The 72,089-nt window shown below is 46.2% G+C and overlaps 2 protein-coding genes and 2 pseudogenes across 2 annotated transcripts; all 4 read left to right on the forward strand.

The window, feature by feature from the left end:
• The first annotated feature begins 19,936 nt into the window (after window positions 1–19,936).
• On the forward strand, window positions 19,937–20,909 carry LOC136546584 (ethylene-responsive transcription factor RAP2-6-like; annotated as a pseudogene).
• Window positions 20,910–21,148: 239 nt separating this feature from the next.
• On the forward strand, window positions 21,149–23,493 carry LOC136546583 (chitin elicitor receptor kinase 1-like; annotated as a pseudogene).
• Window positions 23,494–46,337: 22,844 nt separating this feature from the next.
• Window positions 46,338–47,288, forward strand: LOC136546585 (uncharacterized). Its single transcript, XM_066538557.1, has one exon. The coding sequence runs from the start codon at window positions 46,406–46,408 to the stop codon at window positions 47,048–47,050; it is 645 nt and encodes a 214-aa protein (XP_066394654.1). The 5' UTR covers window positions 46,338–46,405; the 3' UTR covers window positions 47,051–47,288.
• Window positions 47,289–52,230: 4,942 nt separating this feature from the next.
• Window positions 52,231–53,181, forward strand: LOC136546586 (uncharacterized). The gene has a single exon (XM_066538559.1). The coding sequence runs from the start codon at window positions 52,358–52,360 to the stop codon at window positions 52,943–52,945; it is 588 nt and encodes a 195-aa protein (XP_066394656.1). The 5' UTR covers window positions 52,231–52,357; the 3' UTR covers window positions 52,946–53,181.
• Window positions 53,182–72,089: the final 18,908 nt, after the last annotated feature.

Raw genomic sequence — 72,089 nt, forward strand, 5'->3', positions numbered from 1 at the left:
TTTCCACATTCCCTTTGGAGTCACATTTTGTCTTATAGACCCTTTCACAGCCTACTATTTTGGCTCCATTAGGAATTTCTTCTAAGTCTCAAATATTATTGGTATTCATCGAATTCATTTTAACTTCCATAGCTTCTTACCATTCAAACGAGTGAACGCTTCTCATGGCTTCTTCAAATGAGGTGGGATCACCCTCCATTTGAATTTCTTGACTAACATAGACTCCATAGTCATCAGAAAACTGGTTTACTAATTCTTTATGACCTTCTGGGGCCTCAGCTACTAGCACTTTTATGTGGGGCTATTGTTACTCTTCATTGCTAAGAGGAAATTGATTCTACAGGCTCCTGCATTACAAGATCCTTGTTTACATTATTCATCTTCTTCGAAGAGCCAATAATAGGTATTGTATAAGTCATACAACATCAACAGGTATCAAGAAATTCATTGGTTTGAATCACTGAAGTGGGCACGCAGTCCCGCTTCTCTTCAAGTCATAGGTCTCTACATACCGTGCTCCCCCAGATCGTCCCATCTTTTATAAAGATAGTGTATCTTCTAATTTTTTATTTGGGTTCAATCTGTTAAAACCTTATATGGCACTTTAAGCACCGCTTTAATATCTTTGATGGTGACTACGCTATCTTCCTCTCGGAACTTTAAAAAATCTAGGAATTTAGTTGTTTCTCTGCTTAGGGGTATCATTGTTATGACCGACGGTCACATTCATCAAAATCTTTATCTCACTTAGTTTCTTACAAAATATGTATCTCACTCTTAATGAAGAGTAGTTTCTTAATTGATCTTAATTCTTACTCTTAATTCATCTTACAATTCTCCCCCTCAAAATATGGCATGAACTATACTGCCATAATTTCAAGAACTATTCAAAAAACTGTGAATGAGGAGACACTTATGACTTACTTTATTCACATGATTATGCCATGCAAATAAAGTTATTTCTTAATTCATATAGGAGTACACTTTCCTAATTCCACTTAAAGAACTCGACGATGTCTTTTATTAACTGTACTTTTGCAAGTCACGCTTGTATCTTTTTCTTGTCTTTTGATTAGTATTGACCATGACGGTGCATTTCTATTGTGCCATGGTCAATACTAGAATAGCATAAGAGCTACCCAAACTTCTTTCGCTATACGGGATACAAACATATATGTCATCAGAAAACTTCTCCCACCATGCAGAATTGACTAGTATAAATACTATGCAAAACTTCTCTCCATACGGGATAAATCTATATACAAATTATCGTAACGAAAAAATTAGTCATGATGACTAAAACATTCACTTATACTTCATTTTTCATTTAAATCTTACCGTTGGTTCTAATTTAATCAGAAAATTAGTAAACTAATAAAAAAACTGTCCTGAACTAGCTTGACTCAAGCCTTTTCATTCATACCCTAGCAATGCAGCCCATTGGCATGCAGCCGAGTGATCTCGTCGGTTAAAAAATAAAACTTACAAGATGCTTCTGCATCAATTCTACATCACCGTAGGGCAGAAAATAGAATTAATGCATAAAACTCATGAATTAACTTGAAAGACATATAACTACTCTTCAAAATTAAATTCTTTTGTTGGTTCGAATTTAATTAGAAGATAATCAATATCATTGCAGCGAAACACGATAATAAAATACATTCTATTAGTTCAGGAGCATTTCTTAGTCTTTATCTACTCTCTGAAAAATTGACCATGTTGATGTAAAATTTATGAGAGATTTAAACTTGAACCTTAAACTCATTATAATATTGTTATCATCAATGTTGGTCTAACAATACCATGGTTTAACATTAACAAATCGGACTACATGTCTAATTTAAATTTTTCTGTTGATTTCAATTTAATTAGAGGATAAACACAATCATAATTTACTAAAGTAATTGTTCTTCAAATTAAATTCTCCTGTTGGTTAGAATTCAATTAGAAGATAATCAGCATTAGACTTTGCAGCGAAAACATAAAAAATAATTTATCTACTTTTCAGAAGTATTTTACTGTACTCATCTACTCCCTGAAAAAATTATCCCGTTGATCCAAATTTTAACAGAGATTTAAACTAGATAAAAATAATAAAAAAAATTGCTTCTGAAAATGATAAAACAATTCGTAAACTTTAGTGTACATTTTGGGCCGAAACACACTTGCGTGCTGTGCGTTGTCGCAGCCCAGTAGCGAAATCCGACCTGCGGCGGCCACTCGCGCCACGCTCCCCCACGCCCAGGCCGCAACCTGGGCCTGGGCCAGGATTTCCCTCGCCTGCTTGGGCCTAATCTAGCCCGAGCGCCTGGAGTCGTTCATCGCAATCGGACGGTCGGGCGATGATCTCGCCGGAATAAAAACCCCCCGCAGCGTCGGTCACCCAAACCCTAGTTTGATTTCTTCCCTCGCCTTCTCTCTCTTCGCCGCACATGGAAAGGAAAGAGTAGCGGAGCCACGTCTCGCCGATCCCCTCGCCGGTGCGCGCGCTTGCCCTGGGCTTAGTGCGCCACCGTCAAGCGGTCTGGGCAACGGTGCCTTAGTCCCCCACACGCGCTGCGGTGGGGCTCGCCCTAAACCCTAGCTCCTCCCCTTTTCTCCTTTGTCAGCCCTCAGTGCAGCAAACGCCGGAGAAGAAGTACGGCGCCGCCGTGGGTCCCCTCGCCGGATCGTGCGCTCCCCAGTGGGTGAGCGCACCGCCGTCGAGCGGTCATGCGGCGGTGCCCTCAGTCGGGGCTCACATGCACAGCCCTCGTGCCGGCGAGGCGGCGGTGGGGCTTCTTCCCGCGCGACGACGGTTATGACGGCGGCGAGAAAACCGGGTAGATCCCTCCTCTCTCAGTCCATTCTTCTAGGGTTAGGGTTAGGGTTGGAGTTCGATCCGATTTGAATCATCTCCTTCTAAATTTCTCGTTCTGATCTACCCCAAAGGCTAGATCTATGCCTAGCAACCTGGCACCGATACCATTGATAGACTTGTAGGACCTCTAGGTGTAGATCAGTGGGAAAATTCTTAACTTAGATAAATAGATTTGGTAATGTACCTCGTCTAGTGCAGTCGCGGCCGTGGCGCCACCAACAAGGTGGCCGCGACGTGTCGGTATAGGGGAAGCCATGCAGGCGCCCGCTGGGTCGTTGACGGTAGCAGCAGCGTAGGCACAGGCCTGTGGCGACAGTAAAGGCGGTGTGGACTTTCCGTCACTTACATCACGCTCTTCTATATCGGACTAGGGCTAGAAACCTCGGTGGGGCGCTAGGGGCTACGGTGAACCTAGTACTTTGCACCCCGGCCCCCACCTTTCTCTTTATAACGCTGCGTGATGGGAGCCCATCAGCTAGGAGAACGGCTGGGCGCCCCTGATTCAGACACGGATCAAGGGACTAATTTACCGTTGGACCGACTGGTAGAGATCAATCAATACAGTGTAGAAGTCTGCGGGTTCACATCTGCCTTTATCCAAGGAATCTCTCTCTGTCTCTGTTCCTTGCGGCTGGGCTGGCTTTCTTTGTGGCCGTCCACCCAGAGCCAGGGAAGCTTTGAGGCAACGCCTCCTTTTGCCATCGCTTTCGCGTTTTCCATGTTTGTTGATCCTTGCCGCAACAAAAAAAAGAGCTTCGGTCAGCTGCTGGTACTACGGCACCCCGGTTGAGCTTTCGAGGCGTGCAAAAATACATACGGGTTGTAACAACGGATGTTGTTTCTTTCAGACGATGAGATAAGAATAATCGAGGGATTCGCATATGTACGCGGTTGGTGCCTGAAGGCTCGCACCTGAAAACCTCCCTTTCCTCAGGGGCTGGCCGGCTGGGCAGGCACAAGGTTTGTCTCCTCTCTGGCTCTCCCATGACATGAAGCAGCCATGCCATAACGATAAGTTTGAGCCAACAGAGCCTGAGATTGGCCGGTAGCGAGAGCAGCGCGACCGCGAGAGGCGAGACCATGCGGGGAACACGAACAAAAAGATAAAAAATGGAGGGGGTCAAGCCATGCGGCCATGCGGGGTAATGGAAAGTTGGAAGCCAAACAACGGGCCGTTCAGGCTCAGGCGCCGAGGGAGGACCGGAGGATGCAGAGGTGATGGGCGGGGCAGAGCCGTTGTCAGGCGCGGCTGCCGTCGCAGTCGGGCGTTCGCTCCTGCCGCCTGCCGGCAGGGTCTCGTGGATGGCGCGGCGGCAAGGGTGCGTGTGTGCGTGCGAGCGGCGGGCGAGACAGACAGGTTGAGACGTGCCGGTCTCGTCGCCCGGGCGTTTCAAGTACGTTCGTTTCCTCGATCGGATTGGCGTGCCGTGGGTCCACGCTGGACCAGCAATCAGACATCGCCGTACCGTACGTTCTCGGCTAGCGCTTAAGGCTATCCGCACTCGTCCATTTCTCCTACACCTATATTATCTTTATCCCATACTCTATATCTACTATTCCATATTTTATTCCACGCTCTCCCTCTTTCTCTCTCACAAAATTTTTCTCTCTCTGCGCTACAGTACTGCTACAGTGTTTAGCGTTTCTCTCTCGCGTGCGGGCTCTGTTCCGTTTTTCTGTGCAGCCGCTATGTTCCAGGGCCATTTACAGGCTCGCAGTGCGGACGCTGTACGCTGTCGATGGCGTACCGTCGCCTTTACCGCTCTCCGGTGCGGACAGCCTAAGAATGGACGGCGTGGTGGCGTTGCAAATACTCCTACTCTCTGCGACACGCCAAAACCTTGGCTTAAACGACGATCCGGCACCGGCTGCCAAGTGCCAAGTATAGACAGACAAGGCCCTGCTCCCCCCAGGCCCCAGGCTGCGCGCCTGCTACCGGAATGAAGATGCTACGCTGGTGGTTCCACTGCCCTGGCAAGAGCACCCAATATCTCATCCTTGGCCCATGTTGCAGATTCACTCTGCTTTAGGCCATGTCACCAATTTGGCCTGTTTTGGCCCTAATCAACCCTAACTTTACATTTAACCGTTGGATCAAAATACAGTGCTGAGATTTCAATCTCCTTTAGCAGCCACGCTCTTCTCTCCCTCTGAGTTTTTCTTTGCTCGAGCAGAATCCATGGCGGTAGAGGCAAGGTGTCGGGCATGGAGGAAGAGCTCGCCATGGAGCACAACGACAAAGCCTCGGGGATCGGGCGGCTGGTGGCCGCCAACAGCTACGCCGACGACGGGACCATCCTTGGCACATGGCACGTGGACCTCCGGCTTGAGCGTGAACCACACCGTCGGCGTTTGGCGGAGACACTTGTCCTCTCCTCGTCCCGCGCAACACTACCATCGTGGATGCCGCCGCGGACTCGACATGGAGGCGGCACGGGCATGCCATGGACGAGCTGGTATGAACTCTCCGTGGACTCCACTCAGGCTTGTTGTGGAGTCCGGCGCGAGCACGTCGTGGACCGTGGATGAGCTAGCATGAGCTCGCCGTGGACGCCGGCACATGCTCGCCGTGGACGCCAACGCGAACGCGCTGTGGAGTAGCGCCGATGTGGAAGAAGAACCCCCAACCGGTTCTGCCCGAACCGACCGGGGGCTCGGGGGCTACACCCGCGGGTGCGCTCGTGCGCACCCGCCGGCAAGACGAAAAATCCTCCGGACGATTCGGCTCAAATCGCCCGGGGGCTCAGGGGCTCCTGTCGAGTTCATAAACCCAGGGTCCCTCGGGGATCGGCTTCCACGCCCGGGCTCGGCCCAGGAAAAAACAACATGTAGTTCATAGGCCGGCCCAAGAGCCTAAAACACAACGGGTCGGAAGGGCAGTCCGGTCGCCGACCGCAAGGTCTACCCAAAAGAACAAGCGCCCGCTCATCAACTTCTTCGGCCCATCTCTCCGACCGGAGCACTCGCTTCAGGCACCAGCCGCCTTCAAGCGGTCTCTCCAATCGGAAGGCATGGCCTAAAACGCTGCTTCCTACTCCGACCCCACGACCGGGGCTTGTGGGAACCCTGCTCACCACTCTTCTCTGACCAGCGCACTCAGAGCCGACTGGAGCCATCCGACCGGGGGCACCCCGTTCGGAGGGCACCAGAAGACGTGCGGAGAAAGGCAAGGCAGACTCACAAGTCAAAACCACTGTACCAGGGACCATACCCTGCACGAAACAGTACTCTGCAGCCACCCTGACACAAACAGTATTGTAGGCGCCGACATCTCCCCCTACGGTATTGTAGGGGCCGCTAAAAACTCCCATACGGTAAGCCCCCTGCGTGTCTCTGGACATCGATCGCAGTATGGGCATTAGGATTTGCCGTACCGGGTGAACATAGCGCGGCTTCTCATATGCCACTAGGCATCAAATAATATTTACAGGTATCGGCATCCATCCTTCCTAAAGAAGATAGCACGACCTCCCGTCCACATTCGACATTCTACGGTGATCCAATCTTCATCAGCGTGGGCAATAAGGCTTAGAAACATCCGTACTCTCTCTCTCTCACCTGTAAAGCCATCCCCTTCATCTATAAAAGGAGATGCGCTCCCTCCAACAAGGGGACGGATTCAAGAAGACCAGAGTTCCTTAGATCAACATCAACACCCCACAACCGTAGAACCACTAAGTTTCGACCATAACCCTTCCGGTCGGAGCCAATCGAACCTCTTGTACACCACATCTCTCTTCCTCTCGTTTGTAACCCCACAGCAAACTTCGAGCACCTAGGCTCAGGAATAAAGTCACTGACTGACCCTGACTGGACGTAGGGCACGTTGCCCGAACCAGAATAGATCCTGTGTCATTGAGTGCTAGGCCACCTCCGATCATAATGTACAGCAAAACTACAAATATTTACTAGTTGGTCATTTTCTGCACTGATAGTTGGCGCCGTCCGTGGGGAAGACGCTGTACGTTCAACACTTTTCGATCATTGGATGGCCCATTTTTCTGCCACCCCCGCCGTGGCTGGCACAGGCGGTACGATTCGCTTCGGCTTGTTGGAATTTCCCGCACTCTTGCCCGCCGGAGTGTGGGCTCCACCCGTCTTCAAGCCATCCCAGGCCTTCCTCTTCGGAAGCCTGGACTTCGTCGCCGACCGACTCAGTGTACTCTACCTCCGCGAGCAGGCTCGTGACCCGGCACCCGTCGAAGGGACATCCTCCATCGACTCCGGGACGCGTGACTTCGACGACGCGGCATCTGCGCTTCATTCCGAGCAAACTCACTGCTCAAACCCCGCTGTGAGTAATATACATGCTGTTATTTACGTACTGTGCTCTATCTTCTGCCAATACCCGGTGGGTTACCGTTGTCCCTGTCGCAACCGCCATACGGCCGAATACCCTACGACCTCATGTCTTCCACGGACGCATACGCCCGGGGGCTCCAAAAGGTGCTGGCGCCGCACCCTCTCACATCTAAATTCGTGGGAATGGCAAGCTATGCTCCCACCTGTTTCCTCAACATCATGGATGACGACATCGGGAGTGACAACTCCAGCATCGGCGATGTGGCGCCTAGCCACCGTTGGTCCTAGGAGTACGCTGTGGCGGACGCCCCGGAACAGCCGCTAGGGGTAATGGAGTCCTTCTGGACCCACGCCCCGCCGGGCCCTCACGCGGAGACCCCCCGAGCTCACACGTGAGCATGGGAAGGATCTACGACGACAGTGGCCACATCAGCCACCAACTGTACCAGCGCGCTCGGTGCACCACACTGCGCCCCATGTGCATAGACCGACGAACGACGCTCGGGGTCGCGCCCGTCAGCCCCAGCACAACGCCCCCGTTCAGGGGACAAATCCCACGCAGTTCACTCGAGCCAGTCAGAACATTGCCGCCGCGGCAATACTCCTGCGCGATCTGTCCAAGCCGAACGACCCTCGCGAACGGGCGATCCACCAGAACCTCTAGGCACTGCTGGAAATCGCTGCCATTCAACAAGCGGAGTCCTCCGTATCGCGATGCTGACTCATGACCTCGCTCCCCGTCTAGGGAACAGGGACGCAGCAGACGGGGCACTACACCCCGTCACCGCCACAACCGCCGAGTGCAGCACAGGAAGCCACAGCCGCACCTTGCCTTGACTTGACGACCACCCTATGTCGACCGCCTATCTACGCGCGGCTCGGGCTGAACCAAGACACGTGCAACGTCGACCGGAGTCCCAGCCTTGACCGCTTGGGGCCACGGACCTTTGTCCAACCGCTCCAGCAAGCGCTGTTCCTATCGTGCTTCAATGGAGGCCATGACAAAGGTAAGGCTAAGCGCCAAGATCAAGATGAGGGCCCCTCCATGCCGAGGGGAAAAAAGAACAGAAAGGATTGCCACCGACCGGCCAACTCCGCATTGGCTGCCACGATAGATTACGCGGGCACTCAGCCCCAGCAAGACCCTCCGGGCCACTTTCACGAGCTCATGGAGAGCCCATGCACCAACCACAACTATCCCATCAACCATCTCTACAAGGACTGCCAGCTCGTCAAGCGCCTGCAGAGGTAGGCTGGCAGGCCAAAGGAGGAAGAAGACGGGGAAGCAGCAACCGAAGAAGGGGGCAGAATGGGCAAGGATCCAGATGACTGAAGTGATCCGACCGGAAGCCTACCGACTGAAGGACGACGATGACGACGGTCTCTCCGTGGACCTTGGAACAGCTATGTCTTTTATTTTTTTCCTAAGTTTCAGTCTTACCTTTACTTAGCGAACGCTCCTATAAGAGCACCCCGACCCGAACACTTTTTGGCTCAGGGTGCTCGGGGGCTCCATTAGGGGGCTCTACTACCCCTCTGTTTTTGTTTTTACCTTAAGTACTCTTTTACTTTCGTATGGAGAAACTCCTTCCTACCCGAATGAAAGGGCAGTTCGTTCCTTTGTTTTACCTTACGTAGCTTTGCTTTGAAACATTCCGACTGATTGCACCCCACCTTTTCCTACGGTTACGACCGGCCGAGCCTCGCAGGCCACGCCCCTACTCACAAAGTTGCAGCCTACGGAACAAACAGACAGGTACGATAAAGAAAGAAATTTAAAACAAAATTATGTTAAGAGAAAACTAAGGAACGAAAGGGAGCAAGCTTCCCCGAACGGAGCAACTCCATCATAAAAGCAAAAACCAATTACAGTCATTTAAACACACACGAACGTTTTACACAGGGGTTCCTCCCCCCACGAACTTAAACTTCTTACATTTACTAACTACTTATATTTGTCAAGGTATTAAATCGGCCCAGCGGCATCTGCTGACGGCACGACCGATGAAGGCGCAGGCTGCTTGCTCTCCGACAGCATGATGTTCGGCTCGATCAGGGCCGAGGCGACGTTCCCCCTGAACCAGACTCCATGCTATCTATAGGCTCGGAGGCATCCTCTCCACGCATGCTTCGGGCCATGTCTTGATGGCGAACATCCATCACCCACTCGGCGGAGACTTGCTCTGACACCGACCACGCGTGCGGCAGCAGGCTCTCCCTGATTGACTGGATGTCCTCCATGCTCAGGCCTTCAGCATACCCGCCGCAGATAGTGGCAAAGTCCACATTCGGGTGGTACGTCGCCACTAAGGTCAGCACCCCCGATGCTCCATAAAATAGCCCGCTCCTAACAAGGTCCTTGATCGCGTATGGGACCTCCGCCAGCTGAACCGCGGGCGCGCTGGTACTTGGCACCGACCCGAAGACTTCCGAGACGACAAGCTAGGTAGCATTGCGGATCTGGCCGAGCTCCCCTTCGAGAGCACGTCGCTCTTCATGAGACTTGGCTAGCTCCTCGATGTTCTAGCTAAAGTTCACCTTGGTCATCTCTAGGTCTCGCTCTAGTGCCTTCACCTTTTCGCCCAGCTCTGCAAGAAGGGCAATAAGCTCAGAAACAGGTTGGGGAAAAAATCAACACCACAAGAAAACAAAAAGGTACGCACCAATGTGAGAGGCCTCAAGGGTGGAGAAATCCTCTGCCTACCGAGCCACCTGCTCACATAGCCGGGCACTCACGTCTTCCATCCCCATCACCTGGTCCTGGAGCGCAAGCACCTCCCGGTCCGCTTTTGATCGGGACCTCTGCTCTACCTCCAGGGCCTTCTATGTCGACTCCAGGGCAGCTCGCTCTGGCTCAAGGGCTGCCAAGGCCTCTTGAAGTGCTGCCTCGGTGTTTGCCAGGGACATCCATAGCCCTGCCTCGGTCTCCTCCTGATGGACCTTTGCCGCCTCGAGTCCTTGCTCAGCAGTAGTCGCCTGCTTCACTGCACGCTGCCCCTCTGCCCACGCCGTGGCCGCCTTGGCCGTCCGGACCTAGGACTCGTGGCAAGCGGACTCCACCTGGCGCTCAAGCTCGGCCATCCAGGCATGTTCCGCCCAGAGGAAGTAAGACTTGCGGGACGACACCTTCCTGATTTCCTGTGAAAAATAGGCATGCTAAAAACAATCGACGAAAGATTCAAAGGGCAAGGAGAAGTACCAGAAACCCACCTCCACGGCGAGCTGCAGGTCGACCTCAACCAGCTACCGAGCAAACTGAGCCTGCTTCCGGGCACTCTCGAGCTTCGCGGACAGCTTGGTGAGCTCGGACACCGCGACATGCCCTTGCCCCCCAAAAATATCCTAGAGCTGGAGCTCCCGGGAATCCCGAAGGATGAACCTCGCCTTCGATGAGTCCTCAGGGTAGGGCCACTCTAGGTCACCCTCCAATGAACCGCCGGAGGGCCCAGCCTCCTATCGGACCACCACCAGCTCCCGCGGCGACACCGCCAGTTCCGCCACGGTATCCACCTCATCGTCAGATGGGATCTCCACCACCACGTTCACATGGGACGCCGCCGGGCGTCCCAACTCTGTCCCGGCCATGCTTCCCTCCGGCGCCTTTGGCTCCGACAGCAAGGATAGGTCATGCTGCCCTCCACCCGATGAGGTAGGGAGCTCGTTCCCCCTTATCTCCTCCACCGCGACTGGTGGAGGAGGGGCCGCAAGAGTTACCTCTGACACCACCTCTGCCATCGGCATCAGGATCGCCGCCAACAGCGTCGCCACTACTGTCACGTTCTCAGTAGCCGCCCCAGGGGGCACCACCCCTAGGAGGGAAGGCTTCACCGCCACCACCCTGCTGCCCCCTTTGCTCGCCGCAACACGCTACAGAGTGGGCCTCCAAACCTCCTGCACAGGGGTCGAGGCGATGCTCAACCCCTGCATCCTTCGTCCGCTGACAAAAATTGCGGGTAAGCCACACTCCAAAAAGACTCAACCATCAAAAGTCAAAGAGGCAACAAAAGGAAACATACCGGGTGGTGAGCGGCACTACTCTGAAGGTAGGCTCCAACGATGATGGGCCCATAGGACGAGGACCGCTCCCGGACTGCGACCCGCTCCCCTTTGCTTCAGACGAGGTCAGAGTCATTCCAACCGGCTCCTACCCGGCCTACGGGTCGCTACGACCTCTGGCTCGAGGCTCCTCGACTGGAGCAGCGGGCGGGATGTCCCTCGACTGCAAGTTGCGCGTCGACCAGGCGCTAGTCTGCCCCTCAGACCGCCCAGACTGCTCGGCCGCACCCACGGTAGGCGGGGCCTCCTCCGGCCGCAAGTCCGGCGTTGGCACCAGCTCTGTCACCGCACAGGCACTGGTCCACTCCTCGAACCACCTGGCTTCTCCGGCCACATCTGCCGCAGGCGACGACAGAGCTAGCAATGCCGTCGAGGGGCATGGTGATCGTGTTCGCTTCGCCACCCGTTCGTCGACGACATCCACACTCGCAGCATGCTTCCTCGACGCAGGAACCTCTGCACGCCGCGTGGCCTCCTGCTCCTCGCCAGCGAACACCGCCGCTGGGTCATGACACTCCGCTGAGGTCACGGCGACCTTTCGACTCTCCTCCTCATCGGAGAAGATCATGTCATCCAGATCCATAGGATCATCCGATGCGAGTTCTGACTCAACATCGCTCGCATGTTCCCCAGCCCTCACGCGTCGGGCGACCTCCTCCTTCTTCTCTTCTTTCCGATAAACCTCCTTGGTTTTCTTCTTGTTCCGGGCGTCTGCCGCCTCCTTCTGGGTGGCCTATCGGGCCCGGCCCATGGCCCCTTGGGAAGGTGTGGTTGGGACTTATACCTCCCAAGCCCCTACGAAACAAATGAACCGGAATCAAAAAAGAAGGGGGGGGGCAGAGAAAAAAGCATGAACAAAATAAGAGAGCATACCAGCATGGACACGATTGAGGCATTAAACAGTATGGGTTTTCCCACCACCGTCTCTCTGGGCCTCAGCTACAGCACTTGGCTGACGTGACTCTAGATCTCGTCGTCTGGCAGCTCCTCTAGCGACACGCGGTCTGGGTCCGACCGGCCGCCGTACATCCATGTCGGGTGCATCCTCTCTGCCAACGGCGTGACCCGGTGGTGGTAAAGGGTGTGGAACACCCACACCCCATCGAGGCCACCCCTTACAACCTTCTAGAGCTCCTACTCGATGACCTCCACCTTGTGCTTCTTCATGTGGGCATAGCCCCATGACCAACTCTTTTGTTTCACCGGCCTCCCACCGGTAAACGCTAGAAATGGTGCCCCCGCCGAATTCCTAATGTAGAACCACTCCCCATGCCATCCCCTATTGGAGTCACATGGGGAGTACGCGGGATACGAACCTCCCGCACGTGGCTTCCTCTACAGGGCGAAGCCTCCGACCGGTACGATCTCGGCTGAACTCTAGTCCGCCATAGCTCTCCCAAGAAGAAGAGCCAGAAGAGATCCACGTGCGGCTCCATCCCGAGGAAAGCCTCGTAGACGGTGATGAAGCCGGCGATGTGCAGCACCCTCATTGGATTGAGGTACTGCGGTTCTAGACCCCAGTCATTAAGGAGCCCACGCAGGAACCAGTGCACGGGGTATCCTAACCCACGCTCATGGAAGGTAAGGAAAGAAACCACCTCATTGAGACGAGGTTGCGGGAACTCCTCCTTCCCGAGGACCATCCAGTGCGCCACCTCCTACAACGGCAGGAACCCCTTCACAATGAATGCCTCCAGCATCGACGACCTCATGGTGGACGACCTCTAGTACGACATGTCGGTGAGTTCCTCTCTTCTCCCTCGCCCTCTCCCCTTCTTTCCTAGAAACCTCTGTGGCTCTCAGGAACGCTCACGGCAAAGAGGAAGAGAGAAGGCGGCGGTAGATGAAGAATGGGCAAAAGAGCGGAACAAAAATCCTCTCCCCTCTCCTACTTAAGGGAAAGGGAGCGGCGGTTATAGAGGGACGCGCCGATCGGGGAAGCCAAAACGACGAGGCGAGTTTTTCTCTTTCTTTCATTTAATGCAGATAAGACGTGCCCTGAACCAATGAGACGTGCCCTGCTCAATGGAATGGCTCCTGATCGGATGGGACGTGGCCTGGCCGGGGCCCACCACTACCGCACGATCAACCACTACCACACGACGGGCACAGGAACCGAAGCGCCACCGCACGTGGGTGGCTCCCCACTTCCCCAAGCCAGACCTAAAGGAACCCGAATGATAGGTAAGGATAGACACCGACTGACAGGTAAGGAAGCGAAGGGGCGCCCTATGTGGGCCACGCCGACTCTGTCGTGGACGACGAGCATGGGTCCCGGTCAGACATTTTCGACTAAAGCTCTCTGAACCCCGTCACTCAGGTTGTCAGGGTCCTAGTCAGACTTTTCCAACTGAGGCTGTCCGAGCCTCGTCACTCCAGTCGTCAAGGTAAATACTATCAAAACCCCTCTATTTCATTACAAATTATTCATACATCCATACGCGCATTCATCTCATACGCTTGAACCCCCTAGACGGTTAGAGCATGAACCACCCAGGGGCTCGGGAACTATGCATCGCATGTGCAGCGAAATGCACCAGAACGCTCCATGTTGCGCCACGAAGCGACGATTGCCTCATTCAACATGAGCAAACAACAGAGCCAGGGAAGAAAACCATAGATGAGCACCGTGCGGCCTTTGCCTGGTCTGGCAAACCAGGTCATCTCAACCTTCTCGTTCGATCCTGAACCTCTCGCCAGACCCATAGAATCTCCATCAAAGGGGAGGCTGTTAGGCCACCTGGGTCGGTCTCTGGAACGACCTAGACATCTGTCGGGTTGTAGGTAAAGGAGTAGTGGAATGTCAAAAGAGGGCTATGCCAACCCCGTCATGAACAATGGACCCGGATTACACTCGATCACACCCGTTAGCGAGCTCACCGAGCTAGTCTTCGAGCCCGAGCGATCGGGACAGGCGACGAAACTTAGCCCCTCCGGTTGTGAGGAACCGGATGGGGTAGCGCAAAACAACTCACATCGACCCCCATGAAGGCCCGACAAGGCTCGGGGGCTCAAATGCCAAAAACCTTGGGACCGCGACTCTGAACTCGCGTCGACAGGATCTATGACATCAAGCTACGACTTGGGACCGTGGCTCTGAACTCGCGTCGACAGGATCTATGACATTCGGCTATGGCTTAGGACCTCGACTCCAAACTCGCGTAACAACTTTACTTCTGACTGCGCTACAAAAAATCCGGGGACCGCGACTCCGAACTCGCGTAACAAACTTCACTTCCGACAAAAACCCTAGGACCGCGACTCCAAACTTGCATAACGGCTTCACTACCGACTGCACTCCAAAAAAACCCTAGCCAGGGATCACAACTCCGAACTCGCATAAAAACTAACTATCTCGGCTGCCCAGGCCGCACTAACATCAGGACCCATAGGCTCTGTCTCATCCATCTCTGGAACTAACTAATCTCCACGCCTAAAAATGCCTCGGCTGCACATCGACGCCGTGGATTAACGAAAATCTGTCTTAGACTAAAAACATGCACACACGCTCCAAACACCCCCAGACGGTTCTGCCTGAACTGCCCGGGGGCTACACCCGCGGGTGCGCTCGCGCGCACCCACCGAACACAAAAACCTCTTCCGCTGACAACGCAGAAAACCCCCCAACTGGTTTCGCCCAAACCGACCGGGGGCTCGGGGGCTACACCCGCAGGTGCGCTCGCGCGCACCTACCGCCAAGACGAAAATCCCCCGGGCGATTCGGCTCAAATCGCCTGGGGGCTCGGGGGCTCCTGTCGGGTTCATAAACCCGGGATCCCTCGGAGACCGGCTTCCATGCCCGGGCTCGGCCTAGGAAAAACAACATGTAGTTCATAGGCTGGCCCAAGAGCCTAAAACACAATGGACTGGAAGGGCAGTCCGGTCACCGACCGCAAGGTCTACCCAAAAGAACAAGTGCCCGCTCGTCAACTTCTTCGGCCCACCTCTTCGACCGGAGCACTCGCTTCAGGCACCAGCCGCCTCCAAGCGGTCTCTCTAATCGGAAAGCATGGCCCAAAACGCTGCTTCCTACTCCGACCCTGTGACTCCGACCCCACGACCGAGGCTCGTGGGAACCCTACTCATCGCTCTTCTCCGACCAGCGCACTCAGAGCTGACTGGAGCCACTGACCGGGGGCACCCTGTTCGGAGGGCACCGGAAGACGTGCGGAGAAAGGCAAGGCAGGCTCACAAGTTAAAACCACTGTACCAGGGACCATACCCTGCACGAAACAGTACTCCGCAGCCACCCTAACACAAACAGTATTGTAGGCGCCGACATCTCCCCCTACGGTATTGTACGGGCCGCTAAAAACTCCCATACGATAAGCCCCCCGCGTGTCTCTGGACATCGATCATAGTATGGGCACCAGGATTTACCGTACCGGGTGAACATAGCGTGGCTCCTCACATGCCACTAGGCATCAAATAATATTTACAGGTACCGGCATCCATCCTTCATGAAGAAGATAGCACGACCTCCTGTCCGCATCCAATATTCTACGGCGATCCAGTCTTCATCAGCGTGGGCAACAAGGCTTAGAAACATCCGTACTCTCTCTCTCTCACCTGTAAAGCCATACCCTTCATCTATAAAAGGGGATGCGCTCCCTTCAATAAGGGGACGAATTCAAGAAGACCAGAGTTTCTTAGATCGACATCAACACCCCACAACCGCAGAACCACTAAGTTCCGACCGCAACCCTTCCAGTCGGAGCCCACCGAACCTCTTGTACACCCCATCTCTCTTCCTATCGTTTGTAACCCCACAACAAATTTTGAGCACCTGGGCTCAGGAATAAAGTCGCCGACCGACCTCGACTGGACGTAGGGCACGTTGCCCGAACCAGTATAGATCCTGTATCATTGAGTGCTAAGCCACCTCCGATCACAACGTAGAACAAAACTATAAATATTTACTAGTTGGTCATTTTCTGCACCGACATGTGGCATTCTTGATTCTTTACCCCGCGTGATATCACATCGTCCCATGCGTGTGTATATTTTGTTCGGCCCGTTCGCTTCATTAAAAAAATAAGCCGAAACACTGTTCCGGCTGATTTATCGTGAGAGAAAAACAATGTTCCGGCTAAAAAAAAACAAGCTAAAAAGTACGGATTATAAGACAAGCATCCGTGTATAATACGTTCTTTGTGTTTCAACGTGACAAAAAAATTGGGTTCAATTTTGTCCCATATGTGTATATTTTGTTTGTCTGCATCCGTGTTTCAACATGACAAAAAATGTGTTCAATTTTTTGAGGGAATTTTGAACTTCATTTTCATCATGCCTTTCTTGATTTTCGAAGCGAAGAAACAAATACAATTGGGCTGCTTTGAGGGAAAAAAATTAAGCCGACCAAAAAATATGGAGAAAAAACAAACAAATAAAAAGACTATAAAAAATAAAATAGAAAACATCTACACCGGCCCAGGCAAAAACAAGAAAAACATAAAAAGAAAAACGAAAAGGAGACAGAAAAAGAAATATAAAAAGAAAATAGTTACAAACTCCTACTCTAACTCACAAACTAAAAAAAAGAAAGCAACCGACATATGGCTGAGTTCCAATACGTTTTGGAATCGGACTCCGATCGCGTTAGACAAGAGCTATTCTAACTCTATGAACACAGGTTATATATATAAGTTCAGATGAAAGAAATTTTCCATTGTTCGGTAGTTAGAGGAAGACGGACAAAAAAAATGGACGGACCAAAAATTAGACTAAAATTTTACCTTTTTATTATTAGGTATAGATATTGATATAAGAGGTAAATCGATCGACCGCAAAAAAAAGTTAAGGGGTCGAAAGGACTTTCTCCATAGGAACAAGCTTCTAATCCTGGGCCGAACCCAGACATTTGTTTTAGGACACATACCATGCGTCGGACTCCTCTCTCTCTCTCTCACAAAAAAAAAGCGCCGTACTTCTTCCCCAAGCCCAAGAAGGCCCCACGGACCTGCTTTATGTACCGGGCCGCAAGGGGCACGGCCGGTGTGAACACAAAGAAGTTTCCAAAGTGTTTGCCCCTAAAAAAGAAGTTTCCAAAGTGTCAAGATTCTTCTTCATCTTTGTACTTGTAACTTGTAAGGTAGGAGTAGCACAAAACGGGAAACGAAATGGAGTCGACGTGAGAACACGAACGGAGCTCTTGACTACAGTTCACGCGCTAGGGCACACATGTTTCTGCGCGCTCAAACTGCAGCAGTGGAAAAGCCTCAGACGTTAGGCCAGAAGGACTCCTAGACTCCTAGTCCCGAATCCTGTTTCTTGCATGCTCATCAGGCCGGATCGGAGTTCTTGGCCTGTGGAGTCATGAACCAGCAGCTACCTGACCAGCATCTTCGCAGGGGACACTTTACTTCCCTGAATGAAGAACGTACTACGCAAGGAAGATTGTCCAACAGGAACCGTTCGGCTCGCTGAAACTTCGTTGAAACTGGCTAAAAAACACTCTTCTGGCTGAATTGCTGTGAGAGAAAAACACTGTTCCAGCTGAAAAAATAAGCCGAACAAACCAGTTTCTGGGTAAGCCAAACGGGGCCATCAGAATGTATATTAGTGTGTCAGCATCTGTACTTACTCATCCGTAGAAGTGAATGTACATGTACTTGAGACTTGATTCAAGAAAACAAGCAATTAATCTACATGATTAGCGTCTGCCTCCTACCTGCCATCACGACAGCTACCGCCAAGCTTAACTAATCCGAGACTAATTAAAACTACTACTGCTGATCGAACGTTCACATGCATTTTGTTACAACCATCTTGCGTACTCGAAGATCACGACCCTACACTGACGCAGGCAGCATCAACAGCCAGAAGGATGACGATCGTATCACTGATGAAGAGTGATGAACCAGTACGTGCTTATGCCGAGAGATACAGATACCTGCTGCTCTCGTGTCTCGTCTCCTCCTAAGCAATAGCTCGACGACTGAGTGTGAACATCCATGTCGTCGGGTCTCTGACTTCGCCGAGACGAAACTGCACCGAAAGTTCCTGCCGGAGCCTGTCGTCCGTTTTTTCCCCACTTGTGACGACTTGTTTGCTTCGCTTCTCCTGCTGCCACTCAACAACTTGCATCGTTGCACGTAACATATCTCATACGGAGTATCTGTATCCTTTTCAGTGTTCGCATCAAGACAAACGGCCCTTCTCTGGACCGCTTAATTCTTCATGTGTTGGCAATGCTTGTACGTAAGGACGATTTGCACTGCGGGCTCACGGCTCACGAGATTATGTAACAGCCTCCCTGTCATTAGCAGTGTCCTTGTAGATCACACACTACTTCCAAAGAGTTTTTAGAGACGGTCAAAATCAGTTTATAGATGTGATTTCTTCAGCTGCCTCTACTCAAGAGCGCCTATAAAAATATAATCAACTTTTGGTATAAAAAGTGGCCAATTTGTTTTTAATCTAGCCTCCTAGGAGAAACCCACTAGGAAAGCACTGCGATCCTGCGAAAATACACACATGCTTGCAGTTTCTACCACTTATCTTATGCAAGTTTCTCCTTCCACTACACCAAGTAGGAAAGCACACTGTGATCGTGCGAAATGTCTCAAGCACCAACCATCTCTAGAATAGTATTTCTAGAGACGCTTCTGAAAATAGAGGTTGGAAACATCAATTGACTCTAGAAACCGATTTCTGAAGGCAAGCGATCTCTAAAACAGTTTTTACATGCAATTTTCTATGGAGCCACCTCTAGAACAAATGGGTCACCTCTGAAAACCGTTTCTTATGGTCTATTTGGTTCAGTTGTGAACCATGAAAAAGTTGTTGTGAGTTGTGAGCTTTGGAAAGCTATTGTGAGCTATATGCATGGAAACCTGTAAGCGGTTTGGTTGAAATAACAATAGAAACTACCCCCTCTACATCTCCATTGAAACAACTGTAAATCGTCTTTCTATTTGCAAATATTTGGAAAAGTATAAAGTTGAAAGCCAAAAGCACGATCCATGGTGCTGCCAAAAATGTAATATGCGAAAGCACCTTCTTCTAGAAAAGCAGCTTCTGATCCCATCCGTTTGGTTGGCGTTCTAACTTGTGGCAACAGAAATACTTTCTAGAAGCTGAACCAAACATAACCTTGTAGTGTTGCCACAATGTTACTTCATTTTGAGTATTGCTGCTAAAGGTTGCTTGCTGTTTCTACTAGAGTTTATAAATATTAAGGGCATGTTTGTTCAGCTTTTTGTTGGCTTCTACTGGTCAAAAATCAGAAGCTAAAACAAACAGTACAATTATTGAGTTGACTTTTAAAAAGCTAGAAAGCTTACTTATGAGGAAATAAATTTAAAGCTGAAAACATGCTCAGAGGAGTAGTTCGGTGTGCTAAGCAGCTAAAAATTAATTACAAAAGCCAAGAGAAAAAAAAACAGCTAGAAGCCAAAAGTTAGAAAATCATTTTTTTTAAAACAAAACAAAAGATGCAACTTAAACAATGAGGTCCCCAAAAGGTCTGGTATAAAAAAAACAGGGCAATCTTCCGGATATACTTATAGATGTAATGTGCACGTATTTATAAGGATCTGTGCATAACGTGTGCGTTTATACTGTGATTTATATTCTTTTTAAGCCATCGCCGTGGTAGAGAGCTTGCATATATAATATAGGGTGCTCAGCGGTCTCTACTTCACATCGTTATCTTATCACCTTTTCTTGCTTCCGTCTTCAGAGACGTATGGGCTTTGACAGGGAGGCAGCAGCATGCATGGCCAGAGAGGCGCCGGCACTCCTCGGCACGGAGGTGCCAAAGGTGGAAGTGGAACCAACAGCAGGGGGCGGCTTTCTCGGCTACAGTTACTCCGCCGCCCGCTCCGATTACGACGTCGCCGTCGTGGCCGCAGCGCTCACGCACGTCGTCTGCGCCACAGAGCCACCGCGCGGCGGCGAGGCGGCGGCGGCGGCGGCTCTTCCGCCGGGGCCACGGCAAGGTACGGCGTGGTCTCTCTCCCTCCCCCTGCGCGCTTATCTCATGCGTGCATACACATGTACGCATGCAGGAGGAGGGACGACGGAGCTGCAGGCGCGGGCACAGTACAGGGGCGTGAGGCGACGGCCGTGGGGCAAGTGGGCGGCCGAGATACGGGACCCGGAGAAGGCGGCGCGCGTGTGGCTCGGCACGTTCGCCACGCCGGAGGAGGCCGCCCGCGCCTACGACGCCGCCGCGCGCAGGTTCAAGGGCGCCAAGGCCAAGCTCAACTTCCCGACGACGGCGACGACGACGTCGTCGTCACCCCAGATGCCGGCCGCGTCGTCGTCGTCGTCCTCTGCCACGGAGACGGTGGAGGAGTTCCCTGACCTCGAGCAGTACCTGCACATACTCCAGAGCAGCGACGTCGACGTGCGGGCCGTCGCGGCCGGGCTGCCGCTGATGAACCGGCTGCCGCCAGTGGACGGTCGTCAAGACCATGGCAGCAGCAGCAGAGCGAGCAGCGGGCGCTAGACACGTGCCGTCGCACTCGCACGGGGCTTGTGTTCGTACGGTTGGAAAGTTCTCGTTACACGTTACCCATGTCAGTGCAGCGCGCGCGGTCGAGCATTTGCTGTCATCAAGAAGAGTGTTCCATGGGCGTTGGGCGTGACACCTGATTAGAGTTTGCTTGCCAAGATGTTGTTGGGTACTAGGGTTCAATGAACCAGTGATTAATTAATGGGTTCACGCAGGCTTGACAGCACAGTCCGCTGAAGTCTCTAGATGTTTCTATGCTCGTGCCTCGTGACCAGACGTGGATGTCACGTTTATATCATTCAGGAAATCTAAAATTTGCTGCTTGTTTTTTTTTCGATCAATTGCAAAGTGTTTTGTAGGTTTCCAACATTCGATTTATCATGCGTGCGAGTCATGGTTAATTCATCAGTTGACGTAGTTAAGGTCCTACTAGGACCTGCGGCTGATGAGTCATGGTTAATTCATCGGTTGACGTAGTTAAGGTCCCAGTGCAGAGAGCTCCCACTCTGTGTGGGGTCTGGGGAAGGGTGTCAGTGACAAGCCTTACCCTCGCCTGTGCAATGCGAGGAGACCACGATTCGAACCCGGGACCTTCCAGTCACAGGCGGTAAGACTCTACCGTTTGCACCAGGCCCGCCCTTTGTGGACTTGCACATAAACGAAATAAAAGGAGGCAGTCTATCTGGGGTATACTTCTGATGTGAAATAATTTTCCCTTTCTCTTTCCTGTGTCCAGAAAGCTGGCATAAAAAAAATGGATACAAAGGCATCTCAAGAATTCCTTGCTGAACTGAAGGTTTTGACACGCGTCCATCACTCGAATCTGGTTGGTGATCTTAGATTTTTTCATTTTTCAGAGATAAGGCATATTTGGAACTAATCTTAATTACTAACCTACTATATTTTTGTTTTTCTGTACTTCCCTCAGAAAGTTAATAATAAAATTGACTAGAGTTCACAGAAGATTATATTTCTTCAATATGTAACATACTATCAGATGTTTTCCTGTTGGAATAATTTTTAATTATTCTTTGGTACCCACAGGTGCGCTTGATTGGTTATTGTGTTGAGAGTTGCTTGTTCCTTGTTTATGATTTTATTGAGAATGGAACCCTGAGCCAGCATCTGCATGGGACTGGTAAAGTTTTGATATTTGAATGTATCACATTGCACTTGCAGTACTGTATTGCACTTTCCTTAAAGTATTCAGCACATATATTTCTTGTAGGTTATGAACCTCTCTCATGGACCAGTAGAGTGCAAATCGCCCTTGATTCAGCAAGGGGTCTAGAGTATATTCATGAGCACACTGTTCCAGTGTATGTTCATCGGGATATCAAGTCTGCAAATATCCTGATAGACAAAGATTTTCGAGCAAAGGTTGAAACCATTCATGAATCTTTCCATGTTTTAGCCATCTTATGTGCAATACCAGTGGTACCTTGCAGGTTGCAGATTTTGGATTGACAAAACTCTCAGAAATTGGAACTACTGCTTACATCACAGTCACTCCCATCACTACGAGTTGTTGGTACATTTAGTTACATGCCTCCAGAGTAAGTATTCAGAGTATCAACTATCTTGTTCATTTATTCAGTTCGCTTGAATGTGCACACTCTCAAAATAACATCACAGTATAGTTTGATAGACTACCATTTACAATCCCAACTGCTGCTTCTACATTTTATTAGTACCAAAGAGTTGTCTGATTGACAGGTATGCTCGATATGGTGAGGTTTCTCCTAAGGTGGATGTCTACGCTTTTGGTAGTCCTGTATGAACTTCTTTCAGTCAAAGAAGCTATTGTGAGATCAACAGAATTCACTGATGCACAAGGCCTGGTTTATCTGGTAATTTATCCCTCCGATCAATTTTCAATTTGTAACATTGCATTTCAAATATTCAGAACATAGGGAGGATCAGCATGCTTGGAGTTGGTACTTCTTAGTGTCAATCAGAATGTGTGCACAACTACAAATATACAATTCTCCAAGTTGATGAATATGTTCGCAACATGTATGGTACTGCATCAATTGGATTCAGGAATTATGAATAAATATATTATATGTCCTGGTGATCTGAACTCTGTACCTAAATTTACTTTTATTCCTCTAAGCCTGTTTCATTCAGTTACGTTGGCCACAACAGTTGTCAAGTAAAAATTTGAGTTGCATTTTCATGTTTGGATGTTGATGAAAAGGAAAAGAATGGACACAATGTAAAGCAGAAAGCACGCTGATCTGTGTTCGTGCGTGGGCATATGTTTGATTTCTCCAATCTACTTGTTGCTTTTTGCAGTTTGAGGAGGCTCTCAGCATGCCAAACCCCAAGGAAGCTCTTCAGGAACTCTGATTGATCCAAGGCTAGGAGGTGACTATCCCATTGACTCGGTTGTGAAGGTCAGTGCTACAGGCAAACTCGGCTCCACAATCACTTTTTGTTCAACTGTTGCACAGAATAAACACTATGTGCTAAACTGTTTGATGACCTGTGTTCTCTACTTCTCTGCACCAGATCGCGTACCTTGCAAAGTCATGCACGCATGAAGAGCCCAGGATGAGGCCTACCATGAGATCTGTATTGGTTGCTCTCATGGCGCTTTCATCCAAGGACCATGAGCTAACTCGGGGACAGGATTAGCATAGCACATTGGCCCTGGGGTAACCTTTATTGTTACACCCCGGACGTGCTTTGCAGTTAGCTGCTTTTCAGATTAGATGAAAATAATACAACAGCGATCGTGTACATATTTTCATTCCGATTTTGTAGCGCTCAAGTTCACCAGTAATATTTTGCCTAGTGCTTGCTGCTCTGAATAAATAATTAAAAAACGATATTTTAATAAAGTAAATCAAAAGTGGAGGTGGCCGAGCGGTCTAAGGCGGCAGATTAAGGGTCTGTTCCGTAAGGGCGTGTGTTCAAATCCCACTCTCCACAATTTTTTTTGTTTCCTCCTCCTGAAATTATAGTGTTTTCTGCTTTTTGTAAATAATAAAAAAAATTATATTTTAATAAAGTAAATCAAAAGTGGAGGTGGCCGAGCGGTCTAAGGCGGCAGATTAAGGGACCTTTCCGTAAATGGGCCTGGGTTCAAATCCCACTCTCCACAAATTTTTTTTGGTTTCCTCCTCCTGAAATTGTAGGGTTTTCTGCTTTTTATAAACGGTTTCGTCGTAAAGAAATTCGAGGCGCAAATTAGCGAGCCTTTGTCACTCCCTCATTGTATACTGGCCTTAGCCCATCTCCACACCCCCCACTTTTGTTCGCCAGGCCCATTGTCGCCTCCCTCTCATTCTTAACTGGCCTCGGCCCATCTCCACACACCAGCGCGGCCGCAGCACGTTAGGCTACCACGCATGTGAATCACTAGGCTCAAAAGTACTCTAAAACATCGTCTAACTAGATCACTGTGCCAAAAAGAATTAGACCACCTAGTATACCATATAAAAAGGATATAGAGTCGTTACATATTTATAGATTCATAATTTTCTCGTATATAATCATAGTTTGATGCATGTGACATATTTCTTTTTGAATAAGGGCAATTTGTGGATACTGGGCATGGACAAGGCATAAACTTTTATCTGTACATCAATATGAGTTTCCTTGTAGGTAAAAAGTGCCCGTGGGTACCCACAAGGGCATGAGCATGAACTTATATCTAAATATGGCTATGAGTATCTTTGTAGGTAATTTTGTTATTGGGACGTCTAGCGTCCGTACCTCCGGCGCTTTTTTATCGGGATGTCTAGCGTCAGCATGTTCGGCCGTCCTGCACCCACTGCCTGCCCTGTGTCCGGCTTTCCCACGCAGCACGCGCACGGGCCACACCTGGCTGCGCACTCCTGCTGCTCGCATGTTGCTACTGAGGTGTGATGCTGCTGCTGACCGGCCACATCCAGCTAGAACAAGGAGAGAGAAAGGGCAGCTGAGCATAGCTTCGAGCTCCACGCGTGCTGCCATATCCATCGATTCAGCTTTGTGCTCCGCGTCTTATGTGGTGCCCGCTTGGCTTCCTGCACAAGGGGACTGCAACGCCTGAGGGGACCACCTCTGCCTACGCCCCTAGCCACGCCTGCTGATGAAACACTTGCAACATAAAGCATTTGCTGAAACATACGTCCGAAATAGATAAAACATTTACAACATACGCTTGCAACATATGTGTATGGGCACTGCAACATATGCAACATCCAGATAAACACTTGGAACATATGTTTGAAACACCTGAAATATTTCAAACATACACTTTCAACATACGTGTATAGCCAGTGCAACACATGCAAATCCAGCTAAAACACTTGCAACATACATTTAAAACAGCTGAAACATTTGAAACATACATTTGCAATATATGTGTATAGTCATTGCAACATATGCAACACCAGATCTACTTTTACAACATCCAGATGAAGCATATGCAGCATACATCTGAAACAGATAAAAGATATGGTTACAACATGTGCTCATCTGCTTGCTGCACCACAATGGAGGCTCGAGGTCGCCCACGGTTGATAGGCGGATGGATCGCGGCACGGCGGGCGACACAAGGCGTGGGCGAGGATGCACGATGCGAGGCACGGGGGCAGGCGTGTCCGTCCCATCCTTTGGCGCGAGGCACGAGGCACGGGGGCGCGTGATGCGAGGCATGGGGGCAGGCGCGCCCGTCCCATCCAGAAAGGATGGACGTCCTAGGGTATCATTATCTTTTTTATATATATACGGATATACAAACCTATACATGGGTATGTGTTTCTTTTGTGAGTAAAAAATCCTAATAGATATCACTACTACAAAAAGGATTTGTAGCAACGCCTCTTTTTTTAGGGGTGGCTCAATCTAAAACCGCATCTACAAATGCTTTTCTAAAATGAGCCGTCCGTGGGTCTGCTAGTATTTTCAGCCGTTCTTAGAAATGACCCCATTTGTAGGGGCGGCTCTAGATCCAACGACCCCTACAAATGGGTGCCGAATAGTAAAAATTATGTATTGAAATTCAAAATTTTCAAACATTCTTGGATGAAGAAATGACCAAAATAAATGGTGTAGATCTCGAAAAGTTATACAACTTCACAGTTGAAAACCTTTTTATTTGAAATTATTTTGTCAAGGAAAACTATGTTTGAATTTCTCAAATTTAAAATTTGAATTTTTTAAATGACCTCGGATGAAGAAACAACCAAAACAAAAGTTGTAGACCTCGAAAAGTTATACAACTTTATAGTTGACCACTTTTTCAGTTGCAATCATCTAGCTAAGGATAATTACTTTTGAACTTTATAAATTTAAAATCTGAAATTTTCAAACGACCTCAGATGGAGGAGCAACAAAAACAAAACTTGTAGATCCCGACTAGTTAAATAACTTTGTAGTTGACAACTTTTTCTTTGAAATCATCAATCTAAGGATAATTATGTATAAATTTGCTACATTTAAAATTTGAAATTTTCAAATGACCTCGGATGGAGAAACGGTTAGAACCAAAGCTGTAGATCCTGAAAAGTTATACAACTTTGTAGTTGACAACATTTTCATTTGGATTCATTTAGAGTCCCAAACACTCAATTTAAATTTGGTTGAGCATAATACGAAGTGAAAGAATACCTAATATAGACACAAATGGTTTTGGGGTAGAGTGGTTAGAGGAGCAACGTGTGAGGCTCCCACGTGACCCCTTCATCCATTGGTCTGCCACCTCTCTCGCCATGGACACAAATGGTCACGGGTTTGAACCCTAGCGGCCACAAAGCGCACGTTTTTTTTGCGTAAAAAATCGGGTTTGAACTTTTTTTGCTAATTTTTTTACCTAGATTTGTTATTTCTGAAAAATGAGCCGTACAAATACTCAGCCGCCCCTACAAATCAATGATTTATAGTCTCGGTTGAGTAGGGCCGGCTGACCCAACCCCCTGCAATCCCTCGTGAGCCGCCCCTACAAAATCCTTTGTGTAGTAGTGTATGAGTATGGATATGTCACTACGCCAGATTTGGACATCACTGCCGGGCTCATCACTGCCAAATTTATGACAACCGGCAGTAATGTACCTTCACTGCCGGTTATGAGCTTGAAAATAAAAAAAAATGATTGGGGCTGGGCTAAAACCAGCAGTGAAGGACCACATCACTGCCGGTTTGTGGATTGAACCGGCAGTGTTTTGGCGGCCACTCATCACTGCCGGTTTAAGCCACCGACAGTGATTGGGCTCTATCACTGTCGATTCTAGCCAAGAACCGACGGTGATAAGCCTACAACACAAAAAGGCTGCAGTCATCCTCTCCTTCCTCATCTCTTCCATCCCGAGAACAGAGGCGTGCGTTTGGACCCTTCCCTCTATTATTGCCGCTGCTCTTCACCATGAAGCTAGTGCTTGGATTTTGAAGAATGGCTTGATCTTTTTGCTTTAAGGTTAGTAACAAACATCCATTCCTTTGATTTTGTTGCTTAATTAGCTTTGTCTTGATGGCTACATTGCTTGATTCTTATTCTAGTTCTTTCTCCATTCTAGAGAGCACTTTTCCGATTGAACATTTGTGCAAGGCTCAAATTATGGTGAATTCATCATCCAAACAGTTGGTGTCGATGAACACATTTAAATTCCTAGCTAATTATTCCATGGTGGTCAAGATCATCATTATTAGTATGTGATGCTATAATTAGTTCTTAAAAGTAGAGTAGAATATGTGTTCTTTATTATTGCGCAATAATTGTTTTTTACTACGATTTTTAATTTACAGGGCCGGGCAACCAATTTCAATTTTCCAATAATTAGTGTACAATAATGTTTTCCAAAAATGGTACTTTCAAGCTACAATTGTTGTTCATGAAGCTCAATTTCTTATTAATTCTTTATAATTACTGTCTCAGTATTTTTATGTGCAGAGATGGATCGAGAGTGGATGCATCTGTCCTAAACGGACAAGGGGTACATGCATGGCGTCAGCCAGTTTATCACTGATGCCAAAGCCCATGCTGGGAATGGGAACCCTGTCTTCTGTCCATGCAAAGATTGCAAGAATTATAGAAACTTTCGTCAAATTGAGTTTATACGATCGCACTTGATTACCAGGGGGTTCATGCCAAACTATACGATATGGACTATGCATGGTGAGGTTGGTGTGAATATTCTGCAGGAAAACGATGATGATGTGGACATGCCTGACGTAGCCATCCACGATGCTGACGAGGAACCCGGTGTCAATACGGAACCTATGGCCACAGTTGATAATGTGTTTAGGAACACGCTAGCTGACGACACCGAGGATAACGATGGCATTTCTCAGCTGCTACATAATGTAGAGACCGAATGTCTTAGTGAAAGATAGCTAAGAAAGTTAGAGAAAACGAGACAAGATGGAAAAATACCATTGTATATGAATTGTCCAATGAGCAAACTGGAAGCCGACATCATGCTGTTAGAGTTCAAATCGACAAATGGATTGAGCGATAAATGCTTCGATTAGTTGTTAGGTATAATAAGGAAAATGCTCCTAGAAAAAATGAGTTGCTAGAAAAGACATACTTGGCCAAACAAATGATCTGCCCCATCGGCCTCGAGGTTGAAAAAATCCACGCGTGTTCCAATGATTGTATATTATACCGTGGAGAAAAATATAAAGACTTAGACAAGTGCCCCTAGTGTGAAGCTACACGGTACAAGGAAGGGCCGTCAGATGAGGGTACCAAGACCAGAGGAGGTCTCGTAAAGGTCATTTGGTATTTCCCTATATCTCCCCGGATGCATAGGTTATTTGCATGTGCAAAGTCAGCCAAGCTGTTGCGCTGGCATGGCGAAGAGTGTAAGAAAGATACAATGATGAGGCACCCCGCCAATGGGCATGACTGGAGGACTATCAATACTATGTTCTATAAGGACATCGGTGAAGAGGTAAGGCACCTTTGGTTTGCTTTGAGCACAGATGGGATGAATCCTTTCGACCAGGTTATAAGCAATCATAGCACCTGGCTAGTGACGCTCTGTATATACAACCTTCCACCTTGGGTCTGTATGAAGCGGTCATACATCCAGATGCCACTACTGATCCAAGGGCCAAGACAACCTAGGAATGACATCGATGTGTTTCTAGAACCAATGATCGATGAACTAGTGGAGATGCTTGAAAAGGATGTGTTGGATGTTTAGGACAAGTACAAAAAGGAACATGTCACGATCAAGGGAGTACTTATCGCTACAATCACCGACCTACCAGGTCGAGGTTCGTTGTCCGAAGAGAAGACAAACGGCTATACTAGATGTGTCGAGTGCTTGGACGACACCGATGCGGTAAATCTGTCAAATAACTCAAAGATAGTTTATATGGGACACCGTAGGTTCCTACCTAAGGATCACCCTTACCGCAGGAATAGAAAAGATTTCAATGGTACTATTGAGAAATGCTTAGCTCCAAAATATCAAGACGGGCCTGCGATACTTCGAGAACTCAACAAACTTGAGGTTGTCCTTGGGAAGGGGGATAATGCAGTAGCAGCGCCTGATGGGAGCGTTTGGAAGAAAAATCATTTTTTTGGAAACTACCTTACTGACCATTTTCTGAGTGTACGCCACTGTCTTGATCCCATGCACATCACTAAAAATATGTGCACTAACACTCTTAACACCTTGATGGACACTGGGGGGATATCGAAGGATTCACTAGCCACACGCCTGGACATGCAACACTTGGGAATTAGGAAGGAGCTGCATCCCGTGGAGCTAGAGAATGGCTAGTTTGAACTTCTAGTTGCGTGATGGACATTAAAGAAGGAAGAAAAGCGTGTGCTTATTTCTTTCTTCAATGAACTCAAAGTCCCGACGAGCTACTGTGCAAACCCGAAGAGGCTAGTGAACATAAGAGAACTCAAGTTCAACTATAGCCCTATGAAGGCCCATGACTGTCATGTCATTATGACTTAGCTGCTCCCTGTTGCCCTGCAAGGTATCCTCCCCCTAAAGGTCCACGCCCCAATCATAAAGCTTTGCTCGTTCTTCAACGCGATCTAAAAAAAGGTCATTGATGTGTCCACGCTAGAGCAGCTGCAGCGGGACATAGCCAAAAACTCTCGTTAGGCTTGAGATATATTTCTTGCCGACTTACTTTGATATCTCATTACATCTGCTCATTCATCTTGTTGACCAAATTAGAGCCCTTGGCCCAATGTACTCGCATCAGATGTTCCCTTTCAAAAGATTGATAAAAGTTTTCAGGAGGTATGTTAGGAATAAATTCAGGCTAGAAGGGGGCATAGTTGAAGGATGGTCAACAGAGGAGGCCATTGAGTTCTGCACATATTATCTGGACATCAAAAGGGTCAGAGTTCTAGAATCTCATCACGAGGGAAGACTACGTGGCAAAGGAACGATTGGGGAGAAATCTGTTACAGTAGACGATCCTGTTTCTTTCAGACAGGCACAATTCATTATTCTCCAGCAAGCCGAGGGTGTGATGCCATACATTAATGAGCATAGGCAATCGCTGCAAACTCTGTATTTGAGCAGGTCACATGCTTGGCTGGATAAAAAACATAAGGAGGAATTTGTCAACTGGTTGCGATGTCGCTTGCTTGGAATAAAGTTGGGTAATCAACTAGATGCCTTAGCCAAGGGACCTTCGAGTACATATCTTAAGTACCAAGGGTGTGAGATCAATGGATTCACATTTTACACAAAGAAGCAAGATGGAAAGAGCACATACCAAAATTGTGGTGTTCGTTTTGATGCTCACGACAAAAATGACAACGTGCAGGCGACATACTATGGTTTCATAGAGGAGATATGGGAGCTAGCCAATGGTCCATTGAAGGCAGCTCTTTTTTGCTGCCAGTGGATCTGGCTCGAGGAAATCAACATTGACAGCGAACGGTTCACTACCATTGATCTCACTAAGACCGCATACAGAGACAACCCCTTTGTCCTTGCAAGAGATGTTATGCAAGTCTTCTATGCAAGGGATAACAAGACAAAAGGAAGGCTAAAAGTAGCCCTAGAAGGGAAAAGGAAGATTGTCGGTGTCGATGGAGTGGCGGACGAAGAAGACTACAGGGACTATCAGGAAATGCCTCCATTCTGGGCGAATGTACCCCTACATATCATTCAAGAGGGTGACGAACCTGCTTATGTACGGCTTGATCACAATGAGGCCCTCATTGTTGATGCACCTAAAGATAGTTAGATTATTGTTAACTATGTAATCATTATGCACATAACCGTGAAGGATGTTTGATCATGATGAAACTCTCATCTCCTCTCTCCTCCTTGTTAATACTCTGCCAACTCAGCAAATATGCCAACGTATCATAACAATTAATGAGAATGAAAGTTATTGAAAACTACCATTGAGACTGACCTTATTACTATTCAAACACTCGATTAGACACCGGACATAACATTTCTAAACTTTACTCTCTGAATTTAAACACCAGCTAAATATGAATATAAATATATATGTCTAGACTTCTGATAGAAGAATATTTGGGGCGGCCATTCTCTTCTGAGCTACTACTAGTAGTGAGGGATCCATAGCTCCTCGATGCCACTGGTCCCCAACCAGTTTATAGTCCCTGCTCACAATACTCGAAGGAGCCCATCCCATAGTCGGCATTGAGCAAAGGTGTAGTAGCTCCATTCCTCCTCCAACCTTCATTGATCATTGATGTATGTGCTCCTAGAGATGTGAATGGGAATGTCTGTGGCTTGTGTGTTGACTATTGAGTGATCTATTTACTTGATGCGTGTACTATTCTAGTCTCCAGATCAGTTCGAGATGAAGAGGAACGCTAAGAAGGCCACGAAGAAAGAAGGTGCACAGAGAAAATTCATTTAATAAATTATAAAATAGAACAAAAAATTTGGGCCGCCTGGGACTCGAACACGGGTCTCGGGGGCTAAGTTGAGGGGTCTTAATTGTTGCGCCAGTAGGAGGAGTTCGAAAAAAAACTAAAAGTTATCCTACTTAACACCTAACTGCTACACCACTTCACTGCTAATTTGGAGAATGACCCGGCAGTGATATACCCTGTGGGGGTATGCCCCCCCTGGTATCCATAAGACAAGACATGGGCCGCACCATTAGAGGTGGCCTAGCCCACAAGATCAAGGCGTGCATGGCGCTGCTCGGCATGCACCGCAAGATATTGTATAGTACTAAATAGGCTACTTTCCTTGTAACCCTACCCCTCCAGAGTATATAAGGAGAGGCAGGGGTCCCCTAGTGGACATGATCCATACATCTCAATGCAATACATCAGAACACAGGATGTAGGTATTACATTATACTAACGACCGAACCTGTCTAAATCTTGTGTCTTGGTGCTTGTATTACCATCTCGCTCCTGATCTCGCTCACCTCTATGACAAATCTACCATTGTGGGATACCTCTCGGTGGACTGCCGAGCATCTTTTGTCCCATCACTATCAGTTTATAATCAAAACTAGCAGTGATGAGCTATTTCCCGAAGTAAATTAATAATTTATAAAATAGAACAAAAAATTTGGGTCGCCTAGGACTCAAACACGGGTCTCGGGGGCTAAGTTGAGGGGTCTTAACCGTTGTGCCAGTAGGAGGAGTTCGAAACAAAACAAAAAGTTATCCTACTTAACACCTAACTACTACACCACATCACTGCCGGTTTGGGGAATGACCTGGCAGTGATGTACCCTATCATTGTCGGTTTACATTCAAAATCGGCAGTGATGAGCTATTTCTCGAAGTAAATTAATAATTTATAAAATAGAACAAAAAAAATGGGCCACCTAGGACTCGAACACGAGTCTCGAGGGCTAAGTTGAGGGGTCTTAACCGTTGTGCCAGTAGGAGGAGTTCGAAACAAAACAAAAAGTTATCCTACTTAACACCTAACTGGCTGCGATGGCGGCAGGGCCCTTCACTGTCGGTTTTGGTTCTTCACAGTCAGTTGCTCGAATCGACACAGAAGGCTCTATTCACTGTCAGTTTTTGAACTAAAACCGACAGTGATGTGTAGATGCTCCTCACATGCCAATAGTGCTTCCACCGACCACAACAGTTGGAACACTGCTCCCACCTACCCTGACAACTTTAGTTCAGAAATAAAAATGTACCACGACTACTAGCCCCTATAAAATAGCCCTCGGCCAGGAGCTAGCCTCTCCATGTATGTTGGTTTCAGCCAGACCTTATTAGCCATGATACAATGTTTTCCTCTCACAACAAACCATAGATATCGTTATGCGTCGTAGTCCACCAAAATGGTGTACACAAGAGGTACTAGAAGAATGCTACTGAAGATAGAACAACGCTGAAGATTGGAGATGCCACGAGGTTCATAGAGCCATCCGCTGCGGTGCACATCTGGAAAAAGGCCATGTAGAGACAAGGCGGATTCATCGATGCCACCTTGTCATCTCCAACCGGTATAGCTCGTAGACCACCTCGGTGCTGCTGTTTGCCCCTAGTTGGTGCTAAAAGAATGCTACTAAGATGGTTACATTATAATGTGTTGGTACACATTGATTGTAACATTGACCTATACTCAAATAGGTCTTTGTTATCGTATATGGAATTTTAGTGTAAGGTCTTTGTTATCGTATATGTAATTTATTTCTAATATTTTTGTTATTTTTTGATGTATTTCATTACTATCTAAATAAATATATCATTGTTGTTAAAACTTTCCCACTGTACTATCTAAATAAATATATCCTTTATATATATGCATCTTCATTGTCGGTTCTACTTACAAACCGACAGTGATATTAACTTTCACTGTCGGTTCTACTTAAAAACCGGCACTGATGTCCATGCCCCCTATATAAAACAAACCGCCGGCCACATACATCGATCCCACCCACCCACGAACTCTCAGTCTCATTTCTCACATTTCACTCTCGCTTCTCAAGAAATCCACTCTCTCTACGTGATTTGGTCATGGCTCGTGCATTTTTCAATGGTATTGATATGTTGTCTTCTCCAATATTTTATCTATATTCATTTGATCTATATTTGTATTCATGTTTCTTTACATTCTACATTTATATATATTCTTATTCCTTGCATTCGATCTATATTTAATTATGTTGCCATATTTTACTTGGAAGAATTTTTTGTGCATATATTTTATGTTCATATTTTTTGGCATTTTATCGATCAGGTGGTATGAACAACAGACCTCCCCCACCACAAGAACTAGGTTTCCACCTTGGCGATGAGCCATTCGCTCCTAATGTGGCCATTCACGGTTCCCTGTTCCGGCTATTGTATGAAATATTTTCCAACATCTTCTATTTTTTTATGCTAACAAATAAGTATAATTAGTTTAATATCATTGTTGCATACATATATGTCGCAGACTATATCCCCAATAGATTGGCTGTGAACAACACTTAGTTGGTTCTTTATCTTGGACATCGTCGAGAACACGACATCTAATGCAAGTGGTCGGCTATGGATGTGTGAACTCAGTTTTTCTATCCCTTTGAGGGTTGCAAATCATCGGAACCATATCCATGAGAAGGGAAGACAGAGCCCAGACATGATAAGCACCCAATTTAGTGTCGTGCGAATCTGTTTAGAGGCACTTCAATGTATTTGCTATGATGTGCCTGATTTCTCACACTTCAAGAAACTTGCTTTGAATGCTGGTGATATCTCCGTCCCATAAGCAAGCGAATGGTTTGCGAGCTACAACTATACGGATGTGGTAAAATGGTCACTTATACCTGAGTTGTGGTTATTTGTTGTTTATTATTATAATAACATTCTCTAATTTTTTTTTCTTTTTCTCCACATGCAGATTACACTCTAGGACCTTACCTATGCTACATGTGGCTTGTGGATCGTTCTAGACCAAGCTACGGAGCAACTCGAGTACGATTGGGACTTCTACAATAGTAACCTCGGTCAGCTCACTGTAGAAGGACGCCAGTACTGCATAAGGATTACTAATAGGGGCAGTGGTTGTTCAGTAGGTTACATCTATGGCTGACCATTCTTTCGGTGTTGTGAGGCATGAGAGAGTGCACTCATACGGGTATTGGACTTCATCGATATAAGCGGATACATAATCCCTGACATCAATTATCATATATGGCTACAAAGGCATGTTAGTATGCATGGCCCGATCGAACCCGACAGTAATTCTGATAATAATTAATGTTTATTAGGTTGTTTTCAAGGTCGTAGTTTAATTGAGTTTTAATTTTAATTTGTACGGCTTTGTATGTTTAATTATTGTCATGCATGTAATTCGTGTAATATTTGTTGGGCAACTAAAAATATACATTTCGGCGTTGTATTCGTCTCAAACTTTTTCTTAGGCTTCCACGTGTCACGTGTGAAGGAAACACCTAGTTTGAGATTTTTCGGAGATGGTTTGCTACTTTCTGAGGTTTAATTGAATTTTCGTGCGATGACACCGTTTAATTATAGGTTGAACTGAGTCTCCCCTCAAAAAGATCTAGAATGGTGCCAAACTTTTATATTGGCTCTAATGTGCCCTAGGGATAAGAATTTTGTGGAGGTGGATGACAAAATCTATTGGGTCCAAGATGAAATTCACCCTCTTTTGTCTCATTTGGCATAGAGAAAAATATAATAAATAAAAAAACTAATCAGAAAAACCACAGATCCTGTGTGGGGTCTTAATTTAGGTGTACATGATTGCCAAAAAAATTTCAAGCTATTTCGATATAGACGGAGTATACATGCTTCATAGAGGTACATGTGCCTTTTCATCGAACCATGACTATACACATAGGTTATCAAGGTTTCTGTGGTTCATGGGCATTCTTGTGTCGTATTCATATCAAACTTTTTCTTAGGCTTGCATGTGCCATGTGTGAAGGAAACACCAAGTTTAGATGTTCCGGAGATGGTTTGCTACTTTCTGAGGTTTAATTGAATTTCCGCGCAATGACACCATTTAATTATAGATTGAACTGAGTCTACCCATGAAAAGATCCAAAATGGTGCCAAACTTTAACATAGGCTCTAATGTTCCCTAGGGATAAAAATTTTGTGGATGTGGATAAAAAAATCTATTGGATCCAAGATGAAATTCACCATCTTTTGTCTTATTCGGCATAGAGAAAAATATAATAAATAAAAAAACTAATCAGAAAAACCTAAGATCCTATGTGGAGTCTTAATTTGAGTGTATATGCTTGTCAAAAAAAAATTCAAGCCATTTCGACATAGGCGGAGTATACATGCTTCACAGAGGTACATGTGCCCTTTCATCGAACCATGGCTATACACATATGTTATCAAGATTTCTGTGGTTTATACGCATTTTGGTGTCGTATTGGTCTCAAACTTTTTCTTAGGCTTGCACGTGCCACGTGTGAAGGAAACACCTAGTTTTGGATTTTTCGAAGATGATTCGCTACTTTCTAAGGTTTAATTGAATTTCCGCGCGACGATACCGATTAATTATATGTTGAACTGAGTCTACCCACGAAAAGATCTGGAATGGTGACAAACTTTTACACAAGCTCTAATGTGCCCTAGGGATAAAATTTTTGTAGAGGTGGATGAAAAAATCTATTGGGTCCAAGATGAAATTCACCCTCTTTTGTCTCATTCAGCACATAGAAAAATATAATAAATAAAAAAACTAATTAGAAAAACCTAAGATCTTGTGTGGGGTCTTAGTTTGGGTGTACAAGCTTGCTAAAAAAATTTCAAGCCATTTTAAGATAGGAATACATATGCTTCTATTTATTCAGTATATAAAAGAAATTTTATAATATATATAAACATCACTATCGGTTTTAAAAAACCAGCATTAATGAGAATAAATCGACAGTGATGCTTGTTATCACTGTCAGTTTATTTTGAAAACCAGCAGAGATATATAAAAAATTAAAAAAATTATGCCAGCCCTCGGGTTCAAGCTTAGGTCTCGGGCTACAGAGTTCACAGACTTAATCGCTGCGCTAGTATAGGATGTATGCTAAGGGTTATTTATTTTTCCTTTTGATCTTGAGGCTGCTTAATAAATTATAAAATAGAACAAAAATTTGGGCCGTCTGAGACTCGAACACGGATCTCAGGGGCTAAGTTGATGGGTCTTAACCGTTGCGCCAGTAGAAGGAGTTCGAAAGAAAACTAAAAGTTATCCTACTTAACACCTAACTGCTATACCACTTCACTGTCGGTTTAGAGAATGACCCGACAGTGATATACCCCCATCACTGTCGGTTTATAATAAAAACCGACAGTGATGAGCTATTTCCCAAAGTAAATTAATAATTTATAAAATAGAACAAAAAAATTTGAGCCGTCTAGAACTCGAACATGGGTCTCGGGATCTAAGTTGAGGGGTCTTAACCGTTGCGCCAGTAGGAGGAGTTCGAAACAAAATAAAAAGTTATCCTACTTAACACCTAACTTAACACCTAACTTAACACCTAACTAGTATACCACATCACTGTCGGTTTGGGGAATGACCCGGCAGTGATGTACCCCATCACTGTCGGTTTACAATCAAAACCGACAGTGATGAGCTATTTTCAAAGTAAATTAATAATTTATAAAATAGAACAAAAAAATTTAGGCCACCTGGGACTCGAAGACGGGTCTCGGAGGCTAAGTAGGGGGTCTTAACCGTTGCGCCAGTAGGAGTTCGAAACAAGACGAAAAGTTATCCTACTTAACACCTCATTTAACACCTAACTGCTACACCACATCACTGCCGATTTGGGGAATGACCCGACAGTGATGTACCCCATCACTGCCGGTTTATAATTAGAACCGGTAATGATGAGCTACTAGTATAAAAGAGGCGCGGGTTAAAATTATCTAGATTCATTTCAACCCTGTGCCAACCCCTCCCTCCACGCCGCCAGAGCACCACCTCGTGCCGAAGCACCACCCCACGCCGGAGCACCACCCCACGCCGTCTACCGCCCCAAGCCAGAGCACCGCGCCGTCCGTGCCCTCATTCCTCGTCCATGACGCCGATAGTGCCCCTACTCCTCCACGCCTGCACTCCCACCACCGAGGCCTTCAGGAACACGTGGACAGCTACTTTCCCACCCCCACGGTGAGTGCATGGCTCACTGCCCGCTATGTGTCTGATAAAATGTCCCACAGTGTTGCTGCTTACTTGAATCAGTAGAGGTGTTGTTACTTACTTGAATCTAGTAATACTTATTTTGGGGGAACGTTTGTGTAACACATTTTTACCAATTCACTTCTAAGAAGAAAAAAAGTTGACTTATGTCTACATTAAGTGACAGTATGTGATTATGTTTCTTGGGTATTCGTGTACTGCTAGTTAGGGGCAAAGCTAGAGCAAAATGATTGGGGGTGCACCACTTAATTCATAACTACACTAACCAATATGATGTTCAATAAAAAATAGCATAACTAATGTGCAACTACCATATTTAGCAATAGAGATGAGATTTTGGTCCAAACATAACACTCACCATTTAATAAAAAGAAGACAACATTGATCACTTTAGTATAGTCATCATTGATAGAATCCCAACATCATGAACAAAACATGCCCCATTTAGCATAATATGTGATCCAGGAGACCATGATGAAGATCCCACTAGCCTAAAAGGAAAGAAAACAGATAGGTCAGTTATTTAGCAAATAAACTGTAGAATTTTCCATTAATAGTAGATGCATTGCATTACCTATCAGAGATCATATTTATGCCCTTTTCCTTCCATTGTCATGAAATGTCGAACCACGGCCTCATTGGTCACTTTCTTCATTTCTTCTTTCTCTAGATAGCAAATAAGTCTATGACTCAAGTGCTGATCACCCACGCAATTAGACAAAGTTGTTTTGACAATCTTCATTTCCAAAAAGCATCTCTCAACTCTTGCAGTAGCGACATGCAATACTAGCAAAGCAATGCACATAATAAGCTATTTTACTTTCTCTCATGATCAATGATTGTAAAGTGAGTATTTTATGTGCATTATGTGATTTAGTAAAATAGACTTTGCAGCCCTACAAAATTTCCATTTGAAATGTAACCTGGATTGCTTGGAGGATGAGTAACATGCTTTTATTTGCATTTCTAGCAACCTACTTCAATGTTTTGTTTGTTACAGGCTAGGGTGTCCATGCCTATACAAAGTAAAGTATGCTTGCTTACTTGAGAAATTCACATGAGCACCCCTGTTGCTAACTATTAACCAATGACATATGATGCTGCATGCTAGCAAGTGTGATGACTAAACCACATTGATCTCCGAATAATAAATAGTCTCATTATTTAGGTATGTTTTTATCATATCAAGGATAAAGAACATTAAATAGATTTAGTTTGGACATATAACTTGAATAATAACTCTTATTCAGTGAGTTACCATTACCACTTACCATATGCCTAATTTACTTAAATGTATAGGCAAACATGGCATGGTATGTAGTGCGTGTTGGTCACATGCCTAGGATTTATCGAACCTAGGAAGATTGCTATGCTCAAATCAATCGCTACTCTGGTAATTTGCACAAAAAGTACAACACAGAAGCTGAAGCTTTGAGGACCAACTATAGTCATCTGGCCTACCTTGCAAACCATGGGCAACCGGCCTACTATGGTCCAATGAATGTAAACCATGGCCATCCGCTGGCACTGGAGATTGAAGAGAAGCCAACTGCCGAAGATGTGAAGATTAGGAGAATTGCTCCTTGATCTTGGAAAGATGTCATGCTTTTATTTATGGCTATGGTCATTGCTTTTTTTATTTGAAAGTTGATGTAGGCTTAGTTTCGTAGAACAGTAGGTGGACTTTGTTGCATGTGGTCAATCAAACAATGAATTTGTTCTAGGTGAACATATACTATTATTTGACTTTGTTGTATGTGGACTTATTATTAGACTTTGCATTAAACATTATATATATATATATATATATATATATATATATATATATATATATATATATATATATATATATATATATATATATATATATATATATATATATATATGAACATATGCTATTAGTAGTTGTCCGTAGCCAAAACTAACCACGATCGTGTCACAGCCATGACTCATCGTCGCCTGTTACCTAGTCATCGAAGAACAGATCGGCAATAAGAAGCGGCTGATATCACTGGGACGAGAGAGACGCATGATCCAACAAACAGTGATGGTGCCAATCAGGATGGTGAGAACGAGTAGCCATGGACCCCGTCTGGCCTACTCGATCTAGGTCAAAATGACCAAGATGGCTAGGTAACTTTGGTATCATGTAACTATATAGCCACACACGCTAATCAATTGAGAGGGTCATAGCTTACTTGGTGTCTCTAGCAGGAGCCTCCATCGGCCGAGGAGCCAGAGGGTTCGGGTAGCAGGAAGGCCAGATCCAAGCGAGGCGTGTCAAAGATTCCTATTGGTAGGAATGCACACTGGCACATTACTCAGTTCGATGAATTCAGGGATCCAGTCTCACCGCCTATAGCTTTGACCAAATACAAGGCTATCCTCGGGTTACTTGTTAGGGACTTCACCTCGATTAGGTACAGGAAGTGGATTGGGAAAGATGATGACCCATGGATGGTTTCCGAAAGTGAGAAGGATTACATGTGGGATATCAAGATCCTAGAGTATTTCACTTCCCCAATGGAGTATGACAAGGAGTTAGTCAAGAAAAAAGCAAAAGAAATCATGGGGACATGCTTCAAGAATTTCAAGGGGACATTGTACAAGAATTTTGTCCTCCAAAATAAAGAGCCAGATTTTGATGGTGGATAGTTTAGCAAGCAGAAGGACTTCTGGCAAGATTTTAAAGAATATAGGTTATCCAAGGAGTACTTAGAACTGAGCAGGAAGAATAAGGAGAACTCATACAAAGCGACGAATCCTCATCATCTTGGCTCTCGTGGCTACGCCAAAAAGATGCTAGAATTTGAAATAGAACTTGAAAAGATGGATCGCCTTGCTAAGGAAGACATTCAGGTTGAGACCACCGATTGGGAGCCAAGATCGGTAATATACTGTATGGGGAGGAATATACGCCAAGCAGAGGACAGGAACTTTGGCTTCACAAATCAACCCATGAGCGAACTCATCTAGAGGATCTCCCAGGTAATTGAGAAGGTGAGGCAAGGGACTCGCACTTCTAATAGGAAGAAAGACATGCTCACCCAAGCACTCAGAACCAAGGAGCACCCTGGTCGCTCTAGAGGAGCCGGTGTTGTTCCTTGGAAACTAGCATTCCCCTAAGAATCTAACACTTACCAGAGCCACTCGAGGGGTAGAGCGGATTAGGAGGCAGAGTATTTGAGGTGACTAAAAGAGATGGAAGAAAGAACGGACGCATGGATTGAGGCGACTGTTGAAGCATGAGTCCAGCAAATTTTGCTATCTAAGGGGTTAGGAGTACCACAAAACCCTACTCCTACTGCCTTTAGCCCACAGTTTAGGGGCCGCAGCAGCTTCACATCGACCCCGCTCGATGAAGAAGATACGAATGTGCCTCATCCGGTGGATGGCATCATTGAACCCATCAATGTCAAGTTGTACATCCATCAGGAATGGACAAAGGACAAGATGGCGCTCAGCTAGGCCTGGCTTGTGGGAGACGGGACCATTAATGGCCACCCAATTCTACAGGGGTACGTTCATGTCACCATTGACAGAATACTTGATAAGAAGTATAACAAGATACACATTGAGTACCCCATAGCGAAAGACAGGCTGAAACTTGGTCATAACAAGGGCTCTCAAGTGGCCTGGCGCAAGCGCTTCATTAAGCTTGACCACCAATTGTCCTTTGATGATGAGGACGATTGCGAGTCTTCGCCCACCCACGATGATCACTCACCATCTCCCAACAGAGATCACTCCTCTCCTCATCCCTTGCCATCACCCCCGAGAAGACAGAGGTCTCCTTCTATTCCTTCTCGTCCGACTCCATCTTCATCACCCTCGAGAAAAGAGAAGACTCCTCCTCCTCCTCCGTCTTCATCAGCCTCGGGAAAACAGAATTCTCGTCTCATCCTCCTCCTCCACCTTAGCCCAAAACAAGATCAAAGGCATTCTCGCAGTCGCAGAAAAGGTCCTTGGATTCGGTCGCTAATGCTCCCAAAGTGGACCAACAAAAAAGAAAAAGGTCATTCAGTGACAGCCTTACAAACTTGATGGAAGGAAAATTTACAGCACACATCTCAAAGGAAGATTATATTAGTTTCTTCAATCTCTATGCCTCACTGCCTCCATTTTTGTTGAAGTCCAAATTTGAAAGGCAAACACAAAATCAGTAAGCTACAACAAGAGCCGATGAAATACACAATGAAGATTTAAGGAAGATACAAAAATTCATCGAAGACAACCCCGAATTAACCATAGAAGAGGCCGCGACCATCTATTATGATGTACAAGGAACGGCAACACCGGCAATGAAGTATGAAAGGGGCAATCTTTTGGTTCCTAATTACGAGTATAAAAATTTGACAACATATATGCGCCAGTTGCATGAATATTACATGGCTCAAACAATAGAGACAGAGGACTTTGGTTTTGAGGTTATTATCTGTTCGCCACATGTTTTTAATTATCCTGAAGAAGAGAAATTCGATGTCGAGTGGGAGTGCTTGTTCCAGCTATACCAGAAACGCTCTCTCGATACACAAATGTTGATGCTGTGGACTATGTAAGTACCCTACACGTATGATATTACAATTAACTTCTCTGGCGGGACACAAATTATTAACTTTTGAGCACTTTCCATGATTTTATGTAGGTGTATAGCAAAATTTTGTATTCTAAAAAGCAAATGGGATAACATAGGCTTCTTGGACCCCTTGCGAGTCAATGAGAAGACATGTCTAGGCCTCCATGGATGTGACGTGGAAGACCTGAAACAGAGATTGATTGTTGTTTTCGACGAATTCAAGATGAAGAACAAAACCCACATACTTCTAGCCTACAACTGTGAGTATGTGTTCTCAACTTTTAATTTTATGCTTCTTTTTTTTAAAGATTATTCGATAATTAGGATTCTATGATTGCAGCCACCACTTCGTCTTCATTTGTATTAATCTTGCCAAAAATCTGATCGGGGTGTGGGACTCGAAGAAAAAATCATTTCATCATCTGGATGCAGTGGTGGCAGTGCTGAATTAGTAAGCGATCCTAATAACATATTATTTTCTAATCACACATACCGCTTTCTAACGTTTCTTCTTTTAATATTGCTCAATGTCCGAAGAAGACAAATCGATGGGATGCAGGTCCCATTCAAGGTTGTCGAAATGGAGGGGAAGTACCTAAAATAGCCGGCAGGAAATAATGAATGCGGGTTTTATGTAATGTGGGCAATGCTTCGCTACATCGGCGGAAAATCGGAAGAAGCCGATAAGTTGGTATGTATAATCCCCATTTCATTTATGTCTGTTAATCATTCAACAAAATCATTTACTGATTCCTCTTTGGATATCATCTTTTTTGAACGACAGCGTAAGAAATATAACCACGAAAGGCTGTTAGACATGGAGACATCTAACAATAGAATTGGGGAAACTCATGTGATGTCCAATTCTAAATTCCAGGTCTCAATGTCGATATCCAAATGGTGTATTGTAGGTGTTGATGCGTGCGACGAGATTGTTATAGATACATTGATAAAGGGAAAAGTGCATGGCCTCAAGATAGTTGTTGAGCAGAGGCTCGACTGCAGTAGGCCCAAGAGATCTCGAGGAGACGAGGATGTTAGTTTGATCTCCACCAATTGGCCGGCCAATTGGGCCCTCGGATTAACGCCCTGATTGGGGGCGTCCAACCACTACATGGTTGGTGGGCCCCCGTTGCACGGCACTATAAAGAAAGGTAGGGACTAGGGCTCTAACTACAAGGTTGACCTGAGCTACCGTGACCCACCAACAGTTAAACCTAACCCGATCTAAAGAGGGTGCTGCCAGTGACGGGAAGACCCACTGACTTCGCCGTCACCACTGGACTGCGGCACCTCGCGTCATCGTCGCCTCTGCATCGCCACCACTATGCTAGACTCCATCGCGCCGGGCTCCCACGACACCGGCGTCCACGCGGCTGCGGCGCAACTACGCCAGGGCGAAGTAGAGGAATCAATTTCTTCATCTAAGTAAGATGTTTATCCCTTGATCTACGTTTCAGAGGTAATGTGTCCCTAATAGAGGAGGCTCCACGTGTGATTGATTTAGATGCAACAAATCTGATTTGCGGCATCGGTTTTCCTCGTGTACACCGTGCCCCTAGTGCTCCTAGCTCAGTCAGTTTTATCTAAACTTTTCAAACCAAACCAAACCAAACCAAACCAAACCCTAGTGCTCCCGTTGCTCCATATGATTTATTTCGTCCTTTACTTAACTCAGGATTACGTTTATTTCTTGAAAGGTGTGCGTCAGGAATAAGGATTAGCATCTGTTGTGCTACTGCTCTATTGTGTATTCCTTTATTTTTTACTTGTCATATTAGCTTTGTTCTAAATCAAACTTTATATCTTTGATTGTCAATTTCAGAAAATTTATACAGGTTCATTGCATAGGATTTATATTTTTAGATTCATCATGAGACATACTTTTGTAATATATAATTTATGTGTTGTAAAACTATAAAGATTTTTAAAAAATAAATGGCCAAAGATAATAAGATTTGACTTAGAACAAAGCTAATGTGACATGTAAAAATAAAAGGAGAGAGAGTATCTTATTTAATATCCTTCTAACTTGATATGTTGTTTATTTTCTCCGGGCGCTATGAATGAAGAGATGGTTCACTGACTCCTATCAGTGGCGCTGCTGGTGCGGGCGGTGGTCGCTTGTTCCACCGTCTCCTGATATATTACTCCCCAGAAAAGTCAAAACGTCCTATAGTTTTAAACCGAGAGAATAATAAAGAAGAGAACGATGTGCCATAGACAGCGGACATCTATTCCTACAGCGACAAGTGTCCATTTGACACAGCTGCAACCTGGTGATTTCTCTCGCGGTGAAGGCTGGATAGATGATCTATACCAGGGTTTCCAATATCGGCCGAAATCTCCTGATATTTTTGATATATCCTCTTTATTCGTAGGTGCCGATAAGAAAATATCTATCTTTTTCATACAAATTTTGTTTAAATTTACTTAAATTCAAATTAAATTTTATTTGAATTTGGTCCAATATTTTCGATATATCCTGTTTATCCTCTTTATCTGTGACCCCCGATAAATTTTAATTTTTGAAAATGAAAACCTTCATCTATACTACGGTGCGCTAGCTAGCTACTTAGCTAGGTTCAACGGTTGTGTCAACCAAAAAATAGACAGAAACCAGAAAGCTACACCGCACTCTTACGAGCGTGTTCTTCGCGCACTTAGCTTCACACGCGCAGCCATGCGAGCGAGACGACAAAGCAGCTGCATGCAAAGATCTTGTGACTTCTCTATGGCGGCGAAACTCGCGTTCCACGCCCCGGGCCATTTTGTATTAGGCCCTGCCCCCCCTGCCTTTTCCTGCCCATAATGGGAGTTTGCCACTTGACTATAAATTTCGTTTGCGCGCTCTTTGGGGCCATTATTTGATCCACACTTCCTAAACTACAGACGTCTGAATCTCAGGCGGCTGCTCTGCATGCCTCAGCTGACCGAAAGAGGAGGATGACTGTCCTGTGTTGCCTGAGAAGAAGAGAGATTTCAGGCGCCTGTTAAATAGCAAATCCCGATTTGATCACCAGAACAGCACAGCTTTGAAAGCCGGCCAGACGACCGTGTTGATTCTTGGTTGCCAAGCATGGGCACCGGGAGCACGTGCGGTTCTATGCATGCAGCGCTGCGCCCCACACCGCAACAGGGCAAATAATGCAACGGGCCGGGGTCGGCGAAAATATGCAACGAGTACGTGACCAGCATATCTCCACGCCATGGACATAAGTAAAAGAGACGAAATCACTGCAGAAGCGAGCACCGAGAAGTGCCTATACAACACAAACTGGAAGCACTGCGTGGTGCGTGCAAAAGCTAGCGTCGAAAGCATCAGCCATCAGGTATTAAAAAGCCGAGGACGGCGTTGCGATCCGTGGGAACGCACGATCTGGCTCGCTGGAAATTTGAGGCTCTCTGGTCTCACAGCCTGCCCTGCCACTATTGGCCATGGATGGCTCGGAGAAGGGCCAAGAAAGCGTCCCCGCCCGGCAACTTTGTGCGACTTGGCTACGAAAAGAGATCTCTTTGGTTGATGGTGGGCCTTTATTTGGGGGCTAGCAGCCATGCGATCGAAGGCTGCCATGCTAGCTAATAATACATGTCCACCGAGAAGATATTATACTGGATCATCCGCAGGAGCTAGCCAACCTTCACTTGAGACATGCATGTGTTCTTTTCTACCTAACCAGAATTCTTTCACCGCTTGCATACCATCTCTTATTTCTCCCCTCCACTGTTTTTCTTGCTATGAGTTAATTACACTTTAACTACTTTTCTTCCATTCTCAAACTTCAGTTGTTAATTGTGTGTAGTGCTTCCTCCACATGTGTCAAGTGATTTTCTTCAAATGTGTCTTTCATGCTTTTTGCTAGCTAACCAAATAAAGGCCCTTTGATTTTGTTTAAAGCAAAGCTGCCAAAAGCTAGACCTCGACACGAGCAAAATTGCAACTTGAACTTTTTAGTGCTCGTGGTTGTTGATGCCTATAAGTACCCTCATGCGGCATCAAGGCAAGGCCCATGCCTCGGTCTCAAACCAATAGCTACTAGCTAAATACCTAGCTCATCTCTGGAGCTCACTACTGACCTAGCTACTACTCGATCTCGTGCATGCCAACCATGAGGCACAGCAGTTCCGTAGCAAATCTGCATGACAAGCAACCTCACCACCACTCCACATCGAAGATGAAGCTCAGCAAGAGCGCCCCCGATCTCCTCAAGAAGGCCGTGACGTCGATCAAGAGCAAGATTGACGCTCTAAGAACAAAGCTCATCATCCTGGCCTCGCTGCGCCGAAGGATGGCGGTGGTCGCCGCCATGTCTCGCAAGGTCCACACACTCGTGTCGTCGTCGAACCAGGAGAAGATTATGGCGGACCACCTTGACAGGGCTCTCGTGCTAAGCAAGGCAATGGCGCCAAGAAAAGAGCCTGCCGCTGGTGATCACGGTGGTAAGAAGGCTGGTCTTAGTCTCTTTGAGATCGCAGTGTTCGACGAGGATGATCGTCATGGCTACCATGATTGGACAAGTTCCCTCTTCGACGATGACAATTATCATTGCAATGATGAGGAAGATGTACAGGAAGGTGGTGGTAATGTCGATGTTCTTGATGTGCTCGATGAGCCATCGGTCATCGAGGTCATCAGGAGCAACCGGGAGGCTGAAGGTCTGACGTTCAATATAGACGATGAGATTGACGAGGCTTGTGATATGTTCATTAGGAGATGTCGCAGCCGGATGGACCTTACCTTGTAGTGATCCTTGTGTTTTTTTCGTGCATGGTACTGAGCAACAACTGGTACTGAGCGATGATAGAAGGGTGGCTGAGATTCTAAGAAGAAAGCCCAGCTACTAGGGATGACCAGAGGGACATGAACTTGTGTGATTATTACCGCATAAGTAGCACGACACACATTATGAAGTGGCAAAATAGTGTTATGCAGATAGACACAGCTTGGAAGATGCATCGATCGTATTTTAATTTATGCCTGGATTTAACAAACTATATATAGACGATGAACAGTTTGTTTTTTCATTTTAATTTGTGCTGGCTAACATCTCTGATCACTGACCCATATGCTCCTCACAAACCTTAGACGAGTGTATATCTCGTTGCCAACAGGCCACGATGATGCCCGCTCCACACATCCAGCCTTGCTGCATCTGCTGCGCCGTACCGGTCCCTGAACCTACAAACTCTATTTCGTGTTGTTTGGTATAGTCCTCTAAACAAGGTGTTTCATCATGAGCATTCATCCTATGAATTCTAGTGGGTTGTACCAATAATATGCACTAATTGAGATAAAAAGAATAATATGCACTAATCCATCAACCCAGGCGTAATCATGAACTAGTAATTTTATGATGTTTGTGTTAAGTGTTGGAAGGCTCTTGGCTGAACTTGGGCCCATAGCTAATCAATTTTTTTTGGGTATCTTTGCTCTCTCTATTTTTTCATATTCCAACACAATACCAATATATAGATAATTTTTTATATCTGATTATTATCTGTTATTCCCTACACTTCCCCAACCACATTCACAGTTTACCTCTTTTGCATCAAACCGTACCTCCAAATGTGTTTGGCATCTGTTTAGACAAAAACCTTATAGCTTTAGCTATGTGTTTGACATATAAAATCGATATGATCATCATTTCCTGCATACATTTTATATATGGTATAAATAATGACACAAATCATGCATGCATATCAAAAGTTATGTTTTCTATATATTAACCACGGTAGAATTGGACAATTTATAAGTGTGTGTGTTTTACGTGGTTTACTCTAAATTATTTCTAATAATGTCAGAGATGGATAATTTAGATGCAATTTGTAGGATCTTTTTAGACACTTTTTCATAATGGCTTTTGGTTATTTCTAACAATGCAGAGAATAATAATGTAGATGCGCATTTATGGGTTACTTCATATGAATTTTAATAATGGCATGCGGGTAATTTTAGACAAAAATTAGGGGTTATTTATACTATTTTTCTAATTGCATATGCCAATAGTAACTTAGACATAGGTTTACGGGTTACAGTGGAGTATTTTCATGATGGCAAAGCTAGGTATTTCAGATATATGTTTAAATGATTATCTGAGTACTTTCATAATAATAGAGATGGGTAATATATTTAGAAAATATAATGGATCTGGTGATTATTATTGTTGAAGATGTTCAGAGTTTACTAAATTAATGGCCAGATGTTCCTAAGTTTTATACGAATTTATAGGACTTGTTCTTTTGTCTATACTATGTCTTGTAAAATGCATATTCAGTTAGTAGCAAGAAGCAAGGAATGAGGTGCGAATCTAAAGGACCAAATAGGAGACCCATGAAAGTCCCAAATTTTTTCACTGAACAAAAAAGTGATCGACCTAAGCATCTTTTTTTTTGCGAATTACACAAGTACAAGTACAGAGGCAGACGTTCAACAAGCACGCACACTCACCTCTACGAACACACGTACGCAATATCGACCTTAGTAACGACACAAGGAACATGCCGAAGCCTAACAAGTAAGGATAGAAGCAAATTTTCTAGTGGAAATTGCCTAAAAATTGTCTTAAAACCCAAGAGAGAGAGAGAGAGAGTCCCAGTGATGCAACTTATTTCTTCTCTGTACTCTATGCAAAAGAAAGAAAGAGCATCTCCAAGAGTATCCTAAATTTTACTCCCAAAAACTTCATGTTTTCCAACTCCCAAAAAGTTATAGGAGAAAAAAAGAAGGTCATCTCCAATAGTACCCAATATTTCACTTAAAAAAAATCAAAATTTGATCCCACTTGGTTTTTTATTGTGGTACTTTTTTTTCCCAGAGTCTTTGTGGACGCGCAAACCTATGCCGCCGCCGCCGCCTCTTCCTTCAGCAGGCCGGCACCACCTCCTAGCCACAGGCCGCCGGCACCACCTCCCATTAGCCATTGGCCTACTTGGTGTTCTTGATGTAGGCCTAGAGGGCGAGCCCGTTGGCATAGGAGATGTGCACGGCCGGGAGCACATGCGGGGTCGGCCGTCGGCCTGGAAGTCGTTCCCGGTGGCCTTTTCCGCCGCCGCATGCATGGTCAATACATTGCACACTGTTCTCGTCGCCGCTGATGATCGGGTAGAAGCCTTTCCCGTGCAGCCACCTCTCCGAGAGGCTCATGCCCTAGTGTGATTGAAGACCGCGAAGGCCGAGAACTCCATGTCGACGGAGCTGGCGGCGACGGTGAGGATCCACGACGTGACGTTAGTGACGGTGCCGAGGTCCGGGCCGTTGTTGCTGGCCGAGCATACGATGGCGATGCCGCCCTTGATGGCGTGGAGCGAGTCCATGGGGAAACCGCGCTAAAAGACCGCGTGGAAACCGCGTCGGAGGAGATATGCGTGATGTCTACGGCGAGCAACTTTACGCGGGTTGGTGGAGTTTTTTTTCCATGTGCTAAAAGATTTGGAGAATGGATTAGGAGTTGTTAGAGAGGGGGTTTTTTTTCCAATCTTGCTAAAAAACAAGGATTGGGAGGAGATTTAAGATACTCTCAGAGATGCTCTAAAAGAGCTCTCGTTTCCTCCCAATTTCTATGTGTTCATATTGTGATCTCTGTGTGCATTTATTGTTCGATAGAAGAATAGTTTCTCAACACACAAATCCTGAAAAAGAAAAAGCTCAATATTTGAAGGAGACTACATCATGAAGTTAAATCCTAGCAAACCAAAGCTCTGGAAGGCAAATGACTTAAGAAATAAGAGCCACTTCCTGCCACCCTATATCTAGCCCTAAGAAAAACTCTAAACACTCAAATGAGAGCCTAATCCCGAAGTTGTGTACTAGCCATCTCCACTATGTATAGGCACTTGATATTTTTAAAATGATGTGACATTGCATGAACAACTCAGCCTAAATATCCACATGGGTAAAATCGCCCTCCAACTTGTCACAAGCTTCACCCTATGTATCAGCCGCCAGGCTTAGGGGGGTGGCCATGGACGGGAACAAGCTTTGAGGTTAGCAGGGCGGGGAAGGCCAGCTCTCTAGAGATCTAGACCCTACGTATCCACCGCCAGGTTGGTTGGAGGGAGGCAGGATCCGTAGGACAAGGACATGTGCTCCATGGTTGGCGGGCCAGAAGGTGGGCTCGTTGGAGATGAAACCCATATGGATCTGCCACTAGGATAGGGAAGGCAAATGAGATTGGACCATCCATATGCGGCTCATCGGTTTTCGAGGCTCAAGGGAGAGGTTGGAGATATGGACTTGTCACGAGCTTGCCGGATCATATCTTGGGTCTCCGTGGCCAGGGTGGGAGAAGCGGGCTCACTAGATCTTTGAGAGGGTGGTGCGGCGAGAAGGTGGTAGTGGTGGAGGACGTAGGCGAGAAGTCTCAGTGGCATCGCATGGCGCAAGTGAGCAGCCGGCGGCGGCAAAGGGTGCAGAGAGAGAGAGAGAGAGAGAGAGAGAGAGAGAGAGAGAGAGAGAGAGAGAGAGAGAGAGAGAGACTTGTGAGTAGCCATGAGAGAGATAAAGAGCTGGGTGTGGCGTGAAGGAGGAGTCATGTGAGAGATAGAGTTTTCGATGGATTGGGCTAGAATTAAGATAGGCATCATTTTTAGAGGCAGACCTTAGACTTAAGAGGCCTACCATGCATGTTAGTTGATTTTAGAGGCGGGGTGTCTTGAATGGAACGAGCGCTTCTGGAAATCGCTAGGCATTTGAGGAGACACCCTCTCTTTTAGCCCATCGTCTCTGTTAATGAGGAGCCTTATAGTTTCCTAAAATCTTTATTCGATCTAGTTGTGCAATCTCCCTGGCATGGATTAGACTCGTGTTTCACACACTCCTATTTGATCCGTAACTGCTCGCCGGCCGGCTGCCTTGTACTTTAGTTCTTGCCTTTTCTTTTCGTATAATAATGGAGTTCACCACCAGCAGGGGATCTTATTGATGTTTACTTGTCGGGCCCATGAGTGATGACGGTTCACAAAAAAAAAAAAAAATAGAACAACAACAACTTTGAAAGCCAAGCCACACCGTGTCGTGGTTAGTTACCACAGCTCGCGCACGGTGGGAACGTGGGGTTGTAGACTGAAGTACTACTCAGACAGCTTTCTCTCCACAGCACGGTAGCACACGAAGCAACGGCTTCGCCGTGACATCCTGCGCGCGATTCCATATGGAAAAGACGAAATCTCGCGATCGCCGCGCCTTTTCGTGTTGACGAGCGGCAAAGCGATCGTGCCCACAGAGAAGCCAAGGCGCGGCAGCACATGAGAAAAATCCCGGCTCTGGCGCACTGCAAAGAGAAAATAAAACGTAAGAAAGCCGACGGCACTGCGAGCCAATTAGCGAACTCATGATTGGCAATTTGACACGCAAGACCTCCCATGAGCCTACCTTGCCCATTGGGTATGTGACAGAGCATGAATCACACGGAAACGGCCAAGAAAAGCATCACCGTCCGCCTTTGTGCGTTTTGGTTGCCAGGTGAAGTTACCTTTGGTTTATTATTATATGGTGGGGAAGAACAGCCATCATATCATCGGCAACCAAAAAGGTAATAACGGGATCCAGATCGGAGGACAGGTGTCATTTTTCTCAATCTAATGTAATAATTGGGATTATTTTACCGTGTCATTTTCTGATTTTTCTCCCACTTTGATACCTTTAACCTTGCCATGGAACTTTTTAGTAGTTTTGCTTCCACTCTCAATGCTCAGTTCATAATTGTAGTGCTTAGTCCACATGTTTTGTTTTCTTCAACGTTTCTTTCATGCTTTGAGGCACCAACAATTTTTATATATTATTTAAAAAACTGCCAAAAGCTTGATCGTGACATTTCCACAGAAAAAATGTTTCAAGCTTTGCACAATTCGGGGCTAAGCTAGCTCCACCGTGTCTATAAGAACTCTCATGGGGGTTCAAGACAAGTTCCATGCCTCTCAAGTCTCAACTACAAAGCTTATCTCACTGGCATATTATTCACTCATACAAAACTTGAGGCACAGCTAGCAACTCCTGTGTCCTTAGTATATCATCTTGAAAAGCACCATCATAAGCTCTCCGATCCACATCAAATATGAGGATAAGCAAGAGCGCCCCCGACCTCCTGAAGAAAGCGGTCACGTCCATCAAGAGCAAGACTGACGCTCTAAGAACAAAGCTCATCATTCTTGCCTCTCTGCACCGAAGGTTGGCGATGGTCTGTGCGATCTCTCGCCAGATCCATGGGCTTACCCCATCGAACACCCGGGAGAAGCAGGCTAGGGTGGAGCACCGCAGCAAGGCTCTCACGATGCGGAAGGCGATGGTAAGGAGCAAGGAGCCAGCTGGCGGTGATCATGGTGTTAGGGCTCATCCTGGTCTGTTTGAGGTGGCCAGGTTTGAGGACGATTACCATGGCTACCCCGACTGGATCAATTCCCTCTTCGACGATGACCATTGTTACAAGAATGAGGAGGACGTCGATGACGATGACCATGATGATCTTGATATTCTTGACGCACTCGATGAGCCATCCGTCATCGAGATCATAAGGAGCAAGCGGGAGGTTGAAGGTCTGGAGTTCAACATGGACGATGACATCGATGAGGCTTGTGACATGTTCATTAGGAGGTTCCGAAGCCAGATGAACCGGAGCTTTAGTGATTTTTGTATTAGCAAATAGTACTGACAAATTTGAATGACAATATATAGAAGATTGGATGAGATACTTGAGATGTACTTTAGTAGTAGCAGTTAATTAGGGACGAAAGGAAATTAATACCTTTTTTCAACACATAAACATATTCTGGAGTTGCATATCTGCTTTAGAAGTTTTTAGCTTCAATCTAGTACAGTATGTGTTTTATCAGCTTCATATAGCTGTTGGCCTTCAATATGTACGCGTGGACCCAAAATGACAGCATATGAGAAATTTTACAATGGTTGGAAAAAACATGATGGACAAGATCAGACAGTGGAAAAATAGGAGGTACCTAACTGAAAGTACTTAGAGGTAGTAAATAAATAGGGCTAGTACCCAATTAGATAGGGCCAGTACCAAAATAGGTGGGACAACGTCTATTTTTTATTTTTTATTTTATTTTCGAATAAGGGTAAATTAGTTATTTTAGTATTGTTATTCAAGGACACCCACCAGCCCTGCAGCCGCCGTCGCCGTCCGCCCGCAGAGTCCTACCTCTGCGGCCTCGCCGAGTTCGGAACCGGCCTGCGCCGCGAGACCAACGTGCTCTGGAGGCCACCGCCCGGGTCGCGTACACGGAGCCGCAGCTGCAGCACCCCGGCGGGCTCATAGGTTTCGACGCGCTGCGGACAGAGCTCGTGCCCGTGCCGGCAGTCGCGCAGCTGGACGGTGCCTGGACGCCCGCTGGACACCTCGGCGTGCTACTTCCCAAACATGGCCGAGATATGGGCGCCGCTGCCGTCGCCTCGCCCCGACGGCAAGCCGCCAGGTCTCTGCAACACCCTGACATAGGAGACGCCTTCGAGCCGGGACGGAGACCGTAGAGTTCACGGGATTGTTGCGCGGAGACAACGATTTGGTACGCTTGCGTGCTCCAGCCTCCATCCATTCGTCATTCATGGACGACGACGACGACTGCAAGCTAGAATAGTTGTTCTTGGTCTTCTCCCCTTGTACTCTTATCTGTTCTTGTTTTCCTTTTCCCTTCGCGTGGACATATAAGACGATGTAGCTGGTATTTTGCTGTGTATTAATACATGTAAATTACTACAGAGGCACGATTGGTACGCTTGCTCCAGTCTACTCTGAAAACCCCAATCAGACACCTAATGGATACGCTTGCCCGTATATGTACCGCGTCGATGCCACGGACAAGTAGAAGTCCGTGAAAACGATGCCTCTCTTGCCAGCGTCGCAGCTCTTGCGCGTGTCCTGTCCCGGCCGGTCTCGCTTGGCAGTCGGAAGCGCAGCGGTGACCTCAATTACTAAAATACCCTCTATAATATATTTCTCAATTAATTACTTAGAAAATAGAAAAAAATGAAATTACTTAGAGGTACCATGGTACTTTTCCCACCATTGTAAAAGATCTCAAATACTATACTTAAGAACTTCAATGCCAGTACCACGTACATGTAATCGCCCCTTTGTTGTTGATCATTCATGAGTTCACATGAGTATATTTGTCAAGTAAGTGTATATTTGCATGGATCGATATATAATTTGCCTTTTCCCCCAATCTTTAGAGTACAGATTTGAGAACTCTGAATTTGGAATCCAATCTCTGTACGGTGCATTTCCTCAAAAAAGAAAAAAAAATCAGTACGGTGCAGCTATATGGAAATGCTGCCTGAGCCTATTCAGTCAAGATGGATTACCTCAACTTGGTAATTTACTGATTCTTGTGATACAAAAGTTGAAACCATTGAAGAGTCATTTGAGGTCTGTAATATCCTCAAGAAAATTAAATGGTTTGACAACTTTATGTGTATTGAGCAATTATTAGATGAGATTGATATTGATGCCAGCATCAATAACTTAACTTAGCATCTGGAAATATTAGAAAAAATTTCTAAGGTAACATTTCTATTTTGCTCGATAAGAATGCTGCTTTTTTATGCATTAAAGCGTTAGAAAGCATCGTCATATTCTAACTGTAGTTATATTAAAGGATATCTTCTTTTAGCTTCGCCAGTGCGATGCGAGACAACAACACATACGTAAACGAATCCTTGGAATAGGGCGTCCGTCCGTCCTGACGTTTCTGGTGGGCTGCAACACCAGTCCAAATGTCCCCCCTCCATCTGCTCGTCACCGTACTTTCTAAAAAAAATCACCGAAGCGGACTGCACACGCTCCAACCGCGGAGCTCGCGGCGGCCAGCCGCGGCGGAGGCCGCCCGTGCTCATCTCGTGCTCGCCACGGCTGCCCACACTTATCTCGGCCGGGGAAAAGGCTGCCTAGCTCACCACATGTCGGGCCCCTAACTTAGGGTCCTATGTGCATCATGTATCAGTCCCTAGATCAATAGCTGATATGCACAATTCGTACAAGATTGATATCAAACACCATACTTTTATTACTAATGGGGAAAACACGTTACATGGTTCGGGTTTACATACCTTGGGCCGCTGGCCTTATATCGTATATCAGAGTTCTAAGACAACAGTCCTATGTCAACGTGGCTCCATTCTTACAGGTAGCTTGAAGTGCGGACGTACCCTAAACTTATTCCTTAGGCGTATTCCTATACTCCTATCGTCGTAGTCGTAGCATAGTTCTCTCGTACGGCTCTTTCTTCGAGTATACTCCCGATATCCTATCCTTGCATAGCTCTAGAAGTTCCACCATGGTATGTCCTCTTGTAGCTTAACTCCTAAAAATATAGAATGGAGGGGGTTGAGTACATAAAGTACTTAGCAAGCCCTAAACTTTGGTGGAGGGAGGTGGAAAGGAAAGGCTATATGTGGAGGTGGTTATGGTGGTAGAGGTGAAAGTAGTAGGGTGAAGTAGTTATATTTATAGGTTGGATCATGGCAGAGTATTACTATTCTCACCAGTTCTCGTTGTTCATTATAATTACCAAATTAGTAAAATAGACCTTACCAGATTATCACAGTCGTAGAAGTCTAATCATAGTATCCCATCCTAGCATTTCACTACTACACTCGCACCTTTCACAGCCATGTCGTAACCCCTATCGTATTATGATTTCGGCCTCGGCAGTAAGCTGACGATAGTGATAGTCATAGCCATCGCCGTCGCTATCTGAGGCTGACTAGGATGTTTACTACACCACCGTTTTGGCTCATCATCCGTCCGTGATAAGGTGCTTACTTCTGTCGCATTGGAGCACGACTCGCCTGTGTGGGTATGTACTAACACCGTCACATGGCTTATGATCCATCCGTGATCAGATCTTTATTCCATCGCATTGAGGCCTAAACCGCCTGTGTAGGTGTACACTAACACCACCGTGTTGGCTTATGATCCGTCCGTGATCAGGTCCTTATTTCTATCACATTGGAGCACGACCCGCCTGTGTCGAGGTGAACATCACCGTTGCTTCAACGAATGAACCGCCTGGTCATAGGGCATCGTCACCATCGCGTTGCAGTATGATCCATCGATGATGATCCTTTAGTCGGTATCGGGTTACTAAACGATTCGACGGTGATACACTATTGACCCCTGCCGCATCAGACGAATAGTGATGGTGATGACAAAACAACCAACGGCCCATACATCCGACGGCGGCAGAATTGCTTCTGGTTTTCATAATGTATTTACTAATTCAGCTGGGCCTTAATAACTTACTCAACACACACCATATAGATATAATCATTACACATCATTCATCATGTCCACAATGAAGAGTACTTGTTATAATAACAATGCTCGACACTAACATAACAACTATGTCAACTAATGAATTAACACAAGTGGTACATAGATATCATAATAATGGTTCTGCTCTCTACAGACTTACATAAGGTAGATGTGCTCCGCTCCTTTCGATTGGCACTCCTTCATCAGCTTGGCAACCAATGCACGATGGAACCCCTGTTCTTTCTCCCATAGCCATTGTAGGAAAATCGTTCAAAAGCACCGAGACTCTTAAACCTGCATAATGCAAAGCAGCAAAATTAATAATTAATAATATTCAACATACCATTGGTTTAGTTACCAAGCCAAAATTGGACTATATATAGACTCAAAACAACTTCCTACCTGAACAAAGACATGTCCTAACAATAAAATATAGCATATGCACCTTTATTGCTCTGCTAATGACTCTATGAACAAGGGAACATAAGGAAGATAGTGAGGTCTGTTGATACATAGACTCCAGGTAGGTCTAGGATAGCAGATGACCCGTGTAGGGAGGACATGAACTTTTCCATGGTTCATGTCATATGCAAGCAGTGTTCTGTCCTCCCCAACAAGGAAAATCAAATTCCATTCAAGGTGAACCGCAATCACTCTGTACTCTGCATCACAAACCTCATAACCAAATTCAATATTGTTCTATCCAAATATCTCCAGCGTGGTCACCGTATGCTTCAATGTCCATCTATTACTACCATAGTCTTCAAGGATCTAGATTGAAAGCTGAGTCATAGTGTAAATATTAGTAGTACATAAACACAACTGACCCTGGGATTCATGGATGGAGATTGCATCACCACATGGCTTCTGTATTTTCGTCCATGTCTTTCCGTCCATATCAACAGCAACGATCTAGGAGAACATGAGCTAGTGCATAAAACCATTAAGAAACACATTTCTTGCATATGTGGATACTATAATACCATCACCCCATTCAGATTCTTTAAATATCCAAGCTTCACTCTTAGATGAGTAGATGCTCACACCTACAAACTCACCCTCCCTTATCTTCCCATATTCAAACACATGGAAGTGCGAGGAGACTATCGGATCGACCCCAAGCGAGCCTTGCCACAAGAACGGAGGTTATCTGGCAGTAGCAACTATTTGTTAGTCGCCGGATTGCAGACAATATAGCGACACCCAAAACACCAGTAGAAGGACAAGGAGGGGTGTTCACCGGCGATGCTGGCAAAGTGGCATTTGCCTTTCTAGGTTCGATAGAAGAATCTGGCAACAATCTAGGGTAGCTCCTTTCGGTACTCGGTGTCCGAGATGAGGTGGTTCCAGGAGCGGCAGACACACTTGCAGCTGCATAAGGAGCGGGCGGTGAGGCGGCAGAGGATGAGGACCAAGACATGGTCTATTAGGATGCCCACTCCCTTCATCTTGATGGGACCTCCATTTTAACAAGGATCTACTAGAGCAACAGACACACACTAATAAGATGGTAGCTTGCTTCCTACTTACATGAGTGAAGATGAGAATAAAAATCCAAGAAAAGGAGGTGCGAAAGCATTACCCTTGCATTTGGATCTTGTAGCAGTGAGCTCGAGCGGGCACAGTGGTGAGTACCACCTTGGTCACCGGTGGATCTATGCGGGGCGGTGAGGCATAGCGGTGCCACGACGCGGAGCACTAGATTATCGGCGGTGAGCGACGGTGATGGGGAATAGTAGCACTGAGGAGGAGGCACCGAGGCAGATAGGGTGGGAAGCAGTCTTTGTAAGCTAAAGTTGGGGCCATGGCAATGGAAATTTAAGCGAAACTTCGTAAATACACGCGGGAGATTTCAGCGGGCTTGGAAATTGATGATAGCTGTGCCATCCTAACCGTCTAGAAATGGTAGTGAAGTCTGTTGGCGGTGGTGATTGTGTGTTACAAATATCACCTAATGACGGACGTGACATACGGTCGTGAAATCTAAGGTGCTCGGGGGCTACCATCACACTACCGGATGTAGAAGGCCGCTTCCCCATCACACAAAATAAACATCACAACAAAGATAAGGAAGATCCCAAAAAATACATAAGTTAAGAACATGTCATATTTCATGTAAATAAAACATACATATTCTACGCTAAAAATTCAGTACATAAAATTTTGCAAGTTTTGAGTACATAAATTTAGTACAGTTGAAGAAAGAAAGAGAAAGTTCAACTACAAAATTTTGCAAGTTCAGAGTGGAGAAGGCAACACACCGCACCCCCTTCTTATACAAAGCAATGGCAACGATTTGCATGGCAACTTCGACTTCCCTAGGCGCATGTTTCCTGTCGATTCGCCTCATTGTGTACCCAATGTGTCCATTCAATGGTGACCATTCGCTTGGCAACGTTGAGTTCCCAAGGCGCGTATTTCACGTCGCTTGGCTTGGCAGCGTACCCAAAGCGTTCAAAAACATTGGAAATGCAACCGCCACAATGGTATCAACTAGGAGTGCGATTCACATGTAAGAACACGCCGTACCCCACTTCAATGTTACGGGCTACGCCGTCAAGATTATGTCCAATGTCCAAGATCAAGTGGCATAGTGCACTGTGTGGCCAGACGATACTCTTTAAATAATTGAGAAACAAGTTCGTCACAATAACTCCTCCTCAATCAATCAAATTAAATTTCACAAATAAAACTCCTCCTCAATCAACGTATGTCACACTGTTGTGCATCTCTAGCCCTCTGGCTCGCCGTACCTCCATCCATGTCAACAATCATGGTGCCGAGGCGGCACCCCACGTCTTTGATGGCGCTCCTTGTCGAGGTGCAAATTGAGATCGCCGGCCACCTCGCTGCAACCTTGGAGTGGCCCATGGATGACCTCCGCACCTACGGGCGACGTGCTCGTCCATGTGCGACATCTACGGTGACCCCACTGTCGGTCGACACATGGCAGTGGGTCAGTGCAGACGTGGTGCGAGGTCATCGAACGACCTCGTCAACTACTTTGGCCTCCTTGCTAGACTGACCCAAGTCGACAACATGGAGGCTTGCATGCTCACCGGGATACAAACTATATTCACGGAAAACCATAGCCCCCGCCCATGCCTCGACTATCTCACCCACACCACCGATGGTGGGCACAATGTGGTGGCCTATCTGGTCGCCATGTTCCTCTATAGGCATGATGGCAATGCCAGCGACGACAACACTGCGAGGCAGTACATAATACAGGTCAAGGGCAAGGAAGAATCATGGGCAGCGGTGGTGGACCAATGAGTAGGCGGCTAAGCAACAAGGGGTGTCCGCTGTGCCATGAGGCGGCCACGAAAATGATCCACGAAATGACGTGGTGGCGCATCAAGTGGCCGCCTTCGCCGCCGGCACATGTACGTGTCGATGAAATATGGTCAGCAGTCCACCGAGGGGGGTGCCCATGGTGGTAGATTGTCGGTAGACGGTGCATGTAATCAGGAACCAGATGGTTACAGAGGCACAAGACACAAGATTTATATAGGTTCGGCCGTCGTGTTGGCGTAATACCTATGTCCCGTGTCTCATTATTCTGTATTGATTGAGGTGAGATCTGTTATGATCTGTATAATCTAGATGATCTATCCTCTAGGGGGACCCTTGCCCCTCCTTATATACTCTGAAGGGACAAGGTTACAAGTAAAGTATCCAATTTGGTACAATTATAATATAGCGTGCTCCGCACGCTTTATCTTACGGACTGGGCCACCTCCGGTGGTGCGGCCCATATATACCCATGAGGGTATAGGGGGTCTATTCCCCTACAGCTAGTCCCCGAGCGCCTTGTATCCTTCGAGTAGTGCCATCTTGAGCTTGCCAAAAGGATGTAAGGGGCTCAAGATAAAATTTGAAAAATATTTCCCTAGAAGTGTGCCCACTTTGACTCTGAGTCGAGAAGAGACACTGTTGTCCTTGTAGAATCGGAGGCATTTGATCCATCAGATCGAGCACATTCACCACAACATGAAGTGTGCCCACTTAGTCCCCAAGCCTGGTAGTAGGTGACGTAGGCACGTGGTGCTAGGGTCTAAAAAGAATTCCTAGTTAAGTTAAAAATTCAATCGTCGTACAAGCGATACGAGATGCACCGGTAGGTGCATCGTACCGATGTAGTCTCCGAGCTTGTTGGAAGGCGGGGTATGAGCCTTGTAGCAAGGTCTAAATGAGAAAGAATATCCCAACTATATGCGAGTCGCCAGTCGTATGTAGTTGAGACGCAAAGTCCCCGAGCTGTGGTCGGAGAGTGGTTGAGGCAGTCCCCGAGTACAGGTCGAGGGGCGAGCGGCAGAGTCTATGAGCTGTGGTCGGAGAGTTGTCGAGGCAGTCCCCAAGCATAGGTTGAGGGGCGAGCGGTGAAGTCCCTAAGCTATGGTCGGAGAGTTATCAAGGCAGTCCCCAAGCACAGGTTGAGGGCGAGTGGCGAAGTCCCCGAGCTGTGGTCGGAGAGTTGTCGAGGCAGTCCCCGAGCACAGGTTGAGGGGCAAGCGGTGAAGTCCTCGAGCTGTGGTCGAAGAGTTGTCGAGGCAGTCCCCGAGCACAGGTTGAGGGGCGAGCGGCGAAGTCTCCGAGCGTAGCTCGAGATCCCTGCAATATAAATATATAGAATAGTAGTATATGATGTGCAAAATAATATTTTAAGGAGAAAAATCAACAGTGAAGAAATAGCGTATGACGCTCAGTAGTCATTTGCAAATGAGCATGATGTGATAAAGCAGTTGGTGCTTTTGTAAACATCAGTGTTAATATGAAGTTTGTGTTTATACTTAATATAAACTGCCCGACCAGTTAGTATGTAGCTGAGTCTCCAGCCCTAGCTAGCCCATGAACCATAACACGGGGCGTGGAGCCCGTGCATGTGTAGGAAGAACAAAGCGTCGCCAAGGAGCCACTGCCGACCACTCATAACGCAGAGGGTAGACGCTCGTGCATGTGTTGGGAGGAGCCGGAGACAGGGCCGTCTCTGGAGGCATCAAGCGTCAACATGACTGGTCGAGGATTTGCATTAAGTATAGCTGTATGTTATATTTAAGATGGTATACATGGACAAACGTTATTTGAAGAATAATCATGACAAGGACGTTGTGGAGAAATGTCGTAATGAAAATTATGTTAAATATAAATATTAGAAGTGTACTTATCTTTGGATAGAAATCTGGTCGATGGCGATAAAGTTGTCCGATCTATTTTTCAGCCTGTTGTGATGGTGGTCATGGTTGTCATAGCACCGTTCTTCATGGCGATCATCATTGCGACGTGGTCTAGTGGTCGAGGTGGTCAGAGCTCGGTGGAGCCGCTCGGGACGTGGTCGACGTGGTTTGATGGTCGAGGTGGTCGGAGCTCGGTGGAGCTGCTCGGGACGTGGTCGATGTGGTCTGGTGGTCAGAGCTTGGCGGAGCCGCTCAGGACGTGGTCGACATGGTCTGGTGGTCGGAGCTTGGCGGAGCCGCTTGGGACGTGGTCGACGACATAGATGAGCTATAGACGTTCTGCGTACTTGTCATCGAGGCACTATGCCCCTTCGACGTTGCCTGTTCATTAGCTTGCAATGTATGCTTTGCTCCCTATCATGCATGAATACATGCAAATCTTTGTAGCGTGCGTGGTCATCCTCATGCTTGTTCAAATTACACTTCGGCATCGAGTTTGATGCTCTCACGAACGAGCTAAGGCTTGCCGACCACATGCGTGCCATCAATGCATGATAACGCAGAACAACGATGAGCGCAGTTGGATTCCTGCCAAAATTATCATGCGCAAATGTAGATACCCAGATACGGCCATATCGTAGTATATTAGATTTAGAAATTAAATACAGAGTATTGACTTAGCTTTGGGTAGGTGTCCCCGATCGACTGTTGCATGTGCCTTTTAAATCCGTACGAGATGGATAGCTCCAAATCCTTGCCATAGTTGACGCCAGCTGATCTTGCCGTAATTGATCTCCTCCTCAAGGCCGATTGGGAACGGATCCTGCCGTGTGAAGAGGCGAGGTCGGCCACGTACCAGACGTGTGGCGGCGATAGGGAATCGACACCCTGCTTGTGTTCGGACAGAAGACTCAGGTGCCGCGCTTGGGGTTCGCCATTGAAGGTTGAGAAACTAGCCCACAAAGCTGATCATCTTGAGGTCGGAGTCGCTCGGTAGCTGCGCCCAGCGGAGCAGGTTGTCGACCTGCCGATGTTGACATGCATCGTTGAAGGATGTAGTCGTGGTCGACTAGAGCTGCGGATGATGTTGATGAAGAAAATCGCCATCTGATTCGCCGGAAGATCAGCACGCACAACCCCTAAAGGGGTCCCCTACCTGGCGCGCCACTGTCGATGAAATATGGTCGGTAGTCCACCGAGGGGGGTGCCCATGGTGGTAGATTGTCGGTAGATGGTGCGTGTAATCAGGAACCAGATGGTTACAGAGGCACAAGACACAAGATTTATACAGGTTCGGCCGCCGTGTTGGCGTAATACCTACATCCTGTGTCTCATTATTCTGTATTGATTGAGGTGAGATCTGTTATGATCTGTATAATCTAGATGATCTGTCCTCTAGGGGGACCCTTGCCCCTCCTTATATACTCCGAAGGGACAAGGTTATAAGTAAAGTATCCAATTTGGTACAATTATAATATAGCGTGCTCCGCACGCTTCATCTTACGAACTAGGCCACCTCCGGTGGTGCGGCCCATATATACCCATGAGGGTATAGGGGGTCTATTCCCCTATAGTACGCGGCGATCTTCCATGCACAGGCGGCGACTACGACATTCCAAAAGGATAGGAAGAAAGGACTCTGTTTTACAGCGAGGACTGTAGGCTTCGCCACAAAATTATTTTATTCGAAAAGGCAATTGGAATTGGAAACTAATTTGCTCTTTACATGCGAGAGTGAATTATTAGTTAGGTTTTGATTTTCTGTATAAGTGTTGTACTACAATACTCTTCAATATAAGTGTTATACTACAATCTCCGTAATTCAATATATAAGTGTTCTACTATGAATTAGTTAGGAAACTACTTCGTAAATCAATATAAGTGTTCTACTACAGTACTGTACATAATACGGGTCGAGGGCAAAGAAGAATTGCGTGCGGCGGTGGTGGACCAACGAGTAGGCGGCTAAGCAACAAGGGGTGTCGGTTGTGCCGCGAGGCGGCCGCAAAAGTGATCCACAAAATTACGTGGTGGCGCAACAAGTGGCCACCTCTGCCGTCGGCACAGGTACACGATGATCTTCTATGCGCAGGCGGCGACTACGACGTTCCAAAAGGATGGGAAGAATGGACTCTATTTTGCAGCGAGGACTGTAGGTTTCGCCACGAAATTATTTTATTCGAAAAGGCAATTGGAATAGGAAACTAATTCACTCTTTACATGCGAGAGTGAATTATTAGTTAGGTTTTGATTTTCTGTATAAGTATTGTACTACAGTACTCTTCAATATAAGTGTTCTACTACAGTCTCCGTAATTCAATATATAAGAGTTCTACTATGAATTAGTTAGGAAACTACTTCGTAAATCAATATAAGTGTTCTACTACAGTACTCTTTGTGCTACTAACGCTGAATCAACATTTGAAACGGCGATGGGAGCTGTCACGCCACCTCAAATTGATGTCTAATTCCATATTCATTGCATGATAGAGTTCATTCGATCAAGTCTCGTGTCATATTTTTTGTGAGAAATTAAATTAAAATCCAAGCAGAAGACAGTACACGTGACCACGTCCCTCTTTTAAAAACCAAGCAGAGGAGTCATTGGTGTTGAAATGTTATTGTAACACCACCATAACACTTGTGTACACCAAATAAATAATTAAATTTGTAAACAAAACAATGATGACACACTAGTTTACCTGACATAATGACAACATCCATCACTGAGGAAATTAACATGTCCATAGATAAGCAAGGTCCATTTAAAATGCATAACAGAGAGATACATCAAATGCAGCTTTATTTACTGCTCTGCTAATGATTTCAAGAACAAGGGAGCATAAGGAATATAGAATGGTCTACAGTTGAACTCTTTTTTAACGCTTCGTCTAACATATTGAAAGACATGGGCAGGGATGACATGAACTCTTCTGCGGTCCATGTCATATGAAATGATTGTTCAATCCTCCCTAGCAAAGAAAATCATATTCCATTCTGGGTGAACTATAATCACTATGTACTTGGCAACCCAATCTATGAAACCAAATCTAATATTAATCCTTCCAAACAGGATCCGCGTGCTGACCGTATGCTTCAATGTCCAATTATTAGTACCATAGTCTTCAAGGATCCAGATTGAAAGCTTGAAATCATTGGGACCAGCAACAGTACATACACACAAGTGATCCTGAGCTTGATGCATAGAGTGTTGAAGACCACTAGGCCTATCAATTCCCCTCCATGTGTTTCCCTCCATATCCACAACAAGTATCATAGAGTACTCCCTAGAGTGCCCCATAATGTGCAGACAACCATTAAGAAACACACTTGGTTGTGTGTAAAATGTCACATCACCTCGCCCCATTCAGATTCCTTATAGATCTATGCTGTAGTTTCAGATGAGTAGATCTCCACACCTGCGCACAAACTATCGACATCCACATACTCAATCACCTGGAACTGCGAGGAGGCTGTTGGATCAAACCTCTAGCGAGCCACACCAATAGAATGGCCAACATCATGGGTTCTAGGCAGTAGTTTAGTATATTAAACTTCTAGGTCAATGGATTGCAGACGACATAGCAGTATCCATCAGCCCCAAGGCACTAGCATAGGATGAGGCCGTTGCAACAATCTAAGACAACTATATTGTTAGGGTTGAAGGGCAAGAATTCAAAGGAGGGGGCATACACTAGAGACGTTGGTGAAGTTTTGATTGCCGTTCTCACTGTCGTAGAAGAAGCCAGCCATAGTCAGCACCTTACGGTTGTTGGAGATGAAGTGGTTCCAGGAGTGACATGCCCATTTGTAGGAGAATAAGGAGAGGGCGGGGAGGTGGCAGAGGATCTCCAAAACAAGATCCTCTATGAGGCTGGCCTATGTGTTCCTATTGTTGAGGGCCACCTCCATTTCAAAAAGCCTATGATCATCATTGTGCAGTAGGATAAGAGCTTCCTTAGTAATGAGATCACTAAAGAGAAAAATAATTCAACAAAGATCCATCAGTGAAGTGCGAAAGCATACCCTTGCCTTTGGATCTAGCGGCAGTGTGGCGCGAGGCGTGCAATGGTTCACACAAATTGCGAGAGGAATAATGCGTCGGCCGTGCAAGAGGTGACGGCGGCGCGGCGTGAGGCGTGCAATGGAGAGAGGAACAATGCGCCAACCTTGAAGATGGAGAAGTAGAATGGTGATGCAACTATGTTATGGGTAGTTGGGAAATGGGAAAATAACTCATGCTGAATTTACTACCACCGATAGACCAAACGTTCATGTAGGGCCAGTGGCCAGAACGCCTATCCAGTCGGCTCGGCTTTTCATGCGATGGAGAAAATACCACTGTCGCATCTACTGTTAACCCGTCGCTGGTAGAAGTCTCAACTGCTGGTTTCCTTCAACAGGAGGCCTCGCTATCGGTCCAACCAGTGGTGGAAGTACAACACAGTCGCTTCTATTGCTACGGTAGTGAAAGTGGGGATAGTGATAAGTCAATCTGTAGTAGTGTTTGCCCATTCCAAGGATGTGGCTATTCGAATAGATTCAATAAACTCTGCAGAGGTGTACAAATTTCCCCACATGATAGGCATAGTTCGACACCATCGTCATGGTTTAGACAGGTCTAACGAGATCCCGTACCCGCTTGGGAGCTATCCTAGATTTCCATATAACTCTACCATGGCTTCTTAGGGATTAGAAACAGACAAAACCAGGATGATACCTAATCATCCCAACATGATGATGTCAAATCATCACAAAAAATAACATGGCTAGAACATGGCCAAAAATAATCAAGGGCTCAAACACGGCCAAAAATCAAATGCTTAACGTGGAAGATCACATAGCATCCACGCCAACCAGACCACAGAAGAAAACTTATCGTCGTGTCGGCTCCTAATATTCCGCTGCCTACACCGGCCTCATAGTAGAAATTATACTTCTATCTAACGGGGTGTGAGATCAAGTCTACCCATATAGACATGTGGTTGTACGTAATATCTCACTAGGTTAGAGGGACTACAAACTGGTCCTTATGTGACCGAGGCGAGTATCTCCCACAGGAATCCTCTCTAGGTATTCCTGCCAAGGAAATTTACCTCCATAAATTATCCCTACTCGCCCCATGTCTTGGTTAAGTCAAGTTTTACCATTCAAGTTCCATAGTTGTTATTCTCAAGTTCATAATACTCATGTTATATCAAGGTAACCATTACCTTATCATATTATCATAATCAAGTTTATAATTATGGTTTCATTAATTCATGAGGGGTTTCAAGTAATATAGGTTGTGTTATTATTTAGTGGAGATGGATAGTGGAGGGTTTATGGTGGAGGTTAGCATGTGGTGGTGGTGGAAGAGAGGTGGTTGAGGGAGGTGGCATGTATTGTAGAGGGAGGGGTTAGGTGGGTGTTAGGACTTGCCTCCATTTGCTGACGATTATATCCTCGTCCGATTCCTGTTTCTCCTATTCCTGTCTTCTAGACTCCATTGGGTTCTCTCATGTCTTCTATCCTACATGCTCTAGCATCGACAAATAGGGAAACACAAACAAGGAAAACAACAAGCAAAGCATGTAAAACAAGCATAAACAAACAATCGATCCTAGATGGGTTGGTCCTATTGGGTGATGGGTTATCACTATTACGTTAATCTGAAGTAAGGCTTTGATAGAGGTATTCCATCCATAAGGTAGGGCTTCTAGGGTTAGGTTAAGGTGGGTGGTTGGTTTGATGGAAAACCAGACCACATTATTAGGCTTCACTATTATGTAAACCTGAAAGAGAAAGCCTGACCAAGTCATCATAGATGACTTGTATGGCCTCTATAGGTTCACCGGGGTTAGTGGCACATATGCACATGCATATGTACGTGCCTAGGGCTAAGTTGAGGAGCTAGGCTATGGCTAGGGTTAGCGACATATATGCTCATGCATATGTATATACCCATGGTTAAGTGGAACTGAGTAACTAGGTTGCTAGGGTTAGCCATACATAGGTGTATACCCAGGTATTGGGCATAACCATGTATGTATATACATCTACTCATTTTAGGTGATTGGGTACAAATATATTCATGTATGTGTCATGGTGTACACCCATACGTGAATATACGGGTCATCTACTACTACTACTGTGGTGGCTACTACTATAACTAGCATTTATAAAAAGGAAAAGTAATCAAACTAGAATTTAAGTGGGCACCAAATAATGGAACAAATGGTATGGTCATATAGAGCTTGAATCTCGAGGAATTTTGGTGGTGGAATCAACTAATTCGGAGCTAGGATGAAAAGGTTATGATTTATCAAGGATTCAATATGAAAATGCTATGTGGAATATAACTTTTGGAAATTATTTCTAGAAAGTGAAATAATGAAATTGGGATGTAAATGCTTTGGTAGGATCTGGGGTGTACCTAGTTTATTTAGGAATTTTCTAGGAATTTTTCTATGCCTAGAAAGTGTTTTTTCACTCTCCTATGTACACTCCCCGGGTGTACACATCATTTTCTCCTTAGCTGAGTGGCTGATGCGTGGGCCAGCGCTGCGGGGTCAGCTAGTGGCACTGTGCGGTGCACTGGGCATTGCACTATGCCATGGACTCATCTGTCTCTCTCTAAGTCTACGTGGACCAAGCGTGCGGAAGAAAGGGAAGAGGGGAAGAGGGATGTTGTGGCTGACGTGTGGGCCATCCTTGGCTCCACCCGTCTTAACGGGTGTGACACCATTGGCGTAGGCCCATAGGATAGAGGAAGAGAGGGGGACAGAAGGGGAATGGCATTGTGATGATGATGTTGGGGCGATGACAGAGCAGGGCATCGGCCGTGTGCTCACTGGAGTAGCTGATGCCGCCGACATTGAGGCTTGGAGGTCATCCCCAACTAGTTGTCGGTGTCTTAGAGGTCCACCCGTGATGGTTGGAGGAGTCCTCGATGACCATGAGTGCTTGTGGTGGCATGGGTGGCTGGGCAAAGCGGGTGTGGTGGTGCGGTGATGGGCGTGCAATTGTGCGAGGCGTTTGGGCGTGCGGGGGTAAGTGTGTTGTGCGGTCGTGGTGTGCGCGAGAGTGTGCAGGGGCGGTGGCTTTGCTTGGTTGCGCAGTGCTACAACAGGCAGTGGTGGTGGTGGCATGGTGGTAGATGGTTTACGGTGATAGTGTAATGCAGGGGCTTGGAGGAGCTAGCTAGTGGGGGAGGAGGTAGAGGGAAAGACTAGGAGCAAGCCTGTCACTTCTTTTGAGCTATGCCACTCTGGAGGGGGAGAGCTCGGAGCTCACGCCCATGGCGGCTATGGTGAACTAAATTAGGAAGAAACAAGCTAGGGCTTGGGAGGAGGAAGGAGGAGGGAAGGGAAGAGGGAGATGGTGTGTTCTAGACGTAGGCGTATCTTGTGGGGGTGAGGGTTGGAGCGGAGGTGCACGGGGAGAGGCCTATTTATAGGCAGTGGAAAATTGGGTCATCGGTGAGATATTTCTCTGGCATCCCCGGTTACGCAGGCGCCATGTCTCCTTTTCACACATGAGTTCATACCAAGAAGGTGGCGCACAGTGTGCTCTTGTCTGTTTCTTGACTGGCAGTGAGCTGGTGCGGAGCGTGGCCATGGCGGTTGCCTGGTGGGTCGACGGACACGATGACCTAGTCACAGTGCTCCATTGACAACTAGGAAGAAGAGGAGGGTGACAACCAAGGTCTATGATGTCCTTGGTCATGTGCTTGGGCGGGTGTCAATGATGGAGGAAAGGCAGTCGGGTATAGGAGGTCAGCGATGGTGGTAACTGCAGCATAGCGTCCCATTGACGTGCTGGTGAAGAAGGTGACAAGCAGGGTTCGCCTGTCGGTGAGAGAGGAGAAGAGAAGGGGTGTGGGCTAGAGCTGGTGGCTGGGCCGAGCGAGCGAGCAAGCGGGTCCAAGTGAGAGAGAAGGGGGAAGCGCTATGTGGGCTCGGGCTAGTGGCACGGGGTGTCCCGGTGCAGAGAAGAAAGGAGAGGAGGGAGTGGGCCACGGCGTAGGCCAGAAAGGAGAGGAGGAGGGAAATGAGCCCGAGGTCATTTTTTGTTTATGAAATTCCCTTTCTATTTTCCATAAATAAACTAAGGCACACTATGCATGGTTTGAATTAAATTTCAAGGGGGATCTGAAGTGTGGGGCTTGGTAAATTATGTGGGGAGGTCAAGGAGAGGTATTTGGTGGAGAATGCCAAGGAGGTTTATTTGATGCCAAAATAAATTCTAGGGCACTCACATGCAATCAACAATCAAGCATTCAAACAAGTATTTAAATATACATTTGGGAATATATAAGCATGGACTCTATTTTGGGATTACCAAGAACTCAGAGAGGAAAGGATTCTATTTTGTTGTGGTTGATAGATTTTCAAAGATGGTTCATTTTATCCATTGCAACAAGACCGACGATGCTTCACATATTGCTAATTTGTTTTTCAGGGAAATCGTGAGGCTACATGGAATGCCTAGGACTATTTGTGTCTGATCGTGATGTCAAGTTCATGAGCTATTTTTGGAAAATGCTATGGGCAAAGTTTGGAACCAAGCTCCTATTCTCCACCACTTGTCACCCTCAAACTGATGGACAAACTAAAGTGGTGAATCGAACATTGTCAATGTTGTTGCAAACAATGGTGAAAAAGAACTTGAAGATTTGAGAGGAGTGCTTGCCACATGTGGAGTTTGCTTATAACAGGGCAGTACACTCTACCACTAACTTGTGTCCTTTTGAAATTGTATATGGTTTCAAACCTATTGCTCCGATAGATTTGTTGCCTCTTCTATTGCAGGAGAGAACCAACATGGAATCCTCCAAGCGTGCTGCATATGTAAAGAAGATACATGAAAAGACTAAGGAAGCCATTAAACTCAAGGCAGAACGCAAGGCTACAAGTATGAACAAGCATGGGAAGAAAGTGTTATTCGTTCCCGGGGACGTGGTGTGGATACACTTGCGCAAGGATCGCTTTCCTCATCAGCGCAAATCAAAATTGTTGCCATGGGGAGATGGTCCGTGCGCTTGAGAAGATCAATGATAATGCATACAAGATAGATCTTCCAGCACATTATGGCGTGAGCAATACCTTCAATGTTGCTGACCTATTACCATTCACAAGTGAAGACCCTTTAGAGTCGAGGATGACTCATTTTCAAGGGGGGAGGATGATATGACCATGCCATCAAGCAAGATGTTACAACCTCCAATTCAAGATACACCAACTCAAGTATCACTTACATCGACACCAGCCCAAGTCTTTGATGGACCGATTACACGTAGCCAAGCTAAGAAGCTACAACAAGAGGTGAATGCGCTACTTTGTGAAAGTCATTCTAATATTAATGAGAATTATATACTATCTAAGTCTTGCATGTTGCTATTGCTCAGGTTCACCAAGAAGTATGACAAGAACACACAAAGAGTGGATTACATGGAAGGACCATGCTTGAACCAGTCCAGTGTGACAGAACCATCAGAAAGAATCAGTCATACCTTTTGATTCCCAAAAGCTATGGAGGTCCATGTCCATGAGGACATTTTGGAAAGCTTATTAAGTCTAGTTTTCAATGCCACCAGAGCCAAGCTATTTGGAATTTCCATTGTGAGAGCCGACCAGTTTTAGTGAAGACTGGTCAGAAGGTCAACAGTTTGCCAGATGTTCAACTTCCCATGCAAAACTGTATCAATGTACTATGTTTCGTGGTACATACTGCACATGGTTTGAAAGCTTATCAAGTTAACTTTCCAACGCAACCAACGACACATCATTTGGACTTTCCAAGGTGGAGTTACACTAAAGACTGCACAAAAGACCAACAGCCATCGTGAACAACTTAGAGCTCATTTCGTGGAGGCCCTTTCACATAGTCTATCTTAGCTTTTTCATTTCGTGTTTACACCTATCTAGGAGGGCTATTCCTAGTATAAATACCCCATTGCCTCATAGCAATCTCAGACTTTGGATAATCAAAATACATAAACCCCTTTGTTTGGCTATGTGCTAACAAACCTTGAGAGTGATCTCTACCCCTTTGCTCTTGTGATTTTCTTTGCGGGATTACAGCAGCGGTGGCTTCATCCGCTCCCAATTGGTGCTCCTACTCCCTTCAAGGTTTCCTCGATTGATTGTAGGGTGTGTTGGTTGGTCCCTTGATAGTGTGGTTGGGTGAATCCTTGATTCAGGTTGCTGGTTAAAGACGGTGGTTGTCTTCGAGTTTTATTTGCTAGGTTGCACTAGTTATCGCTGCTTGCAGCAAGTTATCTTGGCTTCTTTGAAGCTAGTTATCTAGTGTTCATCCTACATCATGAAGATTGGGACCCCATGACGTATCAGCTAGGG

The sequence above is a fragment of the Miscanthus floridulus genome, chromosome 3 (genome assembly GCF_019320115.1).
Source record: "Miscanthus floridulus cultivar M001 chromosome 3, ASM1932011v1, whole genome shotgun sequence".
Classification (NCBI taxonomy): domain Eukaryota; kingdom Viridiplantae; phylum Streptophyta; class Magnoliopsida; order Poales; family Poaceae; genus Miscanthus; species Miscanthus floridulus.

Coding starts and splice junctions, on each gene's coding strand:
- LOC136546585 (XM_066538557.1), top strand. CDS start 46,406: ATGCCAACCATGAGGCACAGCAGTTCCGTAGCAAATCTGCATGACAAG.
- LOC136546586 (XM_066538559.1), top strand. CDS start 52,358: ATGAGGATAAGCAAGAGCGCCCCCGACCTCCTGAAGAAAGCGGTCACG.